Source organism: Chrysemys picta, chromosome 6 (genome assembly GCF_011386835.1).
Source record: "Chrysemys picta bellii isolate R12L10 chromosome 6, ASM1138683v2, whole genome shotgun sequence".
Taxonomy (NCBI): Eukaryota; Metazoa; Chordata; order Testudines; family Emydidae; genus Chrysemys; species Chrysemys picta.
The window spans coordinates 72,217,991-72,290,079 of record NC_088796.1 but is presented as its reverse complement, the minus strand read 5'-3'; the positions used below and the strand labels follow the sequence as shown (position 1 = coordinate 72,290,079).

General features: G+C 40.0%; 3 protein-coding genes across 4 annotated transcripts; 2 read left to right on the top strand and 1 right to left on the bottom strand.

Moving 5' to 3' along the window:
• Positions 1-11,985: 11,985 nt before the first annotated feature.
• On the bottom strand, positions 11,986-53,172 carry AP3S1 (adaptor related protein complex 3 subunit sigma 1). 2 transcript variants are annotated; one of them, XM_005300139.5, is made up of 7 exons: positions 52,958-53,172; positions 46,587-46,678; positions 41,890-42,001; positions 32,568-32,639; positions 22,981-23,088; positions 19,503-19,544; positions 11,986-12,565 (listed from the first exon to the last, which is right to left on the bottom strand). In XM_005300139.5, the coding sequence occupies exons 1-6, from the start codon at positions 53,024-53,026 to the stop codon at positions 19,509-19,511; spliced, it is 489 nt and encodes a 162-aa protein (XP_005300196.1). In that variant the 5' UTR covers positions 53,027-53,172; the 3' UTR covers positions 11,986-12,565; positions 19,503-19,508. The 2 variants fall into 2 exon arrangements, with proteins under 2 accessions (XP_005300196.1, XP_005300195.1); XM_005300138.5 differs by lacking the exon at positions 19,503-19,544.
• A 67-nt stretch (positions 53,173-53,239) lies between these two features.
• ATG12 (autophagy related 12) lies at positions 53,240-60,624 on the top strand. The gene is made up of 4 exons (XM_005300140.3): positions 53,240-53,477; positions 54,156-54,292; positions 58,338-58,400; positions 58,946-60,624. The coding sequence occupies exons 1-4, from the start codon at positions 53,309-53,311 to the stop codon at positions 59,003-59,005; spliced, it is 429 nt and encodes a 142-aa protein (XP_005300197.1). The 5' UTR covers positions 53,240-53,308; the 3' UTR covers positions 59,006-60,624.
• A 7,138-nt stretch (positions 60,625-67,762) lies between these two features.
• Positions 67,763-69,983, top strand: LOC135984327 (uncharacterized). Its single transcript, XM_065599258.1, has 2 exons — positions 67,763-67,908; positions 68,587-69,983. The coding sequence occupies exon 2, from the start codon at positions 68,727-68,729 to the stop codon at positions 69,855-69,857; it is 1,131 nt and encodes a 376-aa protein (XP_065455330.1). The 5' UTR covers positions 67,763-67,908; positions 68,587-68,726; the 3' UTR covers positions 69,858-69,983.
• Positions 69,984-72,089: the final 2,106 nt, after the last annotated feature.

Sequence of the window (72,089 nt, the reverse complement as noted above, 5' to 3'; positions counted from 1 at the left end):
TACAAGGAATACATCCATCTGTAGATATCACCCATCAAAGTATTACAAAATGCTTGACAATGGGTCAGTCATAAGTTAAAACGAAAAATGTCTTGAGATAATATTTGAAGAAAGCAGATGACTCTACAGCTTAGTATCTGGAGGAAGAGTGTTCCAGGTAACTCACAGGTCTAACACTGGTCCTTTCAGAAGGAAGAGGCCAGTACACCTGTGACTGGTCAGCTGACCTCCAGTTAGGCCTAAGATGGCATCTGGGCCCTAGAAGGAAGGAGACAGGGTGAATCTAAGAGACTAAAAGTCAGTCAGGTAAAGGAGCAGGAGAGAACTGCCAGGGAGTGAGAGATCGGCGCTTGAGAGCTGCCAGAGCCAGGAGACTGCAGGAGGTCCCTGAAGGAAGCCGTAGGTGGTTCCCAGGGGGAGGATTAAGGCAGGAGAGCAGCAAGAGGGATTTTTCTGGCTGACTTCCCCTAGCCAGAAAGCCAAAGAAGAGGGCTGCAGGCAGGGGAGCAGTGGAGGAGCTTACCCACTGTTGTCTCCTCGCTGGAGCCAGAGGGCTGGAGAAGGCTGACGGGCAGTGAGTGTGAAAGATGCCCCCCTGATTAGCATGAGCTCCCACCAGAGAAACTGTGAGGGGTCCCGCTCAGAAGAGCAGGGTCACACTCTAAGTGGAAGAGCTGGGATGGCTCTAGGACTGGAGTGAACCTAAGATCATCCCAGGTATGCTGGAAGACATGAGAGTGTGGTATGTGCTATGTCAATGGACCAGAGGATATGGCAGTTTAAGGACCTTACATACTGGGTGTGAGACATGGTCTAGGTCTGTGATTTGTGTTGTGTACTGTTTGGATTATGTTTTTGTCAGAAACTGGCCCCAAGGAGGGTATTATTGAGTCAAGAGAAAATGTCCAAGTGTCCTTGGTGCGATTGAGAGGGGAAATCGAGGCAGATGTGCCTATTCTACCAGAGCCTGCCACTGTAGGGCACTCCAGGCAGGTTGCTCTATATTACAATAACATTATGCAAGTCTAGGGGGAGTTCTGAAAATAAGACAGTTTTGAATTTGATAGAAGTGAACAGGAAACCAGTAAAGGTGACAAAGAATGAGGGTATTATGTGCTTATTCCAAGAAGAAGGAACATGGACTACCTGTAGGATTCTAGACCTCCTGATGTTTAGACAGGGAATTTAGGAAGACAATAAAAGAAGGAACTGCAGTAGGCAAGGCAGGAAATAATTAAAGTTCTGAACCAGAAAAGTCAAGGATATGGATGAATTCTGGCACTATTGAGGTAGGCAAACTTGTATACAGGAGATGGGAGAAGAAAGGGTCATTGCTAAATCTGGATTTTCTCTAAGACCTCTTGAATTGAGACCCAACTTAAGGAAAGTAATAACAGAGTGTCACATGGCACACAAAGGATGTTTTATCCAGGAGGAGGATCTCAGTCTTTGAAGCACTGAGTAGGAGGAAATTAAAAATAACCAGAATATATCCTTCATGTGGATAGTGTGTGTGTTTACATAAGGATCATGCATTGTAGTTCATCTATATAAATATGTGAATATTTTCTCTTGAGAATGCATCCCCTCTCTGTCTCCTCCACAGCTGCTTCATAGGATCCATGCTGTTTATTCACTCACATGGAAAAGCTTTCCTGGCCCAGAATAACAGATTACGAATCAGTTGTTGTGTGTTCTATCCAAACAATTCAACTAAGTCTATATTAAGCAGGACATTTAAAAGAATTACGAGTTGAATTTTTGGTATGGGCACTCTTTCGTTTCTTAATTTCATTCCACCACTCTGTGAAATTGGGACATTTCCAAAACCTATGATAAAATATTAGGCATGACCAAGACTGACTTGTGCAGGAGACAAGTATTTTCTTGTAATATTAGCCATAATTGAAATAATGAGGAGGTGGGATGCAGAAGGGTTTTGTCACTGTGATGTCCTGTCCTTTTAAGTGTTCAGGGGTCTTTGTGCTCTCCTCTCCTACCTCCCCAGTGCAAAACCTCACTTTTATATTAGTTTCAGTTTTGCAGCCAAAACAACCTTTCTTCACCTGTCAGGTCTTCTAAATCTTTTATCATTTTTGTTGCTCTCCTCTGGACACTCCAATTTGTCTTAAAGCATGGTGCCCCAAACTGGACACAATACTCCAGCTGAAGCCTCACCAGGACCAAGTACAGCAGAACAATTACCACTTCTCTCTTATATATAACATTCCTGTTAATTCATCCCAGAATATTAGCCTCTGTTTTTGCCGCTTCATCACATTGACTCACATTCGATTTGTGATCCACTACCATCCCCAGATGCTTTTCAGCAGTAGTACTACTTAGCCAGTTATTTCCTATTCTGTATTTGTGCATTTGATTTCTCCTTCCCTAGTACTTTGCATTTATCTTCATTGAATTTTATTTTGATTTCAGACCAGTTCTCCAATTTCTCAAGGGCATTTTAAATTCTAATCCTGTTCTCCAAAATGCTTGCAACTTCTCCCGGCTTGTTGTCATTCACTCCATTATCCAGGTCATTAATGAAAATATTGAATGGTACTGGCTCCAGGACAGACTCCTGGAAGACCCTACTACATACATCCTCCCAGTTTGAAAGTGAACCAATGATAACTACTCTCTGAGTTGCAAAACTTGTTACAGAAAGAAACCACCTAAATACTGGAAATAGATTTAGTCCATTCTTCTTTTGACTATTATGAGCAAACTCCATTTTCCAGTTTGCTTTCTTATTTTCAAGAGTTGTTTCCTTTGGTAGCAAATGAACTGTAATAAAAGTCGTAGCATGGATACAATATTTGAAGGCACCAGTCTAGCCTAAGCGTGTGATGTAATATTTGATATGAAAACAGGAGTCTCTCCAAATCTCTTAACACGATAAAGATCTCAAAGGCAGGTAATTGTTATTACCTCCATTATATGAACAGGTTAATGGACTTTCCCACAGTCACATTGTAAGTCAATAAAATATGCAAGGACAGAACCCAGATCTCAGGACTCCCACTTCGGTGCACTACATCACAGTCCAGTATCTGCTTAAACTCATTAGGAAATATCTCCATTACAATTACAGCTGTGTTGGGGAAACCAGTTAGGATATGGAAATGCCCTACTTATAACACAGATTGGTTTTGCCTGTGTAATAAGAATGGTAAAGCAATGCTATTATTCACATAATGGATTGTACACAGATGGTCCTGAATTATGCCAAATGTTTTAAATGGGTTGAAACTAGGACAAGGCCAACAAACTCATTTTCATTTGTACCCTGTTCAGGCTTAGAACTAAGAATTCTATAAGAGATGATACCATGCTGTCAGGTGACATATAAAGACTAGACAGCGATAACCATGCTGCATCACAAAGGATTTTTGAAGGGGAAAATGGAACTGGGTGTAGCTGTATTAAATACTGCATTTTCTGGATAAATTAATATTACCATAATTTTGTCTTCCATTAAGAAAGCCACACAGCACAACATCCTTAAGATTCTGACTGCAGACTTAAATCTATTTGCCATATCATATGTATTGATGCAAACCACTTGTGAATTAAGAAGTCTATCTGATTTAAATTACACTGACTGGTTGGGTTTTACTGGCCATTTAAAGCATTTTCTAAAATGTGGTCACTTTATCCAACATTTTGAAAGTGGTATCCTGGTAAAGGCAAATAAAGGGAGCCTTATCTCTTTGCTCACCAGGAACAAGTCCAATATAAATATATAACCTTCTTCGAACCACCACTGCCACAGAGCCCCATGGCAGTGCTGGGTGTCTAGCCACATAACCATGGAACCATTTTTGTGTAGTAGTAGACACATATGGCCATGCATGCGTTCTGAAATCCAATATTCCAAGACAGTCTGCTGGAGCAGTCACAGAACAAATTCCCTCCCTTTTTCCACTGCAAGAGTAGTAGATGAAGTTCTGTAAATACTTCTTTACTGGATTGGATAATTGGTTGATAGTCTTAGAAACAAACAATCTAAAGTTCCATACATTTTCCTCCTGCGTTTAGATAACCGGGGGCCCTTCCCAAACTGCCACATCCAGTGAAAAACACACCTCGTAAAACTGTGGGTTTGGGTTATCTTCTTGCCCTGCTAAACACCCCACTTTTGACAGGAATTGTAACTGCTGGTGAGGGGCAGGAAGAAGGCCATTTCAATTAAAGGCTGTGATATCTATAAGCTCTTTTTAGAAAGAGCTCAAAAAGACAAGCCGATGCCATGCAGGAAGTAATAGTCTGGTCAAAGTTCACTCTGGTTGAAAGATCCTTCTCACCAGAAACTTGTTGAAAAGGGAAGCCACAGAAGTGGGGTGGAGCCTGTTTGAGGACGCAAATTTAATTCCTGGAATTTTCCTACTACTAAGAGAGGCTGTGGCCTGAGTTCTTTTCTAGAATTCTACAAATTTAACAGATTCTAAAGGGAAATCAAATTCCACATGGTTCCTCTGGGGAGCATAATCACTGCTCTCAACCGTCAGGGCTGGGTTGGTAAAGGCACAGAAAATACCTGAGTTTCATGCTGGGCCATTACCAGTACAACGTACTACCTTTCAGGTTGGCAACAGCTCCCAGGCTATCCACCCAAGTGTGAGCTGAATGGACACTGCTACCTAAAATCTTTGATTAGATGTGCAGATACACCTACAGTGGAGCATGCATAGGGACACTACTCAAAAAAGGAAAAAAAGCTAACAGATTGTTGGGAATTATTAATGGGCAACAAGGGATGGATCACTTGATGATTACCTGTTCTGTTCGTTCTCTCTGGGGCACCTGCCATTGGTCACTGTTAGAAGACAGGATATTGGGCTAAATGAACTATTGCTCTGACCCAGTCTGGCTTTTTTTATGGTCTTAGGAAAGCATAGTTTTCAGAGGTTAATTTATTTTGCTTTCAAATAATTCATGGACTGCTAAGAAACCGAAACAAAGAAGTGCGTGTTCTATAAATGATTAAGCATATTAAGGGGTTTGTTTGTTTGTTTGCAGAAATCAGCTATAAAACTGAACTGGGATGGAAACCTCCTCTTGGGTTAGATTTCTTTGATAAAGTTATCTGCTACAGAAAATAGGATGGCGGGAGAGGCAAACTTTTCTTCATTGGAAAGCTTAGGAAGCTTGATCACAGAAAAAAATTGAAGTTAATCAGTCGCAAAATCCTCTTTTTACGTCACTGCAGCGCATGACCATGACTTCTTTGGAAGGCCTAATCATTACTTTCTTAGTGACTTTGGTACTAGAACTTCAACGCTGTGCCAGTAATTTTTTCCCTCACATTTACAGTTGTATAGATTAGTCATCTGAAGATATTAGCATTTTATTTATAAACCGTCATCCAAGCAAAAAAAAAAAAAACTGCTCACATACTAGCACTGACAGGGGAAAGTCATCATGTATAACAGATTTAGACTAGTTTAGCCTTTTGATTTTGTATCCATTTAATGTAACAATGTGACAAATGCCATTAGCTAAAGTGTGTAACAGAAAGGTACAAACCCTGAAAGGCAACTGAATACACAAAGATATCCAAATATGGAAAGATTCAAAGGAAAATAGAGTGAAATTATAACATTTATAATATGATGCTAAAACTATATACTGATTGCAAAATAAAGCACTCCAAATTTGGGAAATGCCCAAATTAAGGTAGCCCATGCAATCTTATTTCAGCCCCCTTACAACAAACTGTCCAAGTTTAGGCTTGAAATTAGAAGATTTCTAACCCTCAGAGGAGTGAAGTTCTGGAACAGCCTTCCCAGGGGAGCAGTAGTGGCAAAAAGCCTAATTGGTTTCAAGACGGAGTTTGATATGTTGATGAAGGGAATGGTATGATGAGATTGCCTCAATGGCATGTGGCACCTCTGCGACTGCTAGTAGCCAATATCGCCAATGGCCAGAGACAGGACACTAGACAGGGAAGGCTCTGAGTTACTATAGTGAATTCTTTCCCAGGTGTCTGGCCAGTGGGTCTCACCAACATCCTCAGGGTCTGACTGGAAGGAATTTTCCACCAGGTCAGATTAGCAGAAACCCTGGGGATTTTTTGCCTTCGTCTGCAGCATGGGTCGGGTCACTTGTTGGTTTGAACTAGTGTAAATGGTGGATTCTCTGTAACCTGAAGTCTTTAAACTATGATTTGAGGATTTTAGTAACTCAGCCATAGCTTATGGGCCTATTCCAGGAATGGAGGAGTGTGATTCTGTGGCCTGCAATGTACAGGAGGTCAGTCTAGATCAGTGGTTCTCCACCAGGGGTACATGTATCCCTGGGGGTACGCAGAGGTCTTCCAGGAGGTACATCAACTCATCTAGATATTTGCCTAGTTTTATAACAGGCTACATAAAAAACACTAACGACGTTAGTACAAACTAAAATTTCATACAATAACTTGTTTATACTGGTCTATATACTATATTATATGGTAACATAACATGCATATATGAACTATTAGACATGCAGTTTATGTCATTTACTGATGTGTGCAAGCACGTTAATGAGGAATAGTTGTTAGGGTGTGTATGCAGTTGCGATGTAAAACTTGATAGATTTTTAAAACGAGGAGCTGGAAGCAGTGATAGTGGTAACACTGAAAATTGTAAGAAGTTGAAATGACTGGGGGAAAAAACCATTGTCAGTTCTGCGAGGAATATATTGCTTTTTGATTCACATCTACAAATAGCAATCCACCTCAAGATTTGTGTTTCCTTTGCAGAGAAACTATCAAATAACAGTATGAAGCTGGAGCGTTTGCAACGACATTTGAAGCCAAAACACCTTGTGCATGTGGGTAAGCCAGTAGAATTTTTTCAAATAAATCCTTCTGAGTTCCAGAATTGCCAGCTTAAAATGGAAAAAAGCTTCACTATTTCTACAAAAGCACTTGAAGCTTCGTACGCTGTCTCCTTTCTTATAGCAAAATCAAACTGTACACAACTGTAGAAGATCTGATTCTGTCTGCTACTGTGGTGTTGCAAAAAACACACTTGATAAAAAACAACTGATATTCTCAATAAAGTACCTTTATCTAATGACACTGTGTTGTAGAACTGAAAAAAAATGGCTGAGGATATTCTCTCTCAACTTGCAGAGAAACCAAATGGCAAAAACATTTGTCCTTCAGTTTGAGGAGTCCACAGACATTAGTGGAGAAGCTCAGCTGATTTCACGGTATCAAATGTAAGCAACCACTGATGTCAACAAGCACATATTGTTTTGCAAAAGTATAAGGGCAAACACAAGCAGAGGGGCCATTTTTAAACTAATTGACTTTTTTTTTTCTGAACACTATTTGAGTTGGATTTTATGCAAGTTCATCTGCACTGACAGGGCTGCTGCAATGACCGGGAGAGTGAATGGACTTGTAGCTAGGATCAGGAAAGAAAATCCTTCCTTGCAGTGGGTGCACTGTATCATACCCTCTAGGCACTTGCTTCAAAATATGAGTTCTGAGCGCCATGAAGTTTTAGATGAGTCCGTCAAAATTGTCGTCTTTAATCAAGTCCAGGCCACTCAATGCTCGCCTGTTTCGCATTCTTTGTGAAGAGATGGGGTCAGAACATCAGCAACTGTTGCTTCACATAAAGGTTTGCTGGCTTTCAAAAGGGAAAGGACTTGACAGACTGTTTGAATTACACACAGAAGTTCACATTTCTTCTTGATCATTCATTAACCTCTTGCCTCTGTGTTTAACAATACTGTGCGGTTAGCTTAACTGGCCTCCCTCATGGATATATTTAGCTGAATGATCTAAATTTGTCCATACAAGGCCGTAGCACTAACATTCTAAATCACTATGACAAAGTGAATGCTTTTATCATGAAAACTGAATTATGGGAGTCCACAAATATGAAGACAAAGACTTTACCTGTTTTCCACTACTTCATGCCTGTCACTGCTGTCTGCACAGGGGAAACTGAGCAGAGCAAAATTAAAGAAATAACAGTAGATCATTTAGCCCACTTGCCGTCTGATTTCAAGTCATATTTCACCAACATTCAACATAACTCAGCTCAACTGGGTCAGAAACTCATTTATTTTGTCAGGATGTTAGCAGCAGTAACCTCTCTGTCAGTCAGCAAGAAAATCTTCTCGAGCTGTCCTCAGACCGATGTGCAAATGAAGAGGAGGCGAGACCTTCAAAAGTTTGGGGACCGCTGGCTTACAGGCAGATCAGTGGTAAGCAGGAGACACGAGTAGGGCCCTACCAGTTTCATGGTCAGGGTTTTTTTAAATTAGTCAATTTCATATTTTCATATCTTTACATCTGAAATTTCAAGGTGTTGTAACACGGGGGGTCCCAACACAAGAGTCAGTCGGGGGGGGGGGGGGGAGAAGAAGGTCACAAGGCTATCACAGGGGAACATATGGGGGTCGTGGGATTGCTACTCTTACTTCTGCCCTGCTGCTGGCAGGGGCGCTGCCTTCAAAGCTGGGCAGCCAGAGAGGAAGGCTGCTGCCTGGGCACCCAGGTCTAAAGCCAGAGCTACCGCCAGCAGCAGCAGTTTTACCACCTATTCTTCCCTACCCTCATCCTTAGAAATGGCTAAATCATTTTCATTGAAATGTCCCAAAAAAATTCACAGTGAATTAGAGATTAGAGGGAGGACACAGCCCTGGGGCAAGAGAAACTCAAGTCTGCAGGAGTAAAGGCAAGGAGCATCCTCAGTAGTTACTACCATTGCAGGGACTGTCAAATGCAGATATCATCAGACTACTTTCTACAGTTTGAATCTGGCCATTCTCTCCCTTGTGCTGACTGGTCTGTCCCCTAGCTCAGTCTTGTTCACCTCAGCCTCATTCCATCTGCCATGTGCTCCCCCTCCATTCTTCCCTCCCTTTTTAACACTGCCCTTATCTCCTTATGCTCTCCCTTCTGTCCCTTACTTTGTCTGTCAGCTTCGCTAACCCACTCTCCTAACAAGAACCCACTGCAGAGGTCTTTTTTTTTTTTTAAATTGTGCCAACACCACATTATTTGCAAATCATCCCTCAGTTCACTCTGCTTCTCAGTTCTATCCATTTTCCCAACCCCATGTCTGTCTTGTCTATTAAGACTTTAGGCTCTTTAGGCAAGGACTGTGTTACTCTATATGTACACTGCCTAGCACAGGGGTTCTCAACCTGAGGGTCTGGATCCCTCAGGGGGTTGCGAGGTTATTACGGGGGGGGGGGGGGAAGAGAGAGAGAGAGAGAGGTCGTGAGCGGTCAGCCTCCATCCCAAACCCCGCTTTGCCTCCAGCATTTATAATGGTGTTAAATATATTAAAAAGTGTTTTTAATTTACAAGGGGGAGGGTCACACTCAGAGCCTTGCTATGTGAAAGGGGTCACCAGTACAAAAGTTTGAGAACCACTGGCCTAGCACAATGTGACCCTGTTCTCAGCTGGTCCTTAGGCACTTCCATAATACAAATAATAAATAAAAATAAAAACATGGAAAGTTTCACCTCAATTGCTTAAATTCTGGCAGTGTTATAAACAACTGAAAATAGAAACTTATAATGAAGAGTGTTAGCATTAATTATGGGCATTGCTACCAACTCTGCCTATAATGGGGAACAGAAACCTGTGTAGATGCAAGCACAGACTCCATGATATGACAATAATAATTTAGCAACAGAATATGATATGTACCATTACTGAAATACTCCCTGAATTATTTCTTATGTTCACAAAGGAGAATAGAAGATAGACGCCAGAAGTGCCTATGGTTCAATAGGAAAGGGTCAGTGAATCTATATGAAAAACAAATAATTCAGTGACTCAGATGTACTACTACTAAGATCCTTGATCCAGCATCCACCCCAGGTGGCCAGGCCAGACTGTCTCCAGCTGAATTAGGCTCAGCAACCCCCATGTGCACCGAGGGCCTGAAGATACAAGCGTCTCCAAGATGGTGGAACCCTAGCCCTGAACTCATCCCTACCATAGGACACCTAAGGCATTGGGTTGTATGCCACCCCCACCACAAGCCCCACCCCCCCGCCCCCCAACACCGTTGCCCACAAGAATGGCCCCTTTCCCAGTGTCTGTAGAACTTCTGAATCCCTGGAAACAAAGGCTGGATTTTGGCCCTGAAACATAGCTCCTTTAAAACAGCAGATTTGGTCAAGTTAACGTAAAAGAAATATAAAGATATTATGAAGTTAGGGACAGAACAAACAATCAGTAAATATTCTCACTGGCCCTATGCTAAAAAATACACTGAACAAAACAAATGCAACACTTTGGTTACTAGTCAGAAGAACTCTAAACCTTTGGCCCAGTGCTTACTGGTAATAAGACAAAATATGTGGAATGCCTGTGACAGTGCACCTTCTCACAGTGGATATTTCCCTCATTCTTTGCAGTTTTCCCTTACATGCTTTATTCTAGACGCAGTCTTTCCAGTGCTACACAGAGCAGTACTTTTACTTCTGTGATCCATGAAGGAATGCATCAGTGGACCCAGCCCAAAATCAAAGAGGCAGATTCTTAGCTGATGTAAATTGTCATAGTTCTAATGGCGACTCCCTCCTTCCACTGGAACTACGACAATTTACGCCCTCTGATAATCTGTCCCATAATTTGTTTTTGCCTTTTTTTTTTTCCTGGCTACCTTATCACATTGCAAATTCAACGGCATACCAATTTCCTGCCCATTACCACCCACAGGCCTTTAAAACATTACTGCTTTCCATGGATCTCAAGCCAACTGAATATCTGTTTCTGATTATTATATCCTAGTTATATAAATCTGCATTTTTGTAGCTGAATCTCATTGTGTTATTTCCTAGTCATGTTTCTAACTTATCTTGTTTTATATCTGTCTACATATCTAATTCAACCCTTCTCTCCCCACATTTAACCTGCAGATTTAATTAACATGCTATTTTTCTGCATCCTAACTATTAAAGTTGTTATATTTACAGCTCTTTGGAATTTCATTGCAGAAGCACGCACGCTACACTAGAAACATTACATCTGGTCTTGGCAGACAATGATTCAGAAATAAATTTGAAATTTCACAGATATGTACTTTTGATAGCAAATATGGACACCACACCATGCTCTTCAAATGGTGAGTGAATAAAAGCTGTTTGCAGATAGAGCTGAATTCAACTCAGACTGTGAACATATCATTATAACAGTTTAAGTACTATAATTTGTTAAAATTTCCATGACTACTCTGTTTTCAAACAAGGGAGCTGTTGAATTGCTGATACACTTTATATTTTAACTCATGGAAATCAAACTAATATTTGAAACCTTGGTCCTTTCAAAAATTTAACATGAGGCTAGCTCATCAGTTCTTGAATCTAATAAAGCAGTCTTTGGGCTAGGTATTTTCCCTCCCCCCACTTTCCTTAAACATTTTATCCTAATTGCCAGGTTTTTTTAACCAGCTTCCTTCCCACCACACCATACCCTTCCATGCCAGCAGTACACCAGCATGATATTCCCTTTTGGCTGCCCAGTTTACCTCTAGTTTTCCATTTTTCTCCCTTAAAGAGCAACCCCTTCCTAGACCCTGTGTTCCCAGCTGCCCACTACTCTCATAACTTTCTTCTCTTCCCCCTCTCGCACGACTATAAGACCCTCCCAGAAGCACAACCCACTATGCCACCATCCTTTATTATTCAGCACATGCAGGTCAACAGGAAAAGATTTTCAGAATTTAGAACACACAAATGCCACTTTTGAAAACATCTTTTTGTAACAGAAGTCTACACATATCTACCCATTTTTAATAGAGGCAAATTTTTTCTTCAAAACAATCTTGAATAATCTTTGTGTGAAGTTCATAGTTCCAGAACATTCATACAATATTTTAGTATAATTCTTTCAACATCAGGACACCAAAAAAATACATTAACACTAACACAATTTTTTTTATATACACACTTTGCTCAACAAATAGGAAGCAAGTGATTTGTTGCTAAGAGGAGATTTCAGACAAAAACGTGATTAGAAGTCCAGTTAATTATGACTTTATTTAAACAAAAGACAGTTTAACGTTTTCATGCAACATACACACTTGGATCTTAAATAATCATGACAAACAGCAGAAGTAGTTAAGGAATGCTGCACTAATCATAGACCTTAGTGGATATACAAAAAGACTTAACATTATAGGTTATGTAAAGTAAAGAATATCTTAAATACTTTTCCAAAATACTGCAGCAGCCAAGACAGTGTTATGCCTTACAAGGGCATAGGAATGTAATTTAGAAGTCACACAGGAACTACCCATTTCCTTTAAAATCATTGCACAAGACAAAAGCAACATTCAACTTCACATACAGATTTTACACAGAATTTCTATGCAGTACCTTTACTTTTTATCCAAATAGCAAAAGTTATAAATTTCTTTGTTTGATAAACCTCAATTACATTTTTCCTTGATTTTACCTGTAGTAGCCATTTTATTTAAAAGAGGGCAGGTTTGGCACTTTTATACTGATGTCACCAATATTAATATTTCTTGGGATCTCTGGAAGATTCATATTCTTTACAGCTGACACAGCCCGGGCTGGGGCTCCTGCTAAACCAGCCTGTATACAGAAGTAAAGAAAAAAATACAACACAGGTGAAGCCTACAAGTAGTATAGACAGACAGACAACACTAACATTTAAATTGTTCCCATGGTTACGAGATTAGAAAGACCAGATGGTAGTTTGGGTTGGAATGAAATGGGTTATTTGGAAATACTAAGCCAGAAAGAGAAAACAGTTCACATGAAGTCTAAAATATTATGGAAACACGCTGTGTCAATTTGATGAAAAGTATATGGGAGTAGGGAAGGACCAGAGGAAACCTAGCTAAGTAATATGTAGGTTGTAAAACCACCACACTGAGATATAGCTGAAGCTAACATACAGTCTTTAACTTGTACTGATCCTAAAGCCACTTACATGATACATAATCTCAAATCATTCATTTGAGACCCCTGCAATTCCTAAGTATACCGGGACATTAACAGTCATAGCTTAATTTTATTGGCTTGCATCAAGTCAAACATTAAACAATTTTATTTTGTGTTAATTTCCTCTGCTCTAGTCTTTAATCAGTTAAAACCACTCATTAATACATCTGTAAAATAAAAACATTTTACAACTGATTTTATTCTAGTACTGCCATTTAGACAAAGTTGCTGCCTATGTACCAGGGACTAGACCCCCAGCTGGTGTAAACTGACGTAGCTCTGCAAACTTCTATGCAGCTACGCCAATTTACAGCGAACTAATGATCTGATCCCAAATCTGTATGAGGTGCAAAAAACCCATACAACTCCATTTTAAATGTGTTTGTACAGTAGCTGGTTTTCTAATGATTTATTCTAGTATTTCTTTTAAAAAGCAATGACTTTGAAAAATATATAATTTAGGATCAAAGGCACATATTTTTAGAACGGCACCACCACCAACAAAAATGTGTACATTCCAGTACTACAACTGCACACAATCACAGTAATTATGTGCATGCAATTCTGAAAAGCTGGGCCTAACATTTTCAATGGAATGCAAAACAAAGCATGAATCATTTGATTTTCTTCTGCCCACTTACTAAAGAAACTGATTTTTTCCCCCTTTAATATTTAAGGGGGGGAAATGTTCATGAGTTAAGTCTTTCTATGCCAAGCATTATTACCATGTAGATTTTTTGTATGGCCAAATGACAAGTTATATCCCCTGAAAACAAGGATTTGTAGTAGAAATACTGATTAAACAATTTCTAACTCAGAGCCCAATGGGATACAGAGAACCTCTCCCCATTATTAGTTTCTAAATACAGATGTTTCTAACTGAAAAGCATAAAGAATTATTTAACGATAGAAACTAGAATCAAATCTAGTGTACAGAAAAGCTAAAACTTATTTTAAAGACCAAAACATTTCCCCTTAATAAAACAACTCATTGCACATGTATGGTCAGGTGTAGAATGTGAAAACAAGACTGACTGTCTTGCTGAAACATACGTAGAATTATCTGTGTCCGTATTTCAGGTTTACAACACAAGAAAGAGACCCAAAAGCAGCTAGAGAGTTAGACAAACTGCTGGCTGCTCTCACTGATATATTACTTTTTTTTTAAAGTCTACACAATGGTTTTAAAAAGCAAAAGGTATTTGGAAAGATAGAAATTTAAATTTAATATTCTCTAAATTAAGAACATTAAAAATGTGTCTACTGAGGCTTAACATAGTGCTTAATACATTAGCAATTTTTTAAAATTAAAGTTTACCTAGGCAATTCTCAAAACTAACGGTCTTAGACAGCAATATTCCTGTATAATATTTATACTTGGGGGAATTAAGTAATGCAACTAATATAAACAAACGGCAAGAAAAAAATATATAAAAGCTATTCCAATAAACAAAAGATTAAACCTTCAGAGATGGAAGGTATCTAAGGTTTTATTATAAACTGGTAAGGACCCTGAATTCTGAGTAAGCAACATGGCAAAAAAGAATGGTGGTCTTCTGGAGACATCTGACTCATACTTGCTCATAACAGCATTTTCTGTAATTAATTACTGCTCAAAGTACAGTGTCTACATGTAATGTATAATGGTTTAAAAAGAAAGTTTGTAGTATTTACAGTAATTGGGCTAAGGCGCATGTGACATCTGTGGTATCAGCTTGCGGTGAACAAAAACCCCACAGATATGCAACAATTCATTAGATATTGCTAAGCAATATCCAGATTTAAAGACGGAGTACAAAGTGGAACAGTATTTTTGATTTCTACTGCTCCTTTACAAGGACTAAAGTTGATCTAAGATTTTCCCCAACCCTATACAATTTTGTTTTTATACAAAAGAGCCAGAAAAACATAAGATGAAATCCTCACTACTTCTCTGGACTTTTTATGTGCCGTGGAAGGGTTAGTGCAGTGCAAATGGGCTCTTAAAGTTTCAGATCCAGCCACAGGAGGAGCAGGGCTGAGGCAGACAGCTGTGAGTCTGTCTTCTGAGGACCCCTCACAAACACTGGCATAAGAGGCATTCCAGGGATGAGAAGGGCATATCAGGGGTGGCACTGCAACACTAGAGATTCCGGGCAGTGCTTCAGCACCCAGGCAGCCAGGCCATGCTGCTGTAACTTAAACAGTGCCCCACCCCCACCATGGCTGTCTGGGGAGCATGAAGTACCCCAGAACTGGGAAAGCTTGAAGCCACTTCATGGGCTGAGGCACAGTACAGAACCTCACTCAAAAAGAATATCAGAAGTACTGGATCCTGACTTCCCTCTTGTAGCTGGAAAACTGTCACCATCATCTCAACTCCATGAAAGAGGAAGTTAGGACCTGGTATTACTAATATAAAAACTCACAAATAGAAATTTAAAAAAAAAACTTGAGGCTCACTTTATACATCATAAAAGAGCACTGCCAAGCACAGCACTACTTTTTTTGTGGTTCACCTTTAAAAAAAATATATAATGCAATAATATAATGCAACAAGAAATTGATTTTAAAACCTCCTTTTGGATTTGAGAGTCTTGAAACATCTGTATTAATACACAAATAACTGTTCAGAAAGTTTTATAAGATACCAAAAAAAATGTGAATTTCCTCCTCTAACTTGATTTCTCTCACTTTTAAATACAATATTCAATCACAGGAGAAAAATCCTTTGCGGAATTCCAAGAATAGGACAATGTAAACTGTTTTCCATACAGAAGATGTAAATACTGCTAAAGCAGCAACAAAAGCAATGAATTATACAATTTAAAACTTAAACAATGGGAAACCAGCAAAGTACTATAAATAATGCACGTGGTCCACATAGACAGACATGGGTGGCAATTTAAAACACAAATGTCTTTCTAGGTGACTAGGATGGAGATCCCATACCCTAATTTACTGCAGATTAGGGTTCAGGCAAAAACTTACCCTAATTTAATGAAGGATCATTTTTCTTTTTTGAATGGACAAATAAAAACTTGAACATAATTGGTCATTATTTTTACCTACCTGTAGCTATCCTCTTTACACAGACTTACAGTCCCTGACTCCCACCCCAAGAAAATGAAGACACAATTGAGAATTATTTAAAATACCATGACTGACACCCAAAAAATAAAATAAAAATGAAAAAAATAAAATAAAAAACACACTTTTAACTAAACTTCATCTACGATGATTTTGGCTTAAAATCAAAGAATATCCTTCATAGAAGGCCGATGGCATTTCAGATTCACTTGCAGGCAGAAAAGGGGCAAACAGTTTCCAGAGTAAAAGATAAGGATTCATCTTCATACACTGGAGCGTAGACATTCTCAAGCCACCATACCCTTTTCTCCTAAAGTCCTCCTCTTTATTAAATGATTTTGTGATTTGACATATGTAGCATTTACATACTGCAATGCCCTTTTAGCACAACCATTCTCACAATTTTATAAGCACAAGAAAAAGTCATACAGTACTTCTAAGACACTGAACAGATTTTTAGATGACGAGGTCTAAAAAACATCTGACTAAAGGTATTACAGTAACAAAAAAAAGTAATCCACAGTAAAAGTAGTTTGTGTTTGTATTAGGTTATTATATATTGAATGCATCAGCAGACTTATCAATGTTTAGTATGTCAAGTAGTAAACTGGTGATCAATTCTGCTATTTTTCTGTAATTCCTGCTACCAAGAGTAAATTTAATTTATAAAAGAAAAGAGGAATCACAAGAAATACTTCAAATTCAATTTGTTCATAAAAGGTTTGCTGCAGGTACCTGATGAGAAAGTAGTTACTGTAATATTGCACAGTATAGCTTTCAACTACTTTTAGTATTCAATACTTTAGCAGAAAAGTTAGGGTGGCGAAGGAAAAATTATAACACTTTAAAAAACTAAGTGGCAAGCCTTGATCATGCAGTGAATTATGAAGGTTCACAGCAAGCAAAATGATCTAAGCAAGTGAAAATGAAATTTCTCAAGCATGTTCATGAAGTTTTAGAAGTACGGTATGAACTTGCATATAGCTGTTATTACAATGAACCAAACACCATATTTTTCCCCCTAGCTGCTTTGTATTCTCCATTTCACTGTTAAAAAATGTTGTACACTAATCCTGAAACACCTGATATGTTAATGTTTTATTCACAGCCACTGCAAGAATGTTTGTAAACCTGATAGTATACTTAAAGGCTTGTGGCTTCAACATGAATTATCAATGCCACATAAGAAACTTTAAATAATGACTGTTTTGCTTAAGATCAAAGCTAGCACATTCCGTTGAGTAGCACAAATAGAAAATGTTCTTCTATTTATCAAATGAGAAATTTCAGTTCACTTAAATTCTAAATATGTTAGGTATAATTTGAGGTCATTATTTTGTTAATATGGTAGTTATATGTCACAATATTCTTTCCTGATAATCCTGGGATAATGTGTTACATGAAGATAACCCTAGAAATGTTGATTTTATTCACATTTTTAAAAAGATCTCAAGTATACAGGAACAGATTACTGGTGCTTTTGCAAGTTTAGGTAATATTCATGTACGCTTCTTACTAGACAAATGGATAAATATTTAGGCTGCCCTCCCAACAGCTCCACAAGAAGCTAGCTGTTAGTAAAAAGGAGGTACACAAATATGCAGCTTACTTGAAAATGAATTAATGAAGGCTGAAACCCTGCTAGAGAAACTGGTCTTTTCCATATGTATTGGAATGTACTTGGATATCACTGCTGCTAGTGTTTTATATCAACTCCTCCTCCCAGAAGAAGTATGATTTCAAAGCAGCAGGGTTATGAATAGGATGAAAGGATGCAGTACAGAATATAAAGGAATGATCATGTTCTCTGCTCATGAGGTTAGATAAATGAACAGAATTAGAGAAAAAACAAAATGAAGTCTGAAGGTATATCAAAATGAGGCCAAACAGATAGAAGACTTAGACATACTCTTAGAAATTTCAAGCACTTGAATCACAAAGATAGTAATGGATGGGAATGATTTTTTGTTTGATTGGTTTTTTTCTTTAAATTGCCAGACCCAAAAATAAAAAACAGAACATGTGAACACAACAGAAAACAAAAAAAGTAGCAATATGCTAAAAACTATTGAAAAATTAGCTCCTCTTTCTTACATAGTGAAATACGTCTTATTTTCAGTGACTTGAGGAGGCAGAAATGAGGGTGGTAATTTGTTTGGATTACTTCCTTCATATAATACAAGAAGTTTCAAATTCAAGTAAAACATGTTCTTATCATATAAAATATTTTTACACTAAGCCTTTAAAATGAAGAATAGTAAAACCTGACTTTAGATAAGCTATACTTGTTAAATCTGCTTTTTAAAATGGGAAGATATACTACTTGCATAGTCTATTCTTTATCCAAGAAAGAGTCTCTTAAAAGAGAATAGCAAAATTATTTACAACCCAATGGATTTGAAATTCCAATTACAAAAGAAAAAAAATAAAATAAGTGGAGCTGATTTTTTTTTTAAAGAATATTTCATTTCAAAGGTAGTCTACAACTAATGCACACTGACATTCAAATTACTGTGTTGTACTTAATGTTTCAAATAACCAGAGTCAAAGGGGCAGTCGGCACATTCTGAACTTAAAATGTACACTCTCTCGTCCATTTCCAAATTATTTTGTTCATATCAGTCTTGGATCACTGGCTGTTGCTCCACAAGACTCCCTGTGAAAATTCCAGGGTGTCTCCTAAAGAAGGAGCAAATGATCCACAATTGCTCTGGACATCAGCACTTGCAAAAGGAGAAAAATATACAGTTGAAGTTCATTATGTGCCGACTATCCTTTGACCCTGTTTGTTAGTGACATTCAGCACAATAATGTCAACCTTAAAAAGCCAATTATAACATCTGTAGGTCACCTTTACATTTCACGGCAATAATTTTAAAGTCTATGGATTATTCAGTATTTACTTGGGATCAAACTTTTAAAACAAATATGCTTTGTTGTTTATCTGCAACCTGTTCTAAAATTTCACTCCAATACAAGAGCATAAAGGTTCTGATTTTTAATTTGAAATACTGAGTTTGGAAGCTGTACCATTAGAGCTAACACTAACTATTCTAAGGCTCTCATGGGCAGAATGTTCCTGACCACACACTTAGAGTTTAAGTTTTTCAATCATGTGACACTGCACTAGTAATGTCAGCTATTTGTGTGCTCAACTGTTATTCAGATTCATATTTTTTTAATTCCAAAAATATCCATAATTTTTCTTATTTAAATGCTGACATAAAAAACCCAAAGTTAAATTCTACAATGTAGGAAGAAAAAACATTAAAATAAAGAACATATGAAGTAAATGACAAGCTAGTAAAATACACTACGGCCAATAAAAGATGAGGGAACTACAAGAAGAAACTAGCACAAAAAGTAGGCTACAAGGACTGGCATGGGTATATTAACACATAATTTTTGAGTCTGGCCTAAATAATTTATTGCCTTTGACATCATTTTGCTTTCCCTTTTTGTTAAAAATACATTTTTTTCTCAAAGTCAGCAATACCTGTGTCTACCTGTCCTGTCTGGGAGACTGAAAGATAAAGGTCTGTAAGAGAGAAGAATGGAAAGAGCTAGAAAAGATCAGGTGGTTTGGAAAAATGAGGTCCGACTTAAAAGTAAGACTAAATTCACACCCAGCTGAACACACCAAATAGAACACAAGTAGCCAGTTTTAGCTGTGGACCTGATAGCATCCCAATGATCTTCTCCCAACCTTCCCTCCCTTAATCCCAAATCACAGTCATGTTTTTGATTCAGAGGGATTGACCAGGAATCGATTCAGGGACCAACAATGCTGCTCCTTAGTCACATGTGTCAGTGATGAAGCACATGGGACACATTTCCCCTCCCTCCAGAAAGGGGCATATTGCCTCAGTACCATACTCATATTCTCATAGTCCAGGTGACAAAAGAGTAGAGCCATAAATCAAACCTGGGACTCCATCACAACAATGCAACGCGCTACTATTCTGCCAAGGGCCCTGGGTAAGCAGCCTTTGGTTTGACAAAGGAATTTGTTACTTACATTTGTGAATGCAATAAACAGATGTTTAATTCTTCATGTTAAATTTCAACCGAAGTCCAATTAAAAAATTTTAACAGCTTAACTGTTCAAATGTTTATGACATACAACAGTAAGGCAAACAAAGTCTACATATAATCATCTTGCATTTTGGTCTATTGAAACTGAACCCAAAATATACCACACCTATCCACCCCACTTTATATTAAAATTTAAGTGAAATGTAGTAATTTCTGAAGATGTAGGCTAAATAAATTTAGTGCAATTTGCCATTTTAGCTGCAAAAGGAAATGCAGCTCATTCTTCATACAATTACTTTCTGGATCCAAGCATTTCTAATAGATAGGAACCATACTAAAGTCAAGAGCTGTAAAGTGTTTGGAAGCCTTGGTAATCTTATGAGTATGAAGTACAGATCCTATTGAAAACAGCCTCTGGAGAGCTCTTGTTCATTTATTTCTAATATTGTTTCAATCATAGGTTATCAAAATGACAAGATCCACTGATTTCTAAAAGTCTTCTGCTACAAAATATATCATGTGGATACATGTTTCAATTTAAGGTTTGTATCTTGTCAGTTCACCTTTGGGAAAATGAGCTGAGACACAATAACTTTAGTCAAAAAGGACAAAGAAGAAGAAATTGTGATCTGGGAATAAATGAAGATTAGGTATACATGTAACAAATGACTAATGAATTAACTGAGTAAACATTCACCATGGACTCTAGAGTATCATAATATTACATTAACTGTCAGAGCTGAAAAAGAAACAGTAACTGTACTCAAAATCTGCATTAATGAAGAGCAGATTGTGAAGCTATCCACTCCATCCCAGTCACCAAGTATTTCAATTTACTACTACTATAAATTTACCTTCTATAATTCATTGCTCTATACAACAGGCAAAATTGCTATGTGGCTGATATATGGAGCCAAACTTCCTATGAGCCAAATTAATTACTTGTTTGTATTTTTCTAGCAATTAGCTTTGTATTTCAGGCATCATATTAAGAAAAAGGTAGTTAACTTGCAGATGAGGTAGTGGGAAACAATAATTAATAGGGCTCACTGCACTCAACTGACAGATTTGAGGTGAGTAATCAAAAGACTGTTCTCTAGCTGATTTAGCAACAGAATTAACAAGTTAGTAAATAAATACCTTAACTAGTGTTTTTAGGCAGATCTTAAAGAAGTTTTTCAAACACCATGGCATAGTAATCTTAAGAAATGATGCCTCTTACACCTTAGGTTACTGTCTTGCTGTACCCATCATAGAAAAATATGTAAACAAGTTACTCAGATAGATCTTACCTTATTTTATAAGGGGGGGGGGGGAAGCAAACATTTACCTCCAAGATCAATACTTTGTCAGAAAGTTAAACAGGCATCTTGGGCATCTTATTAAAATATTATCATTTATTCAGTCTGGGCATACACTGGCATAAACAGTATCATATCATTGTCAATTTGTGTGTTTCTCACAGTCAATGCTGTGCTGCTTCTTGAAGTGACTAAGAAATGGTGCAAAATGGAAAATCACAGGCAGACAGACAGACTGAAAGGGCTGCTATGCCAGATTACGAATTAGGAATAACAATATAAATGGCTGGACATAACATAGCTTCAGATCTCATTTCTCACTTAATTTGGTAGATGTAATAAAAATATTTGTTTAAATGGAAACTATTAAATTTGCAGTGTTTTCCCAATTTGAACAATAGCAATGAGCTTCCAGAAAATGATAAATTGGTCAGACGCAGGATTATCGCCTCTCACAAACACGGATCAGCCAAGGAGGTTTAGCTAACATATTGCTGGTTTACTGGTTTACACTGCAAGTGACACAATATAGAAAGATCATAACATTTGATGTCACAGTTATATTACTTCAAGCATTCTCCGCACTGCAAATTAAATTCAGCAGTACTAAACTAAGCCAATTAGATATCAGGTTCTGCAGAATTTAACACTTGGCATTGACTTTATTTAAACTACAGTTATATCCTGTCAGTGAATTGGTGATATCCATTAAGTTTAAATTTGAGCATATCTGCCTACTCAAATTTATCTGGCCATTTTACATACAGAATGCAGTCTTCCTATTTGAAGGTACACTGAAGACCAAATCTTAGGGTTTTTCTGCATGAACAGTTAAGACTGTGGCAAACTGAATAGTAGAATCTACCCCGCACTTGCCTACTGCAGTCTCACTGTCCATGTGCGGCCTGCTGACATGCATGCCTGAACAGTTCATTACTGCGCTTTAATCTATATTCCTCTTTGAAATGGGACTAGTTCAAAGTGCTCTAACAAACTGTTAGATGCACAAATGCGCACAAATAGTGAGACTATGGCAGGGTTGTGTGGGGTAGCTTCAGATCCAAGGTTCTGCAGTTTAATTGTTCATGTAGACAAGCTCTTATCACTGCAAATAATGGCAAAACTCCCATCTGTTAAATGGGACCAGGATTGGGCTTTAAATGCATAATTACCCTCCCACTTCCACCCCAGTTTATCATTTTATGTTGCGGTATTACTATGACACCAAATACACTACCACTTATTTAACACTTTACAAGCTTGTTAGGAGACAGGTATATATATTTTTTCCCTTAAGTTCTACAGCCAGTATTGGGTTCCATCATGAAGAAAAAAAAACCCAAGAAGCCAGAGGTCTTGAGAGAAAGAAATTTAAAGGACTATCAGTGCACACTGATACCAATGGCAGATGTGGCTTTGTTTGATAAAAGTAACAAAAGAATAATTAGCTACTATTCTATGCAATTATCACAGAAGATGAAATGTATCACATACTAAATGTGCATTGTAAATTTTTAGCACTATAAGCAAGCAGCTGTATACAGGATGGTATTGAAGGACAAACAGCAAAGGTTGCATATCATGCAGATATTATGATCATGCTTTAAGTTAAAGCTCATTATAGAGTCTCAGCCTTACCTCAGATTTCTCCAGTTTATTTTGTGCATCAATTTGAGTGACAATTTCATTCATGTTGGTCTCCAAAACCATTCCACCCATGACCATTTCAGCCAGAATATTATGGACCTAAGAAAGATCACAAAAGAAGATGTATTTTAAATCAGCAAAATACTGTCTGAGTGTCAAGGTGCCAACTACACTACTTACAGAAAATTTATATTTCTGGGTAATATCTAAACAGCCTTTTAAAATTTTAGGGTTCAGAAAAAGTTGATGAGTCCAAAGTCCACACAGCAAGATTGTCAGCACTGCCTGTTTGACGATTAACACTGGAATAAGTGGGAACACTAGTCTCCATTCCTTTAGTCTTTTCTGCAGAGACTGCCAACAAGGGTGCCAATTAATACCGGGTACACTAACATTTTTAAGATGGGAGCATTTATGGGATTAAAAACATTGCTCAGAAACATACATAAGAGCAATTAGCACCTTGGACAGGCAGTTCTTTGGTATGAAATAAAAAAGAAATCAGTTTAAGCCAAAAGAACCAGATAACTTTCATTCCGTAACAAACCAGGCAGGATTCAGGGAAGTAGACTTCAGCTAGACAAGGAGGTTGAATTAATATCTTTTATTGGATCAACTTCTGTTGGTGAGAAAGAGAAGATTTAGAGCCACACAGAGCTCTTCTTCACGTCTGGGAAGCAAAAGAGCAAAATGCAAGGTGGAACAGATTGTTTAGCATAAGTAGTTAGCACACATTGTAAAGGACCATTCAAGGTGAAGTGGCCCTTTAACACCTCTGCAGTCATAAAACAAAAAGAGGGGGGTTCGTGGGTTACAGATTATTGTAGTAAGCCATAAATCCAGTGTCTCTGTTCAGTACATGATTTTTAGAGTCTAGTAATGAATTTAAACTTCCAGGCTTGTCTTTTGATAGTGTTGTGCACATTTCCTTTGAAGATGAGGACTGATAGGTCAGACAGAGTGATTGCTTTGTGAGAAGTGTTTGCCCACAGGTGACAAGTTGTTTTTTGTCTTTTATCATTTTCCTGTGTGAGTACGCTCAAGCACGCAATGATTGTCTGGTTTCTGGGGCATTCAATGGACTGGATGAGGCACATCACGTGCTGTCAAACACAAGTAGGAGCCGTGGAAGGTGTGTTGTGTGTGGGGGGTGCCAATCATCGCAGCAATGGAGATATATCTGCAGGTTTTGTATCTGTTGTTCTGACAGGACCTGAAGCTACTTTGAATTGATGTGTCCCAGTCTGTGGGGAGCTTGCTTTTGATGATGAATGCGGAGAGGCCAGGGGGCTGCCTCAAGGTCAGAAGTGGGAGTTCAGGAAAGGCCTCCCACAGGATGGGGTACCCATTGAATAAGGGTTGTAACTATTAGAGGATACCCAGCATGGGCTCCAGTATGGGGTGGTAGGCGACAACCAGGGACATGTGGTCAGAGGGGGTCTTATCTCTGTATTGAAGCAGGCTCTCTCAGGGCATTTGGGTGGCCCATTCCATGACATGATCCACTTCTTTGGTGGAGTGTCCTCGTCAGGCAAAGGCAGCCCTAAATGTGTCAAGATGTACATCCTGGAGCACATCTCCTTGGAGCTCACTCTGTGGCATCACAGATTTCTTGGTGTGCTTGGGGTGGCCACTGCATCCATGAAGGTAGGCATTGTGTTCTGTGGGATTTTTGTATACAGTTGTCTACACGGCTCTACTGCTGAAGTCAACTGTGGTGTCCAGGAAGTTGATGCTAGTGTGGGAGTGTTCCAGAGAGAGTTTAATGGATGAATGATGGTTGTTGATGTTGTGGTAGAAATCTATGAGGGAGTTTACATATCAGTGATGTATTTCACATATATTATTGGTTTCATGGTGCATTGGTGCAGAATATCTTCTTCAAGGAGGTCCATGAAGAGGTTGGCATATTGGGGAACCACCCTAGTACCCATGGCTGTTCCCATGGTTTGAAAAAAAAAAAATTAAAAGTTGTTGTATGTTGTATATAAAATTGTCATGAGTGAGGATGAAATGGATGAGTTTGGCAATGTATTTGGAGCTAGATATGAGGATTGTCCATTGTCTTGTAAATATTTGAGGCAGAAAATTATGCCACCATTGTGTATAGGCAAATGACATCCATGGTGGCAAGGATGATGTACTTACCGAGGTTAATATTGCTGAGTTTGTGGAGGAGAAAGCTGGCCCTTTGTGGGGTGAGTGGTTTGAGGTCAGTTTCTATGAACCCTGATATTCCATTAGTAAAAGTGTCATAGCCAGATATAATGGATTTATCCAGGTTCCCTTGTTTGGGTATCTTGGGAAGCATGTAGATCTCTTGAATGGGTTTGTGGGGGATGAGTTTGTAGACTCTCTCTTGGTGTTGTCTGGGGAAGGTTTTGAGGATATCCTTAATCTCCTGGGTAAACTGTGGTGTGGGGTTGTCTTTGAGTTCTTTATCATAGGTTGTGCCGGAGAGTAGTCAGCTGGCCTTGTTAATATAGTCCTCACGGTTGAGGACTACAATGGCATCCCCTTTGTCTGCTAGTTTGATCATTATCTGGTCGTTAGATTTCAGGGACTGTATGGCCGTCCTCTTGGCAGTGGAGAGATTATGGTGGAACTGATGTTTGTTAAAGATTTCATAGTCAATTTTCTTCCTGAAGCATATTTTCTCTCTAATATCCTGGGACTGAAACAGCTACAACTACGCCTGCAGACTTTAGATGTTCAGTCTAATCCTAGAACATATCTGACTAAAGATTGTTCTTGCCCTCCTAACCCCACAAAATAGTTTACTACTGGATTCAAGGTAACTCTTTTCTTCTTGAGAGATTGCCAAACCATTACTTTGCAAGAGTTGGTTTGGGTGATAATTAAATGGAAAACTGATCAAGCTTCTTTAGAAATGAAAACTTACGGAAATAAATCTATCAAAATGAAGTTCAGTGCCATTGCTGTACTCTGTTCACCTTTAAATTCATCTTATGGCATTTGTTTCCTGAAGTCATTCATTTATGTGAAACACGTACTTAAGAGAAAATTGTCTATTGCAGATGCTTTAACAACTTCTAGATCAAAAGTTACATTTCCCAACATGATATCCTTCAAAAAGACTCATACAGAAAATTTAACTTTTGTGGTCTGCAACTGCTACAATGCTACATTTACTAATAATTTTCATTTTTTAAAAAAGTATACTTATTTACTGTTAACATTGCTAATTCCCAAGAGAGTCTGAATTTTCAGATTGTCCCAGGTATTATAAATCAAATAATTTTGTGCCTTTCCAGTAAGCATTTTCAAGGTACTGTCTGAAACACAGTTTAAGTGGGTGTAACACACCATCTAAGTAGTGTGGCCTACTCTCTTCCCCAATTTAAGACAAAGATATTCTAAGTGCTTGTGAAAATTTGATTACATTCTCAGAAGTGGATAAGTAATACAACAGATGTAGGTTCAGTGAACTTGAACCATAAAAACTGTAACTACGTGGGATGTTTAAAAAACGAGGGAAGACCCAGTGGGGGGAAAAGCCTGACCTATTCATTGCTTTTCTTTGCTTCAATTTAGAAAATTCACCTGGTGAAAACATTCCAGAATATGTATTTAAAACATTTACCATACATGTAGCTGCAAAGATGTAGGAGGCAGTTTCAAAAAGAGTAAAATTGCCAACAAAATCATCTTAATAGTTCAAAAATAAAAGCAATTTTGAAGATGAAACTGTTGATGAAAAACATTTAAATCTCTGAGCCCTAAATTGTGGAATCTTCCCACTATTACTACATCAACAATTCTTTGAGTTATCCACATTGATTCACATGTAGTCTATGCTTATGTCCTTGTTTCAGGAAAAATACTTTCCATACGCGAATTAATCTTGGCCATATATTTAGTAATGTGCAGTATTTCAACCCCATAGTAATTGTAAGACAACCAACATTTGATAACATTTGCAGAGAGTTAAAGAGTGTGATCTGAAAGCAATTTGGCACATCAAAGCATGTTTCTTTCAACATTTTGGCTATTTGTAACATTTCCCAGTTATGGCGACAGATCAAAGAAAGAAGCAAATAGAAACAAAGTATCATGAAATAGCAAAGTGTGAGGAGCTTATGCACTGATATAAAAAGAACCACAACAACAATTCCTGTTTTTGTGCTACAACTTTGAAGGGATAGTCTAAAGAACAGTTCTGAAAAAGTTGCTACTCTGACAGTTTGTTAGTCTATTTCAATTGAAACATGGTAAACACATTCAGAGAAGAATGAACAGCTCTCTTCCCTCACATGTGTTTCTGTTGCAGAGTTTTAAGAGTCAGACTATCAAACATTAAGGGGAATGATTAAAAAAATCCTTATTCCCCTAGAAAGGATGTGCACACCGTACATATGGCTTATAACACAGCCAGCAGAACTGGCCTGGAAAGAGCAAACTAAGGATGGAGCAAAGGAGTTGTCACTCCTCCAATATTGGCTTGTACCTAGATTAATTCAACACCTTCCAAATTCAGAATTAAAAGGAGGGGGAGTATTATTTTGGCTTTAATATATTATCTAGATCATTCAAACTAATTAAAGCAGAAGGAAGAAACAGACCAGATCCCTCCTCCAAGTAGTTTTATTCACTTAGACAAGGAAATAGTTTATTGCACTATATAAATGCACAATTTCAGTAAGACTAAAAAGACATGACTAAAAAGGCTTATACCAGAAAATTAGATGTTTAACATTTTGTTGAAAATTTGCAAAAACTGATTTCTCTCTCTCACACACACACAAATGGGACTCCTCTTTCTCTTTCCCCTTCCCTCTCCCCCCCACATAACACGTCACTTTACTAAATAGGATCAATTGGGAATGAAAATTAATCTTTTTCAAGCAACTCAATTTCATTCAGATGGAAAGGGTTTTTTGAATCAAGACACTGTTGGCCATTGCTCAAAAAGTGAAAAATTCTCAGTCACAAAAGTAGCTCTGAACAATGTTTTTGCACCAAAAAGTAAGCGGTAGTCATTTTCATAAAGGCAAATAACATTATGGGGAAATCGTAGCATATTCATTACTAACGAAGGCCTCACTCAAAAAAATGCTAAAGTTCCTAGAGCTAAGGCTAAGACGACTGAGGAGGTATAGTGTGAGAGTCAATAAGAGCAATGTTGGATTTGGTTAGCCTTGGAGGAGGAGACAGTACATGATGAATGTGTTTTTATCTCAACAGTAGGCAGACCCCCTGCAGCATGTAAACTTCAATCATGCCTCATTAAACTAAGAAACTAAGGTTCTTTTGCAGAGTTACGATCATAAAATACCTTGCAGACAAGCTTACATTCCTTTCTCACCCTATCTCACATCAGATATGCCAATTGTGGGAGGAAAGAGCTGTCCAAACAAGGATGCAGAAGGTCCTTAATTTTAAAAATATGCACAATAATTGTAAGATGAAAGTTTAAAACTGTAAGGTCTTCAAATTATAGCCTGAATAAACTAAAATATAGTTTATGCATAAAAGCTATATTTTTACATTGTTTAACAAACATTTAATAAGCAAAAGTAGTTTATATATCAGATTTTTATGAAATTCCATGAGACTTTCTCACTACTTTTCTGGTTTCTATATGTACATACACACACAATATGGTGGGTGTAAATGGTAATCTGGCTCCTTTTTCTCAATGTGTAAAGAGTAAAATTATCAGATCAATCTTATACAATGAAGAAATAAATGATGGAGTATTTCTTTCATCCTTCACTCAGGACCTTATGTTACCACTTTCAATTGCCACTTGTAGATTTGCATTATTGTATTTTCTCTTTACAAATATTACTGTCCCCATCTTGCCTGCCATGTGTCAGAGTCTGTTATTTTAAAAATCAAACTTAAAAAACAAAAAAAGAGAGAAATCAGTCAACACTAGCATAAATGCCACATACAAATCCAGCTTTGGAAAAATATTTTCACTTTGCTCTGGCAGAATTCTTCTTTCAACCTAGCTATCATCTCTCGGAAAGGTGGATTAATTACATCATCAATGGAAAAAACCCTTTGTTGATGTAGTAAGCATCTACACTACAGTGGCAAAGCTGCAGCATTTGTAGTGTAGACATAGCTTAAGATTCATACATTACAAATGGCTGAATAGACTTTATGTACATCTAGACAGAAGCTCTGGATCCCACGTTACAGTTTAAAATGAGTCTCAAACTCATACACTGTAAGGTCAGAAAGGAGCAACTGAACATCTAGTCTAACTTCCTGCACATTGCAGGCCACAGAACCTCACCCACCCAACTCCTGTAATAGACCCCTAACCTCTGGCTGAGTTACTGAAGTCTTCACATCATGGTTTAAAGGCTTCAAGTTACAGAGAATTCACCATTTGCACTAGTTTAAACCTGCAACATGGGGCACAGGTCACTTGCAGAAGATGGCGAAAAAACCCCAGGGTCTCTGCCAAAAATTCCTTCCTGACCCCAAATATGGCAATCAGTTAGATCCCGAGCATTTGTGCAAGATCCACTAGGCAGACCTAGGAAAGAATTCTCTGTAATAACTCAGAGCTCTCCGCATCTAGTGTCCCATCTCCAGCCATTGGGGATTTCTGCTACTGGCAGTCGCCTATGGGCCACATGCCATTGTAGGCAGTTCCATCACACCATCCTCTCCATATGTTTATCAAGCTCAGTCTTGAAGCCAGTTAGGTTTTTTGTCCCCACTGCTCCTCTTAGGAGGCTGTTCCAGAACTTCACTCCTCTGATGGTTAGAACGTTCGCCTAATTTAGTGCCTACATTTATTGATGGCCGTTTATATCCATTTGTTCGTGTCTCCTTATTGGCGCTTATCTCAAATAACTCCTCTCCCTCCCTGGTATTTATTACTCTGATCTATTTACAGAGAGCAATCGTATCTCCCCATAGCCACCTTTTTGTTAGGCTAAACAAACCAAGCTCTTTGAGCCTGCTATCATAAGGGAGGTTTTCCATTCCTCGAATAATTCTAGTAGCCCTTCTCTGCACCCTGTATCAGTTTGAATTCATCTTTCTTAAATATGGGAGACTAGAATTGCACACACTATTGAAGATGAGATCTCAGCATTGCCTTGTATAATGGTAGTAATACTTCTATGTCTCCACTGGAAATACCTCGCCTGATACATCCTAGGACTGCATTAGCCTTTTTCACAGCCACATCACATTGGTGGCTCATAGTCATCCTGTGATCAACCAATACACACAGGACTTCCTTCTCCTCTGTCGCTTCCAACGGATAAGTCTCCAGCTGATAGCAAAAATTCTTGTTCTTAGTCCCTGAATGCATGACCTTGCACTTTGCACTGTTAAATTTCATCCCATTTCTATTCCTCCAGTTTACAAGGTCATCCAGATCTTCTTCTATGATATTCTGGTCCTCCTCCGTATTGGCAATACTGCCCAACTCTATGTCATCTGCAAAAGTTATTAGCACACTCCCACTTTTTGTGCCAATGTCAGTAATAAAAAATGTTAAATAAGATTGGTTCCAATACTGATCCCTGAGGAACTCCACTAGTAACCTCCCTCCAGCTTGACAGTTCACCTTTCAGTATTAACACTGTAGTCTCCCCTTTAACACATTCCTTATCCACCTTTAAATTCTCATATTAATCCCTATCTTCTCCAATTTAACTAATAATTTCCCATGTGGAACTGTATCAAATGCCATGCAGAAATCCAGGTAGATTAGATCTACTGCATTTCCTTTGTCTAAAAAAAAAAAAAAAAAAAAAAATCAGTTATCGTCTCAAAGGAAGATATCAGGTTGGTCTAGCATGACCTGCCTTTTTGTAAAACCATGTTGTATTTTATTTCAATTACCATTAACCTCTATGTCTTTAAATACTTTCTCTTTCAAAATTTGTTTCAAGACCTTGTATACAAATTAACAGGCCTGTAGTTTCCTGGATCACGTTTTTACCACCTTTCTTAAAAATAGGAACTATATTAGCAATTCTCCAGTCAATCTGTTTACAGATTCATTAAAAATCCTTGCTATTGGATTTGTAATTTCATGTGCCAGTTCCTTTAATACGGCTTTATGGATCAGTTACAAACATACTGAAAAAAAAAAAATTAAGAGTAGCTCAAATGAGATGGTCATAATCCTGGTAACCTTGTTCATTGCAAATGGTCACAATACAATCAAACAACTGTAGAGATTAATGCCAGTATTTTCAAACCTGCAGGCCTTAAATTAGACCACATAGTAGAAGTGACCTGATTTTTCACAGGGGGCGGGGGGTGGGGGGAGGAGGAGGAGGGGAAATCAGTCAACTTTTGCTTAACTATGGAATTAAGGGCCTAATTTTAGGCTGCAGGTTTGAAAATATTGGCCTAAGCCACTAGTGGATTCTGTCTAGATTGAGTTACTTTATTTGATGAAAAAAATGTTTAGTCATAAAGAGAAACCCACAAGGTTATAATAAAATATTTATCTATCACTGTTTGCAATCTCAATATTATCAGCATAATCAAACAAATTAATTTTAGGAGCAAAACCAACTTCTCTTTTGGGGATGGGGAAAGCACAATTAATTTATTACTGTGAAATTTTAATGAACTTTTCAGGATATGGTATCAGTTCAAACACCAATACAGATCTATTGAAATTTTCAGTGATCAGTGTCAACAAGTAAGCATTCTTTCTTTAAGAAGGCTGCAGTCAACTTGCAATCATCTATTCAGCTTCAAAACATGAGTTTCAGGTAGTACACTTGCCCTTCTTCCCCTTTCCAGTTTTTGCTGCATCACTATCACATTTCCCTTTTATGTTTTTCTTGCTCTGTTGAGATGTGAAAAACTCCCACAAAGAGGAGAAAATGACTGCACACAAAGAGCAGATATATGCACAAAGTAAACACAATTAAAAAATTGAGGGGAATAACTATTTTCCTCCAGTCTCTGTAAACTATCATCATTTTAGATGTTACTTGTAGTCAGAAGTTGACAGTGTCCTTGTAAATGATAGATTGCATTAGTAACAGCATGTCCGTATAGCAGACCAATAAGTCAATTATAGCATCTAGCTGTGAGTTCTCACAGAACCTCCGATTTATACACAAAAGAAGATATTAATGTTTATTTGGGGTTCAGTACAGAATCCGTCTTACCCCAAGTATGCTAACTCCATTTCTGAGTGATGTTCATAATAAAATATGTGAAAGGCAATTGCTGGATTTGGAATGCTAAAATCCAAAGCTAATGTCAATTAAGAGTAACATATAATTAAAAAAAGAAACCTGGACAAAAATATTTCTTGGAACCATTAGCTTCCCTCATCAGAAAAACAATCTTCTGGTGTCTCTGATTTTGCATTTATATACACAGTTACATTGCAGGCACCTCCTAAGTAAATGTACTAATGAATTTCATTTTTCATTCTTAAAGACATGTTCCAGCACACTTTTTGCACTTTAAAAATAACTTGATAGAAACTGACAAGATTTTACCACCACCAAGGATAGGATTGTTATCCACTCTGTCAGATTCAGGACCAAATGTTTCTTATCAAGAAGAATGTTTGGTTCAACTGGTATTATAATAGCTCACCACAGTACCTTGTCTACATGGAAAATTAAATCCAGTTCACAGACATTTTCAAAACATTTGTCTAGTGTTTCCACGAATACCTGTGGAAGAAAAAACAAAGCAAAAGGTCAAGGTTTAAGAGCAACTCAAACATTTCATTATTTATGAACTTCAAATGTGGCACATATAGGAAAATAGAGATCATGTAGATTTTACAAGGCCTAGTGTATCTGAAAAACATGTGTGGTTAACACTATTATTGGGATCCTGTATGCCGGCAGGCCCCAGGAAAAAGAGTATGTGAAGTGAGACAGCTTTTAATACAACTCTGCAATGTGGCCAAGGGATTACACACATACAAAAGTTAAAGAATATTCACACATTGACAGAATACTCCAAGAACATCTATACTGCAATTTTATGTAGTTGTGATCTGAACAGTTTCTTCTAATTTTACTGGGATGCCAACTATCCAGTAAAAATGAATTTCAGCTGTTTATTTTTACCAATTATTTGTATTCCAGTAGCCCCTGAGGGCCCCAGCCTGCTTCCACTTCTCTCACAGAATCTTGCCATTTTCTTCCAAGAGAAAATTGTTAAAATGTGATGCGACCCTCCCACTTCCCTTGGCTTGCTTTCTCTTCCCCTCCTCCAACTCTCTCCTCCTCCTCCCGTCACAGAGGCAGAAGTTTCTCATTTAATTTCCTGCTCCATCCCCTCCATTTGCCCCAGTGACCCCATCCCATCATTTCATCCCCTCCCTTATTCTTCTCCTTAACCTCTCATGTTCCTCTGGTTCTTCCTCCCACCCCCATAATACAAGCATGACTTAGACTCTCCCCTCCTAAATAAAACACGCTTGACGCCACTTGCTTCTTCAACTACTGCCCATTTCCCTTCTCCCTTTCAACTCTAAAAGCATGGAACGAGCTGTCTATAACTATTGTCTGAAGTGCCTCTCCTTCAAATCCATAACAGACTGGTTTCAGCCCCAGCACTCCACTGAAATCACTCTTGCCAAATTTTCTAATGACTATGTCCTAACCTAAGCTAAGAACTTGTTCTCCATCCTCATCTGTGAGGGTTCCATAAGGCTCTGTCCTAGCTCCCCTTCTCTTCTCCCTTTGCATCTTATCTCTGGGTAATTTCATCTGCAAACACAAATTCAATTACCACATCTCTGCTGAGGACTCATAGACCCACCTCTCTGCTCAAGACCTGTCTCCTTCTGTCCAAACTAAAATCTCAGCTGGTCTCTCTGACATCTCCTTGTGTATGTCTTGCTGTCAGCTCAAGCTCAACACAGCTAAAGTGGATCTTAATCTTCCCGCATACCTTTCCCGTTACCTTCTTTCTCAATCATTAGACAACACCACCGTCCTGACAGTCACTTAGGCCCATAACTTGGGTGTCATCTTCAAAGTGAACCTCTCTATGTCTAAGTCTTGCAGATTCTTTCTGCAAAACATCTTAAGATACAGAATTTCCTCTCCATCCATACAAATAAAATTTTCAGCCAGGCTCTCATCATACCATGTTGCAATTACTGCAAGTTCCTTTTATCTGGCCTTGACAGATGTAATCTTGCCCCACTCATATCCATTTAATATGCTGCTGAATGGATCATTTTTCTTAGCCCATTGATTTGACCAAGTTGCACTTCTCTTTACATCCATGCACTGGCTCCCCCTTCTTTATCGCATCAAACATATGCTGCTTGTATTAACTTTCAAAGCACTTCACAGTCTATCGTCTCTCAGTCACTACTGAGCTGTTGACACTTATATCCAACTGGCCCATGCCAGCCTCCACTGAAATTTCTGAAATTTTCAAACAAACATTGTGCTTTCTCCCATGCTGTTCCTCATGCTTGGGAAGTGCTTCCCATAAACATCTGCAAGGTTGCCTGATTACCCATCTTTGGTATGATGCCTATAAAAAATTTGACAACAGTTAAGCCACCAATGTGCTGAGACCACTCTCTATCATGCTGACCAACACAGTCTCATTGTTTCCAGCTGTATACCCATCTGTTGCCTCTGTCTTAGACTTAGAACACACACTTTATGGGCCAGGGATGCCTTTTTGTTGTGTGTATGTTCTGCACCTAGCACAGTGATGACTAGGACTCCTAGGCTCTACAGGAATACAATAAATAAAATAATCTGCACATAAATAAAAAAAAGGATTAAGGTCAAACGCCTGATTTTTTGTGTGTGTGTGTGTGTGTGTGTGTATATATATATATATATATATATAAAGCCAAATCAGTTATTAACAGTTTGCTTTAAATACAATGCACAAGGTTTCATTTTTTATCATTGCAAGTCCTCCTCATTATTTGCAAAGGCCTGTTAATTACTGTGCAAGCCAGACATGCCTTTCTGATTTGGGATAGGAGATCACACCACATAAAATTTCAATTTTGAGCTTATTTGAGCCCAGTCCAATAAGGAAATCTTCCATGTCCCTAACCAATTTTCCTACTCAGCCAGAAAGGGGGTGGGGATGAGGGGGAATTTTCATAAGTTCCAACCCTACCCCATTGAAAATCAATGGGAAATTTACCACTTCAACACAAATGCTAAGGGTATGCATGAAATTTTCAAAAAGGTCTTTTACTCATAACATGTTACTATTAATTACCATTTTAAAATCAAAACCAATTTTCTCTCTAGTGGAGTTACAGAAGTACCATTATTTAGTACCAGCACTGAATTTAAGCAAAAAATACTGGAACTAACTCCACAAAGAGGAGTTGAAGACCAGGCTCCCCATGCACTGAGTGGGGAGTTAGGCACCTAAGAAAGGGATTCACAAAAGCCAAAAACTGAGCAGAGAGCTGCCTAAGCTAGCCAGTAGAAAATGCTGAACCGGGGCAGGGCTTAGGCCCTTCTCCTCAAACGTAGTTAGGTTCCTAACTCCAGCTCAGAGAACCTCTCAACTGTGAAACCTCCTGGTATGGGCAGAGGGTGAGGGATTGACTGACTCTATAGCCAAGTGGTTAGGGCACTCCCCTAGGGAATGGAGAGTCAGGTTCAAGTCCCTGCTCAGATACATTATTATTTATGCAAAGTGGAACAGCTTCAACAGGAGAGACAGAGATATACCATACTGTATCCAATAGTCTGGTGAATAGGGCACTCACTTGGGATGTTAAAGTCCCGGGTTCAAGTCCCTTGCTCTAAATCAGGCAGAGTAGAGATTCAAACCACATACCGAGTAGGGTGACCAGACAGCAAATGTGAAAAATCAGGATGGGAGTGGGGGGTTATAGGAGCCTATATAAGAGAAAGACCCAAAAATCGGGACTGTCCCTATAAAATCGGGACATCTGGTCACTCTACAAGTGAATGCTCTAACCACTGCAATATTGGGTATTGCACACGCAACTCCCAACTACCTAGTTCCCGGCTGTCTTTTATGCAGGGCCTGATCCAGTAAGCATGCTCAGAATAGGTCCCCCGGGTAAGATAGGTAGGGGAAGGCCTAGTTTGAGAATTCCATTAGGACTTAGGTATGAGCTAGGGTGCTAAGTAGCTCAGGGCATCAGGACTGTGCATGCCCACCACTGGAAAGTAGATGCCTAATGAATTTAGGCAACTACAGGGTTAGATGGCAGCGAGCAGGGGTTGAAGATTTCAATGGTGCCTAAAGGTTTAGGTGTCTATGCCTCTTTGTGGATCTAGACCTGTGTTATTTCTTAAATGGATTCAATACAAGAGTTACTATGACAATTAACCTTACAAATAAATATCTTACATTTAATTGAATAGTACTTTTTAAGCATGAAGAAAAGAGGCATCTTGTTGGGGTTACTAATTTTCTTCATAAAGTTAACTGTTAAGACACAAAATGTCTTCTAGAAACACGGCAAGTTTACAAATGATTAGTTCATATGTTAAACTACTTAAACAATGTTTATAATGTGGCTCAGAGAAGCCAACTGACTTCCCAGGGGAAATTCTCTTAACTTGTGTGTGCCTCAAGGGGGTTGTATATATAAGGGTAGTTTTGTCTAGCATTTAGCCACAACGAGAAAATAAAAAAGAAGTGTATCCTCTATCTAGAGGAACAGTTATCCTGGTGTTATTTATGTTTAGAAGTTGGGAGTGGGGAAAAGCACAGTTTTCCATAGCACAGACAACAAGATATTTATAAATTCTGACATTAAGACACTCATTTAGTGCCTTGAAAAATGTTCCTTTATACAAAATGACATTTTAAAATAAGGCACAAGAAGAGAAGTATCATCAGTAGCAATTTTTATATTCACAGACAGGGGAATAGGAAAGGAGCAACTGAACAGTATTTCACTCTTAAATTATCCCAACAACTAGGACTTCTCCTCACAACAGCCTTAGATCCATAACTTCAGTGGCTGCTCTTAAAAAAAAAAATTATTAATTAATGCAAATATCAAGGTAGCATAATTAGTTATCTAAGACAATACAGGAAAGTTTTGGAAGATAACCACCGAAGCCCAAAGACCTCTGTCTACATAGCATGATCATTAAGCACTAAATACACTGGTAAATTAAGAGAAAAATATTACTTTTGCAGAGCCCCACAACTGGAATTTTCACAAGATTTCTATTAATAAATATTTGAAATGTCTCAGTCTTCTACTGGTGACAGCTGGGATTATGTGTGACACTGGTAGGGCAGAAACCCAGAATCAGACTGTAAACAGGTTTATAACCTTTTATGTCATACTGATTTTAAAAAGTATTACTCTAGAATACAAGTTATAATAAGTTATAACTTAATTTTAATTAAGTTTTATTTTTAAGTCTCAGAATAACTGCATCAGTGGATAAAATAAGAGCCAACATGCTTACAGCACAAAATTTATTTTAGAGTCCAACATGTGCACCAAGAGATAAAAGCGCACAGATCTCAAACAAGGCAGTAATTGCTTCAGATGTGGTAGTACTTATGGGTCATAAGAACCTGGGGCTTCTTTCTCCTTAAGAGAAAAACTAGTTCAAATGTACTATAGGGATACCACTGCAGCTGAGACTAACTACAGGACATTAAATTAATCATGAAACTGACATCCAAGGAATTACTGGCTACCTACTGACTTTCACAAAGCAACTTCATAAAAAAGGTTGAGCAACAATGCAGAAACAACGTGAGTCACAGAACTGAGAATTAAAAATGAATTCTGGAGTCAAATAAATCTCAAGCCAAGTCCTGGTGACTAGAGATGTAGAAATAGTGTGTTTTCCATAACTAATATTGATCCAAAGTGAATTTCTAGCACCCCCTTGTGCTTTACTTTTAGAATTACATGAACTATTACAATAAAGCTGTATTTTATTTTTTTGTTTTAAATTTTACTCAAATATTAATAAACCTAAATATATACAATACTAAATATAGCATAAGTAATCAAAACATCAGTTTGTTCTTAGTGTTCTGGTAAGACAAATTAAGAGTCCATTGTCAGCATCATGGCCCACTGTGCTCAGCAACATACCAACACAGTCCTTGCCCTGAAGAGCTTCCATTCTACACAGACAAAAAGTGGGAGAAAAAGGACAATACACAAGCAGGGACTGGGAACTGAGGGACAGAACGACTAAATGACTTGCCCAAGATCATACAGGAAGTCCATGGCAGAGAAGGGAATTGAACCCAGATCTCTGAAGTCCAGTGTTTTAGCCACAAGACCATCCTTTCTCCTCTTGCATTAAATACTCAAATTCTATTACAGCATTAACAGCTGAAAAAAAACCAGATAACCAATCAAATGCATCTAAAACAGATACTATAAAACGATAAATCTATATAAGAAATATTATGGAATGTTTACTTCAGATCTAGAAAGTCCTGTTTGTATTTGGTGTCAATAGACCTACTTTAGGTTTTCTTAACTCAGGTTTTGGTGTGTCACCAGATCTAAAGAGCACTAGCAAACCTCAAGAAAGATGAAGCCAGACCACCTGTGAAAGTGTTTTCATTGCAGTACAAGCTGTAATGTCATCATCCAAACAGCTGGCTCAAGGTGATCTCTGATAGATGCATGGGACAATCATCCACACATTTAATACCTAGATGGTTGGACATTAGTAGTTATAGCAATAAATACATGCAGCACCACCACACATGGGGCTGACTTTGAATAAAACTTGGAAGCTCTAATAGTGCTTAGTATAACAATCCACCTAGTGGAGCTGGTCAGCATGAGCACATTACACTTAGGGTGACCAGATGTCCCAATTTTATAGGGACAGTCCCGATTTGGGGGGCTTTTTCTTATATAGGCACCTATTCCCCTCCACTACCGTCCCGATTATTCACACTTGCCCTCTGGTCACCCTAATTACACTTGTTCTACATAAACTACACTGACTTCCCCCTCTGCTTCTGGGTGCAATCTGAAGTATCTGTTTTACTCTGTAAAACCTTATATGGTTTAGGAGGTGGATGCTTTAGGGACCATATCATTCCCTGTGCACTATTAAAGACTGTTCAAGTCAGCTGAGATGCTTGTGCTGACAGTCTTTCTGATCACAAGCTCTTTCGAACAGGGTCCATCTCTTCTTATGTTTGTGCCAGGTGCTGCACAACAGGACTTGGGTACTGATATCTGGGCACTACTGTACTTGAAGTGCTACAAAAGTTAACAAATTCTTTTGAGAATTTCTAGTTGCCAGTACATAAGAGGGGGGGTCAGACTGTGGAAATCATTCCCTCTGGTGGTCAGCCAAAGCACAAATTTGTTAGTTTTCAGGCAAATCTGTGAAATGGACCTTAACTACAGTTGATTTTTTTAAGTTTTCAATTTCATCAACCAGAAGGAAGTTTTTTGGATTTCTGCCCAGCTCTAATCTAAACTAAAAGGGCTGACCTCGTACTAGAGCCGGTCAGGAATTTTTCAACTAAACATTTTCATTAGAAAATGCCTATTTGTTGAAATCAAATCTGCTGCAGGATAGGGTTGGTTCTGATGAACATCCTGTGACAAAAAAAGGTTGAAAGAAGTTTTGAAATTGCTGACATGTCCCCTGAATTTCAGTTCAAAATTTAAGTTAATTTACAGTAAAGGAAAAAAATGTAAAGGAAAAATGTAAGTGAAATGTTTTGAAGTTATCAAATGTTTCAACTGACCCAATCTGAATTTTTCCCTGGATTTCCGGTTTGTGAAAATTTGAGACAGACTTTTTGTCCCAAGTTGAGACAGGAAAATTTTATGAAATCTCAAAAGTTCTTCCAGAACAGGAAAATCATTTCCCATCCAGTTCTACCTTGTATCTCACATGCCTGTTTGAATTAACATTAGGCTTTTTGGACCCCAGACTTGTTAAAGATTACAGTCATCTGTTGTCCCAGGACCTCTAAGTTTAGTGCCTCTAAAGATTGCAATACTTGCATCCACGCAGAGCGAGGTAAATCACATGCATCTACGGTCATAACAACTTGACGTTAAGAAATTAAGAAATCCATCTTTCAGACCAAACTGCATTATGCCTCCCGTAAAACTGCCTGATTGCACAAATGCAACTTGCAAAGCTCTGTACAGCTTGTAACCACTGAGCTCTCAAACTTCTTTTTGGGTACTTCATGGGGAAGTGAGTCTTAGAAGTCATGAGTATACATAAAGGGTAAAATTTTCAAAAGTGCCGAACTGACTTAGAAGCTTAAGTCTCACTGAAAGTCAAGTCAAAAGGACTTGACACCCAAATTAGTTAGATTCTTTTGAAAGTTTGATGTGACTCTCCTTCACACTACCATGGCTCGCTGTTTGCCCAGGTTCTAGTTTCATTTTACTTACTGTGGTTATAATATCATAAACTCTGAGAGAAAAAACTGAACCAAGGCCTTGATTTCCTCTTGTAACACTTCAAGGGAGATTTAAGAATAACTCACATTTAACCCTGTAAACTTTACATACCCAGTGATAATGATGCGAACGCATAGAACTCTCCCTTTTCTAGTTAATCACAAACACTGATACAAAGCCTTTAAACAATGTGAATAGAGCCTTAAAAATGATTGTATACAAGAAGTGTAAAATTCATAACACTAAAATGTCTAAATTATTAAGGTGAAAGGTTTCACTGGTATGTCCTGACATGAGACTCCTTTGAGGCAGAGACTGGAACCTGGACAAACATGTACAGTATATCCTCTGAGTGAAAGTCAAAGATTAATATCCATGGAACATGCTGATCTGCTAAAGGTGACCTAAAAAGCATTTATAAATATATTGTTTCCTTCACAGTCCTAATTTGTTTATGTTTCCAAGCAGTAGAGCTTCCACACGGAAGATGTCAGATTGGTATTGGGAGATGAAATGGCAAAAGCACCTCTATCACAAGATTTCAGAGTAGCAGCCGTGTTAGTCTGTATCCGCAAAAAGAAGAACAGGAGGACTTGTGGCACCTTAGAGACTAACAAATTTTGTTAGTCTCTAAGGTGCCACAAGTCCTCCTGTTCTTCTATCACAAGAAGTACTTCAACCTATGAAGAAGTCTGAGAACAAAGATTTAATGTTGATATTTTATGATGGTTGCAGACCTACCTAAAGGCTTTAATATGCATAAAGCCATTGTCCTGAAGATACAAAAAGGAAACACAGGCTAGACAATGCCATTGGATAGTGGAATTATTGGGAGGTTGCTGATCATCATCATTGTACATATTAGAGCTTAGCAAGAAAGAAATCAGTTGGAATTGCATAAGTGGTCCTGCAAAATGCAAGGGATCAGACCGGATAAGTCAAGTGGTCTTTTCTAATCCTATTGTTTCTAATTAAGAATGAAGATGTATGTTTTGTAGATAAAGTGAATATTCAGAAATACATGAAAAGTTACATTAAATATTAATGTGCTGCTCTTCTCACTTTGTAAATATTTTAACACATTTGAGTAAGAAGATATGCTACAAAAAAAAGAAACTCTACTCTGTAGAGCAAACAGCTGTGAAAAGATGATTCATTGTATGTGGTATCCAATAGCTTACACAGTTCAGACACTACAAAATGCCAAAGTGAGCAAAGAGGAAACAAAAATCCAGGAAAACAGCCATTTGAACTGAATGACTCTGTTACCAAAACTAGACCCCAATTCTCTGCAAAACTGCAACAAAATATGGCAGATTATAATTTAGGCTCATTACCTGTCAAATGAACTGCTTTCTTACCTAAACATTAACTTGGGGAAAAAAGAACTTTCTCTTGTAATGGTAGGAAACTGTACAACGTTTAACACAAGTATGTTGTACTTTATACTGTAATGGAAGTCATCTTTATTTTCAAGCAATTCAGAAAAAGGTAAGCCTGAAGGCAGAAACACCAAGTATCTTTAAAAACATGGAATTTCCTTTATAAGCAACACTTACTTGTATTAGGTCTAAAATGCCAAGTTCACTTTCTGAAGAATCCACACAGAAGACAAAGTACAACGTGGCATAGTGCCGGTAGATTAGTTTGTTATCAGATCCACCTATTAGTCTAAATGAAGAGATAAGCTAGGTCAGTGTCAAGACAAGATGAGCAAAAACTCATTAACAGCAAATTATAAACTTTTCAGGATACAGGTTAAATTACATCATGAAATAAGTATATGTTGAAAATACTTCAGCCATTAGCAGTATAATAGAGAATCTCATAATTTAATGTAAAAGTGCTTTTGAAAAAAACAAACCAACATGACACCTTAACTCTGAATTGTAATTACTGTTAGTAAATATCCTCATAGACAGTAGTAAGCACACCAATATATGCACCTATGCATCAGGACTATGGCAAACAGATCAATAAGGACACACTTCCACTAAGATGTGTGCAAGTTTCAGGCCGTGACATTCTAGCAGGCACTGTGCAGAGAGTAAGGAATATTACTTAGAAGGGGGTCACATGCTTCAAGCATCTTTCCTAGTCCCACTCAGGGGAGCCATTGAGAGGAGTTGAAAAAATTTAAGTACACATGCATTGAAGTTAGTGATTAGTACACATGTATTGCACTGCTATTCACTTAAACCAAATTTATGGTCTTAGTGATAAACTGAATAAATACAGCAGTTGTGCTACAGAATATTTGACATTACAGAAAGTCTGAGTGCACTGCACCCAACTGGTTGTATTACAATATTAAAAGAGATGCAGAAATTTAAATTCTTTATACTTCTCCTTAACCATCAAGTTAGTGAACTACAAAAGGAAGAGTTATTTTAAGTGAATCAATGGTGATATGCTTCAGCCCATCCTCTGTAGCCTCCCCGAGAGAAACTTTTAACTGCAAATATCACAAGGCATGCATCTCTCTTCTTTAGGTGGCTAAAAATTCTATCTTAAGCAACAACATGGCTCAAGTATAAAATGAAAACATTTTGTGGCACATGGATATACAGGTATTAAGCTGATGATTCTGCACATTGGGGGAAAAGCCATTAAAAAATACTCCTAAGCAGGATTTACAGAAGAAATCACCAGAGTCTAATGGATCAAAAATCTGCACAAAGAAATGATCCTTCTAATTTTCTATTCTTTATTTGTAAATTAAAACTATTAAGAATCTTTAGAACACCTGCACTTTCCACACAGCTTCACATTAATGCTTGAAAATACAAGTCCCCTTCTCCCAAACAGCTAAACAAAAAATGTACAGCGTTTTTGTAATTTGCAAGCAAAACAAAAACAAAAATGCAAAGTAAAGGTTGATGCTATGTCCTTAATTTATGATAATTAACTAGATATTGCAGTGCATGTGAAGTTGTTTCACACTTATTGCTAGAACCCCCAAAATGTGCAAATTGCTCTACAGAGATACAGGAAGACAGTCCCTGCTGTGAAGAGCTATATCAACTGGGGACTTGAAGAAGGGAAACAAAAGTTGAGCTTGTGCCACCCACCCCCACACTTGGGGGGGGGGACGGGGGACGCTTCCTTATGATGTATAAAAAATGCCTGAAAGGGTGAGCTTTTACTCTGTGGGTTTTTTTTTAAAACATTGGAAATTCAGTTTCTGTCCAGCCTGGAAGACTATGCTAACTGGAGAACTATTGCAATGATACTTCCAAGAGTGAAGAGAGCAAAAGTGGAATAATTAAGAGGAGAAAGAACTGTTAGTCAAAATGTTAGGCCTTCTCTTGACTAGGAAAACAGGTCATGGTTGGTAACTTTGACCATGATTGTGCTCCAAGTATAAACACAGCTTTTAACACATTTACCGGCTTTAGTCAACCCTAGGTTCCCCCCATAGAGGAATGTAGCTAGTTAACTCGTGTTAAGTGTCAAAAGTGGTCTACAAAGAGACCAAAATCATGGCAGCTAAAACAACGTCAATCATGACCGCTTTTCCCCAAAATTGTGTTTTTGTTAATACCTATATGATTTCAATTACTAAAATTTAATGAATGGTTCTTTTATTTCATCACTTCTGCCCTGCTGTTAATGTGTGAGAACTCACAATAAACATGCTTTAAGATCACAAGGGGTAAAAAAAACCTGACATTTTTACCTTGAAAAAATTTTACCTTAAAAATCCGAACACTATTTCAGCACTGACAACACCTGTCATCAAAAATATCTGCCTCCCTATCAGCCACCCCAATACACCAGAGGAAAACACTCCACAGTTTTAACCAAAGGTCAAACAAATATGCCTTATTTAAACACCAGGCTCAGAGGGCACAATTAAACTAGGAAATACAGCCATGTTTTGAAACACAGTAGCTATACACACTGTATACAAGATTTTGAACCTAGTGTAGACAGGGCAAGTCATGTTTAAAAACCTGCTAGATGGGGGAAGCCTAGGGTTGACCATGGCCAGCAAACGCAACTTGCTGTCTACACTGTGCAAAAGACCCACTTTTAAAAATGTGTTTGCTAACACAGGTTTCAGAGTAGCAGCCGTGTTAGTCTGTATCCGCAAAAAGAAGAACAGGAGTACTTGTGGCACCTTAGAGACTAACAAATTTATTAGAGCATAAGCTTTTGTGGACTACAGCCCACTTCTTCGGATGCATATAGAATGGAACATATATTGAGGAGATATATCTCCTCATCATTTTTCATAGTCCAGACTTGCTCTACAGCCCTGTTTTTCAAACAGTGGGTCATGACCCAATACTGAGTCACAGCATGTCAGGTACTTTGTCACCTTGCTTTGGTCAGCATTGCTGACCAGGACATTAAAAGTCCCATCGGTGGTGCTGCCCAGCTAAGGTAGGCTAGTGCCTACCTTTTCCGACACCGCGCTGCGCCCCAGAAGCAGCCAGCAGCGGGTCCGGCTTCTAGGCAGGTGGGCCACGAGGCTACGTGCGCTGCCCCGACCCTGAGCACTGTTCCCAATGGGAACTGGGGGGGAGCACTGCCTGCAGGCAAGAGCTGCACAAAGCTGCTTGCGTGCCTCCGCCTAGGAGCCGGACTACTGCTGGCCGCTTCCGGGGCACAGCGCGGTCTGCGGTGCCAGGACAGGCAGGAAGCCTGCCTTAGCACCCCAGCTGCGCTGCTGACCGGAGGCAAGTCTGTGCCCCAATCCCCTGCCCCCCCTCCTGAGCCCCCCCAAACCTGGAGCCTTTCCTGCACCCCAAACCCCTCATCCCCGGCCTCAATCCAGAGCCCTGCATTCCCAGCCCAGAGCCCTGACCCACTCCTGCACCCCAACCGTCTGCCCCAGCCCTGAGGGGCCCCCCCAACCCGGAACCCCTTTTGCAGTCCAAACCCCTCATCCCCGAACCCCCAAAGCCTTCACCTGCAGCCTAGAGCCCTCACCCCCTCCCGCACCCCAACCCCCTGCCCCAGCCTTGACCCCCCCCCAAACCGGAGCCCCTCCTGCACCCCAAACCCCTCATCCCCGGCCCCAGCCCAGACCCCTGATCCTCTCCCACAACCCAGCCCCCTACCACAGCCCAGAGCCCCCTCCCACACCCTGAACCCTTCATTCCCGGATCCAATCCACAGCCCTCACCCCAGCACCCCAACTCTCTGCCACAGCCCTGAGCCTCTCCCACACCCCAAACCCCTCATCCCCCAGCTCCGTTGCGTCACGGGCATCAACAGTTTTCTTCAACTGGGTCCCCAGAAAAAAAAGTTTGCAAACCACTGCTCTACAGAACAGCAAACTTGGACTCTGGCAGAAAGCCATTGGAATCTTTAGGCCAGGAACCCTCTATCAAGAGCACACAGCATCCAAATATTAGGCGCTCAGGCCTAAGTACCCAGTAGAAGAGCTGTCACTGATTTCAAGTTTCGCAATGGTATTGTGCAGGGGTGGCAAACCTGCGGCTCCTTGTATAGGCATCGACTCCGGGGATGGAGCTACAGGCGCTAACTTTCCAGTGTGCCGGGAAGGGGGTGTGCTCACTGCTCAACCCCTGGCTCTGCCACAGGCCCTGCCCCCACTCTACTCCTTCCCGCCCCCACCCCTGAGCCTGCCATGCCCTCGTTCCTCCCCCCAGCAGAGCCTCCTGCATGCCACAAAACAGCTGATCAGGAGGTGTGGGGAGGGAGAAGGAGGCACTGATCAGCGGGGCTGCCGGTGGGTGGGAGGTGCCGGGAACGGAGGGAGCTGATAGGGGGGCTGCTGACGTATTACTGTGGCTCTTTGGCAATGTACATTGGTAAATTCTGGCTCCTTCTCAGGCTCAGGCTGGCCCCCCCGGTGTAGTGGAAACAGTCTCTTAGGTTGACCTCAAGGCTTTAGCTGGGCTTTGGGAATATAGTTAGGTTCCATCTTGGCTTCTATATATTTTTTTCTGTATTGTCTCCGGATCAGGGACAGGTGTGTTGTAACCATATCGCCTAATTCAGTTACAGCTGTACAATAGACAAAGCCCTAGAAGAAATATTTTGTTAAAGTTGGAGAACACTTTATAACAGAAGATAGTTATAGCTACTTAACTGTAACAGTGTATTTAGTACCTAGATACAATGGAGACTGGTGTATGGCCTTTCTTATGGGTGTATTAGAAATATTTAGAAAGAAATTTTAACTAAATTACTGCTCTAAAATATGGTACTCTTGAAGGTTTTTGTGACATCCTTTGCTATTCATTAATACTAAAATGTAACAGAAAATTCTAATACTTACAAGCCTCCTTCCAGGAAATTACAAACATTTTCATCACGTTTGGATACCAAATGGAAAGTTTCTCTGATAATTTGTTGCTGTGTATCTTCACTCTGTGAAAAAATAATTATTTTACTATCAGACTAAAGTGGATTAGTTAAAGTAATTTATATTTATAGCTCATATAGTTTGCACTCCATTTTACTAATAGCACTAACAAGACAATCGACTTTGCTGCCTTCTAATCAGTCACCCGAAGTCCATACCCTCAATTTCTTGTAACACTATTTCATTATCTTTGAGGTCTGTCATTAAGCAATATAGCAACATTTTTCCAAACTAGATTGAACAAAGCTGTTGGCGAAATTTTTCTAAACTAGATTGAACAAAGCTGTTAAACAAGTTGCAACAGTAAAAAAGTTTTACTGCTCTCAAAAACCCTACACTGATTTAACATAAACCTTTAGGACAAGTTATTTTGAGTAGAACTATCCCCAGAAACATCTCTGATAACTGTACTGTAGACTGAACAGAACGTTATTTTTAATTTTAGATCTTGTCTACAAACAAATTTGCACCAGTTTAACTGAATCTATGTTTTTAGTTAAAGCAATGCAACCCCCTGATTGATGCTCTTAAACCAGTTTTAAAACTATATATTGATGCCTGTGAATACAGGAAGTCAGACTAGATGAGCACCTGGTCCCTTCTGCCTTGGAATCTATCAGTGTCGTATTTTATAAGCTTGACAAAAGATGACACATTATACTCAGTGCAGTGCATCAGATACCTTCACTAGCAGAGACAAGAGAGGTTTGTCTCCAGAACTGGGTTTTGTTCCACTTAGACCTAAATCTGCAAAATCCTCTAAGAGTGCAATCCTAACTTTTACTGACCAGAACACACACATTGTTCTGCCTTTTAGAAGGGGGGAAAAGTGTGTAATTAAAGAGACTTAAAATACAAGCACTGGAAGTCACATTGGTAACTAATGAGCATTTTCCAGTAGCTATTATGAAGTACTTATTCAATGCACCAGGTAGCTTTTAAATTCAAGTGAAGCTGGGGAAATCAATGATACATAGCCATTAAGTTCCATAATTATGTTACTGGCAGCGGGTGGGGAGGGAGGCTATTCTTCAAATTAACATGTAACCTTCATGTTCTTTTTCTTTTACATTTCTTAGCATAGCTGAGCTTTTAGAATTTCAGATAGTCCCCCACTCCCCAAAAAACAGAAGCTGAATAACTTCATTTAAGAATAATATCTTTCTTACTGCTTAGCAACATGTCAGTCAGTCCATGTCCTAAATATAAATTAGGTTCACTAAATACTAGAAGCTTCCTCTGAAATTGCACCATATTACAAGTTCTCAAATATGGAGTTCAAGAAACAGGGAGAAATTGCAGGCATCACCCACAATTGTATGCAGAACATATTTCTGTCATAACACTCCATTCAATTAAAGTCACAATTACCCAAAATGTAAAGTTATCCTCCTCCTCCCAGGGTATCTGTACACAGCAAACAAAAACCTGCACCTGGCCCATGACAGCCGACTTGGGCTCACGGAGCTTGGGCGGTTTCATTGCTGTTTAGACTTCCGGGCTCAGGCTGGAGCCTGGGCTCTAGAGCCCTGCAGGGTGGGAGGGTCCCAGAACTCAGGTTCCATCCCAAACCTGGAAGTCTACACAGCAATGAAACAGCCTCACAGCTTGAGCCTGAGTCGGCTAGCACAGGCCAGCCACAGGTTCTTCTTTGCTATGTAGACATACCCTCCGCCTTCACAAGACTTTAGGAAAGGGCAGTTTTCTAGCACAATTCAGAAGTGTTTGGTTTTAAACTGCAGAGGACCTGCACTTTGGAAAATATTTTCATTTAAATTGCTTAGTTTCATTCATATATCTGTAATTTTTCACCCAGACAAAGAACCTGTTGTTCTACTGAACTGTGGTTTTTCGTCCTAATTCCAGTGACAGCTGTTACTGTAATGGTGCAAAACACTAGTGTAGACAAGGAAAGCTGGATTTGCACAGTGCAGCTCACCCCAATTTCAAGCATAGGGTGAGCTGCATTGGTGCACAGTGTGGCTACATTCTGGGCCAAAATTAAATAATATATTGTGGACATGTTGTTAGGTAAACTAACAAACAAAAAAAGACTTATCACAGTGCCTAGGGCATACTAAACAAGTTGTAGATCTGTAGAAAGAAACTGTAAACAAAGCAGTGATCACACACACATTTATTCAAAGTAACAGTAACTACAGTACAACCTGAGTTATGAACACCAGAGATATGAACTGACCAGTCAACCACACACCTCATTTGGAACTGGAAATACACAATCAGGCAGTAGCAGAGACCCAAAAAAAGCAAATACAGTACAGTAGTGTTAAAAGTAAACTACTAAAAAAATAGTGAAAGTAGCATTTTTCTTCTGCATACTAAAGTTTCAAAACTGTATTAAGTTGATGTTCAGTTGTAAACTTTTGAAAGAACAACCATAACATTTTGCTCAGAGTTACGAACAACCTCCATTCCCAAGGTGTTCGTAACTCTGAGAGTCTACCGTAAATTCTACTGTCACTAAACTATGGATCAAAGTAATTAGTGTTTTACAGTTGCTGCAAGATTATTGGAATTGTGAAGCTTTTAAGTGCTCCCACAATTTTACTGCTCCTCAGGCAAAATAATCCTACTTAACAGGATGGGACAGCAACAAGTCCATGTCAAGTGGGAGCAACCCCACTGTCCTTCAGTTCTTTGGACAAATGCAGCTCAGAAAAAGGTGGGCAACCACAAAGCCATCCCCCTACTTTTCCCAGCGCTGCTGCAGCTGAATCAGTTCTGGACAATAGCAAGGAGACATACACACACACACAAAAATCAGCGATGAAATAAATCTTAGGATAGGAAAGAGAAAATAGAAGTGAATTGCTTCATTTTAGTAAGAGTTTCCTATATTCAAGTCCATTTCTACCAATCCAAGTAACAATCACCATAAGATTGACAGATAAAAGAAAACAACAAAATCTCTTCCCTGAAATTTCTGAAATCCCCCATTTGAAATTGGGAAAAGGAAAGAAAGATTCACACACACAAAAAATGAAATTAAAGTCTTACAGACAAAGCCAGCCTGAAACTCTTCACATACATTTTAATTTTGAAATGGTAAATCAAGATAATCAGTTTGCTGGATGATAGGTGCTAAGAAGAGGTAGTGGGTTTCTTGACCCATGTTATAGTTTCGCCAGCTTCTCTTTTCCAGGGTAGGGGATGAAATTCTCTCACTCAGAGAGAATGGTTTTCTGCCAGCAATGTACTCGTTTATTAAACACTGGCAGTGCAACCCAATGAGCCATAGTCGGCATTTCTGCAAAGGTATGTCCTTGATAAAACATATTTTTAACAGTAAAACTTATGAAGTTATATAATTCTGAACAATGCAACCTTTGTGTATTTGACTGACTAGCTATAGATGTCAAAAGTGAAATTCTTTCAATTGGTACTACACCTCTACCCCGATATAACACTGTCCTCGGGAGCCAAAAAAATCTTACTGCGTTATAGGTGAAACCGTGTTATATCGAACTCGCTTTGATCTGCCAGAGTGTGCAGCCCGCCCTCCGAAGCGCTGCTTTACCGCATTATATCCGAATTCATGTTATATCAGGCCGCGTTATATTGGGGTAGAGGTGTACTTTTAATATCTATATTTATGTAATTTTGCTAAAGACAACAATGTTCTTGTGTATTTCTCTACATCCAATGGTAACTCCACAGATGGGAAATACAACACACAGCTTAAAAGCTTATCCTTTAGTTTTATCCTGGGTTAACTCTTTTGTTAATTCCCCGATCAAGCCTGTGGTGGTAATGCCTGACTCCAAAGCACATATTTACATAGAATTTTCCACAAACTTCACTTTCAGCTGGTAAGAAATTCACTTTCTCACAGATTAAAAAAATATATGTGCATCTGCTGCTGTTCATTTATTTTTTTTCCCTTTATATGAGAATCATCACTTTTCTAATACTATAGGAGTTTACAGAAAAAAAATTTGCTGACTGACCTCTACCAAAGGCCTTAAGCCTTTTTCTCACCTTCTCAATGCTAGCATCTCTGTCACTAAAGAGGCACATAATGCTGCACAAGAGATACAGAAAGGAATGTAAAAGAACTCTCCAAAGCATATTATCTAAGATTTTAATTCTTTTTTCAATATTTTAGACAATTACTATAAATCTGCAGTAATGACTCCACAGTTAAAGCTGTAAATCACTTTTATTGGAAGTCAGAATTCTACATTCCTTCACCTTTAAAATAAATTTTGTTTTGAAATTGAACTACTTATTACAGAAGTAGTGTATGAATGATTTTTGGTCAAACAAAATTGTCAGTGGGGGCGGGAGGGAAAGCTTGAAAGCGTCTTTTTTTTTTTTTTTGTAAAGTCATCTCTCAAAAAAACCCACTTGGTTTAGAATAATTATTTAACAGTACTGGACATAAGCTGCTCAGTATTATTTCATATACAGGTTGGTGCAATATTTTGGGATGGTGTGCAAAAAGGAACAGCAAATGGCTGAGCTCTGTCTCTTTATAAATTTGGTCAGCTCTGAATCAATTAGGTTATAAGAGGTTAAAAAAGTACTTTGGGAAAAGTAATTGATTTGAATATATTTTCTTATATTTCAAAGAAGAACATATAACGTCTCTACATCGCACCTCTAATTTTAAGACAGTATGGCATATCAGAAGAAAACAGTATAAACCACGTTATCACCCATCATGATTTTTAAATTAATTTTAAATTTTTAAAAGAATTATGATTCAAACACATTAAACAGACATAACTATTTTAAATGAGTATTTAAGACTACTGTTTTAATGTCTGAAATATTAGAAACCCACAGTTCCACTAAAAACCTTAACACGAAACCTATTATCAGTGTCCATCCTCTGTCTGTCCAACATCCTCTTACCTAAGTTCCCTCTAAGTCCTCTCTCTCCATCACAGCCCCAGGGCAGTCTGCACCCCAAACCCCTCATCCCTGGCCCCACCCCAGACCCCACCCCCACAGCCAGAGCCCTCACCCCCCTGTACCCCAAGCCCAACCCTCTGCCCTAGACCTGAGTACCCTCCTGCACCCAAACCCCTCATCCCCAGCCCCACCCCAGAGCCCACACCTCTAGCCCCACTCAAGCCCGCACACCCCACCAGAGCCCTCACCACTCCCCACCCCGAGCTTCCTCCTACACTCCAAACCCCTTGGCCCCACTCCCACCACACATCATCTCCATATTAGTGCACTTTACAAAATTCATTCAGCACATGGATGTAAAAAATTAAGAGGGAACATTGCCTTTTACCCCAAATTATAAGAGATCCCGAGTTACCAAATTTGGAAATGAATTAGACCCCAACCCCCCCAAAAAATTAAAAGGTGGTCAGAATTGGATATTTAGCTCAGGTCCAGGTCTGCATCTAATCAATGTACTGGAAAATCATCCCAGCTTATCACATAGTCAGTATCAATCAGTGTTACTGGGAGCTCAGTATTGGTCACACATGACTTCGGCTAATTTACACTGCCATAATCAACTACTGTATTGTAGATACAGTTCTAAGCTCTGGACTACACTATGGGTATGTCAGATAGGGATGTGATTTGTATTATTATATTGATACTATTTTAAGCCCACTATGGATGCAGTTACAACAGTACAAAGATGCCTAAAACTGGTAAAATGTATTTCCCTTCCGACTACAGAATAAACTATACCTGTATAAGCACTTTTATACCAGTTTAACTGCATCTACACTAGAGGGATTACTGCTTTAATTATACCCACACGGTTTAAGCAATAAGACTTCCTAGTGCAGACAAGCCCTAAAGTCAGGCATGGGCCACCAACCCCAAAGAGACCCAGAGCACATTAATGCCTGCTGACACCAAGACCCTCCAATATCCAACCACCTACCAGTGAGAAGTCGCCACCCAGCCTACAGGGAGCCTGCATCAGCCACCCTGCACAAGAGCCGCCTAGACCCATAGCTCAGACCACCAGGTGCTGGGAAGGGGGCAGAGTGACAAGGGGTCACCTCTGAGCTGCGCTCCCAGAGGCCTGCCGGCTAATAACTGCACCGTCCCACAGAGCAGGGGCTACACCCTGATGGGGGAGGCAGTCCAAGGCACAAACCCATTACCCTGCCCTTCCCTCTCCTCGCTACTGCCCGTATCCCCATCTCCACCCCGCCTCTCAACAGCCCCCCTGATGCCCAGGACTGGCCGCTCCCCTAGTGCGGGACCACCTCAGAGAGAGACCCCCTTGTACATAACCCCTGGGCCCAGGACTGGCCCTGGCCCCGCCCGCTCGCCCCCCGTACATAGCGCTGGTAGAACTTGGAGAGCCGGGGTTTGCCGTGGTTGTTGAAGATGAGAATCGCTTTGATCATGGTGAGGCGGCGGGAGATGGCCGCTCCAGCCGGCCGGGTCACTGCGAGCTCTGCCCCTCCCCCTTCACACTAGTAGCAGCTCCCCCGCTATTCGCGCCCAGAGCGGAAACGGAACCGTTCCCGCTACCCACGTGACACGGAGTCACCTGACAAGGTGGTGCGGCTCATTGAGAGTGTCAACATCCGCCAGGAGTAGTACCCTACGGTCACGTGCTCTCAGTGGCCACTGCCAGGAGTTAATATGGTTCACGTCACGTCCGCCCTTACTTGCCTGTAAGCAGTATGGCGGAAGTGGAGGAGCAGCTGCCTCTCTCTCCTCAGGACGGTAGCCGAAGCGAGTGTGGAGAAGAGCCCCCGGATAGGGGAGCTGTGGTGGGGGTTGCCGAGCCGGCTCCCCCTTCAGCCGGCTCCCCGGTGACCGAGGAACCTGCCGAGGACTCCAAGAAGAAAAGTAATAGGAAAAGGAATTATTGCCCTGGGGGGCGGGGTGAGAACGGTCGATCGCTCTGATTGCCAGGTGCTTTGGCCAATCGGGGAAAAGAGTGAGCCGCCTACTTCAGCTAAAAGAAGAACAGGAGGACTTGTGGCACCTTAGAGACTAACAAATTTATTAGAGCATAAGCTTTCGTGGACTACAGCCCACTTCTTCGGATGCATATAGATGCATATGCATATGTTCCATTCTATATGCATCTGAAGAAGTGGGCTGTAGTCCACGAAAGCTTATGCTCTAATAAATTTGTTAGTCTCTAAGGTGCCACAAGTACTCCTGTTCTTCTTTTTGCGGATACAGACTAACACGGCTGCTACTCTGAAACTACTTCAGCTAGCTTAACCAATTAGGAAAAGGCAGAGGATACGATCGTGTGCGGCGGGGGAGGGGAGGAAATGCTCCAGGCCTGTTGTACGGGCGCGTTGGTATCTCCCGGCCGCGGGTGGGACAGCAGGACAGCGGCTAATAGCTTCTCCCGGCACGGAGGGTTGGGCGGGGCTGGGGCTGTAGCTGCTGAGCTGTCTCTGAGGCGGGTTGCCTATGGCTTGGGGCGGGGCTCCTGCCTCTGCCCAGGTGCGCAGCGGCTGGTTTCCTTCGCGCCCCGTCCACCGCGCTCAGTCTCTGCTCTCGCCCTAGTTGACGTCCTGCTGAAGGCTGTGGGGGACACGCCGATCATGAAGACCAAGAAGTGGACCGTGGAGAGGACCCGCACCATCCAGGGGCTCGTTGACTTCATCAAAAAGTTCCTCAAGCTGGTGGCCTCTGAGCAGCTGGTACGTGACCTGTATCCTCTAAGCTGGGGAAAGAAGCGGCAGATCCTAGGGCTGCTTGGTGTCAGGGTGAAAAAGGGGATAGCAGTTAGGTGATGAAGTGCGGGACGTGTGGAGCTGGCAAGGCTGCGATCAGTGATGGCATCATGTTGCCTGCTTCTTAATTGTGTAAGTTGCTTTGTATGGTGATGAGGTAACTCTCCACAGGGTACTTGAGAAAAAAAGGGGCTTGTTGTACTTGCTGACTATGGAGCCTATACCGGCATAGCTATGATAGCATCACCCTAGAATGTAGACACAGCCTGCACTAGAGAAGAGTTTTTTTCCCATCAGTGTAGGAACACCAGTTCCAAAAACAAAGTTAGCTACTTTACCAGAAGCATTTTTCCATTGACATAGCTGTGAGGTTAGCCTAACTATGCTAAGCACAAACTCGGCTGTCTAACAGGAAGTGGAATACATATATAATAAAACATAAGGAAAACACACATCGTGTAGTGCATACAGGAAAAATATCTCAAAAACCTCCTATTAAATAAAAGCTATTGCATTTCCTTATGTATTTGTATAGTCCCTAGCACACCGAGGTCCCAGGGCTCCTAGGCACTATGGTAATACAAATGATAAATAACACTGCTCTACAGCCAAAATGCTTCTGAAATAAATGTAGTCAAACTTTACTAATTCTGGGTCACTGAGAACGAAAATGATGCTTAAAATTGTTGACTGGCACTAGTTTTCAAGATGTGCTATTGGGTCAGTATATACGACCCTTGACTTGGGAATGGCGGAGGATAAGTGAGTTATAAAGGGAAGGGATCTCAATTTAAACCAGAAATGACTAAAATACATCTTTGACTGGATCGATGAATAAATCTATGACTGGGTTTGGACAGTACTTGCTTTTTAGGCAAAACAATGAATGATGCAATCTGAAGCTGGTATTGCGTCATACATGATATGAATTGCATCATGTTATTCCTAGAAGTCATGGATGATGCAATCACAATGAAGCTTACATCACTCTGCTGAACAAATTGCCCTATATCAGCTCTAGAAATCACACAGTGTCGTGCTCTCTTATTTGTCAGTGTTTGATTTTGCAAAGGGACACATTTCTGTTTAGCCAAAGTGAGCAGAGATGCCTTGTACTTGTGTGAACAGTGCAGATAACTTCTACTATGTTTGTAGTGAAGTGACTTTTGCATCACAAAAGCGCAGTATAACCACTATGGTTAAGAAAGCCTATCGCCTTTATTTTGGCTGCAAAATTGGAGATCAGGACAAGAGGTGGGCCCCACACATATGCTGCAACACTTGTGCAACAAATCTTCGCCAGTGGTTAAACAGGAAAAGGAAATCTATGCCTTTTGCAGTGCCAATGATTTGGAGAGAGCCACCAGATCATACCAGCAATTGTTACTTCTGCATGGTGCCTCCAGTTGGGAAAGGTGTGTCAAAGAAGAAAAAGTGGACTGTGCATTATCGAAACAGTCCATCAGCTATACGCCCAGTACCCTATGGAGAAGGACTGCCGGTTCCTGATGCACCAGAATCATTCTCACTTGAGTCAGACAAGGAAGAGGATGAAACTTCTGGTCCTGAACCATCAATGTCACAGGATCCACATTTTCTCCCATCCTCCTGTGAACCACACTTTATAACACAAGGTGAACTGAATGACCTTGTCAGGGATTTGGAACTACCCAAGAGTAAGACAGAGCTGTTGGGCTCCAGACTACAGCAGTGGAATCTCCTGGCAGGTGATGTTAGGGTTTCCATGTACCGTGACCGTCCAAGGGATCTTGTCCCATTCTTCTTCATGGAAGGTGATCTTGTAGCCTGCAACAACATCGATGGTGTGATGGCAGCCCTCAACATCGTTCACGATCCAGATGAGTGGAGACTGTTCATTGATTCATCAAAGACGAGTCTTAAAGCTATTTTACTGCATAATGGCAATGTTTTGCCATCAATTCCAGTTAGTCATGCAGTCCATATGAAGGAAACCTATGACAACATGAATCAACTTTTGAGGTGCATAAACTATGACCAACATCAGTGGCAGCTTTGTGGCGATTTGAAGGTTGTTGCTCTCTTGCTTGGTCTGCAGACTGGATACACAAAGTACTGCTGTTTTCTCTGCGAATGGGATAGTCGTGCAAGAGATTCCCATTACATCAAGAAAGATTGGCCACTCCGACAGTCATTGGAGCCTGGGAGGAAAAATGTTCAGCATCCACCACTTGTTGAATCAAGGAAGATTGTTACCACCCTTACACATCAAGCTGGGTCTGATGAAGAACTTTGTCAAGGCCATTGACAAAACACAAGCAGCTGTCAAGTACCTCCGTGGAAAATTTCCAAGGTTAAGTGAAGCTAAGATAAAGGAAGGTGTCTTTGTTGGTCCTCAGATTCGTGAACTTCTTCGAGATGATGCATTTGACCATGCACTGCGTGGCAAGGAAAAGACAGCATGGAAAGCCTTCCAGTTAGTGGCAATAAATTTTCTCGGAAACAAGAAGGCAGACAACTACAGGTTGTTGGTGGAAAACCTCCTCAAGGCATACAAAAGCCTTGGTTGCAACATATCACTAAAGATACATTTTTTGCACTCTCATCTAGATTTTTTTCCACCGAACTGCGGAGCAGTGAGCGACGAGCACGACGAGCGATTTCACCAGGACATTGCAACAATGGAGAAACGCCATCAGGGCAAATGGAGCCCATCAATGCTTGCAGACTATTGCTGGACAGTGACAAGAGATGCTCCGTTTAATGAATACAAGAGACAAGCCAGGAAGCGCCGAGTAGACACTGAATAGGACTAAACTGTGTACATAATCGTTTTTTGCCTTTTGTTTCATAATAAATTTTATTTATATAACCCTTTTGCTGATTTTTAAAGTGTTACATAAACAGGACAGGTGAAATGTTATCATGTAAAGCAACCATAAACACATGAAAAGACCTCGCCGTGGTGGAGTACAGGAGTCGACGGCAGAGCGATCGGGGATCGATTTATCATCTACACTAGACACGATAAATCGATCCTTTATAGATCGATCACTACCCGCTGATCCGGCAGGTAGTGTAGATGTACCCTTAGAAGTTTTCAGTACTTAGGTCTTGTCTACACTAGTGGGATAAGTCAACCTAAATTATGCTACTCCAGCTACGTGAATAACGTAAATGGAGTCGATGTAGCTTAGGTCAACTTACGGCGGTGTCTTCACTGCGCTGTGTCGACGGGAGACACTCTCCTGTCAACTTACCTTACTCTTCTCGGAGAGGTGGAGTACTGAAATTGACCGGAGAGCATTCTGCTGTCAATTTAACAGGCCTTCACTAGAGAGGGAAGGGGGCGGGGGCAAAATAGGCAGCTGCCCTGGGGCCTGGCAATTTACAAGCGCCCAGGGCTCCCGGCCGCTGCTACCCTGGCAGCGGCCGGAGCCCCAGGTCCTTTAAATCACCGCCAGAGCCCCGGGCGTTGCAGGCTGGGCAGCGCAGAAGGGCTGGCTGGGGGAGGCTTACCCCCCTCCAGCCCCTTCCCCCCAAGGCCCTGAAAGTACCAGTAAGACTTGTATGTTACTTTCACCCCTAGATAAAAGTTTCCATGGGTATGTTTGATGCAAGAAAATTTTGCAGTAGACCGGAGGTCTTGGTGTTGGATATTCAAAGCAAAAGAGCGAGGACTAGACCATGGGCTTGATGGCAGTGTGCAAGACAAGTGCTTGATTGCAGGTCCTAGTACGAATGGCGTAGCATGCTCAGACCTGGGGAAGCGAGGTTGTCTCACATTATTTCAGCAAAGACCCAGTTGGCAAGTTAAAGAACAGAATTTCTAGGTTCCATGCAGTACCTCTCTCTGTAAATGATGGTGGCTCTGTGCAGAACTTTGAAGGTGTAAAGAGAGGTAAATACTGTGAACAGAAGGTAACCTTCACCCCATCCCTGACAGGGGCATCGGATCAAAGAAGTGCTCCTCGTAGATAAGAAGATAACTCACCAGGCAGATTTTTTCACCTTCTGTTTTCTTCCCTCACAGTTTATATATGTGAATCAGTCCTTTGCTCCTTCTCCAGACCAGGAAGTCGGGACACTCTATGAGGTGACTTTAGTTTTGAGTGTTGTTCTTTCTTAATATTTGTTTAGTAGAAACTGTCTGTACCCTTGTCTTCCTTTTTAAATCTGCTATATGCCTGCCATGCCCAAAGTGGTGACATCATGAATTTCTGTAACATCATGGATAACATTGCATGAATGTATTAACAGGCGACACTGTTTCATGATGCGTTTGTCCAATAGTAATAGTTTAATTCATGAATGGACTGCTTCATTGGTAATCTAACCCCTTGTTGCTTTTCTTAAAAGAGAACTGGATAAATTCATGGTGGTTAAGTCCATTAATGACTATTAGCCAGGACAGGTAAGGAATGGTGTCCCTAGCCTCTGTTTGTCAGAGGATGGAGATGGATGACAGGAGAGAGATCACTTGATCATTGCCTGTTAGGTTCACTCCCTCTGGGGCACCTGGCATTGGCCACTGTCGGTAGACAGGATACTGGGCTAGATGGACCTTTGGTCTGACCCGGTACGGCCTTTCTTATGTTCTTATGTTTTCTCTTTCTCCACTCCCTTTTCTTTCCCCTGTAGTGTTTTGGAAGCGATGGCAAACTTGTACTGCATTACTGCAAATCTCAAGCGTGGGGATGAATGGTAAGCAGCCGTTGATGCCCAGGACTGGCCTTCAGAAAGGAAAAGGCCTCTGATAATCTTCAGAAACAATGCCCATGGACATGCTGAAGAGAATTGTATATTACTGCCTATGAATTTATTTTATTCTGTGCATTTATCTACAAAATGATGCAGATGACTTGCATAAAAGAAGAGCTACATAGAATTACGTGGCTGAGTAGCCTTTCTTCCTTGTGTCATTTGTAGTGTGGGGGAAAAAATTGCATGTGCCATCCGTAGAACAGAGCCATCTTTCCTGCTGCAGAGCTCCTTGGTTGCCACATATGAAAGGACATTATTTCATGTCTTGTGAACTGCATAACTCCATTGCTCTGAATACTGTATTGAGGATATAGCTTTCCTTTATTAGGAAGGATACTTATTGCACTTGTGCTCGGGGATTCAGTTTACTTCTGACATAATGTTCATCTCTATTATGTGCAGTTTAATCTCTTACCTGTTGTGAAGCCTTTACTTTGAATGTGTAGTGTCTCACTTACGCCTCACTTCAGGCAAGTATTTTATAGGTTTGTCTCATAAGTAACATATATAAACAGTTGCACACAAGGTAAAAGGAGTATTTTCATACTGTATACTCTCTCACACCTTAAGCTATGAGAGTATTTGATACAGCTGCGTTTCCTGAACTTTTTTTTTTTAATTTTTCCCTTTAGCAATAGCAGGACACATGTTTCTTACCTTTTTCCTAATTGTTTAATATTTTCACCAAAGCTATAATATACTTGGAAAAATGTCCCTGGCAGCTCTCACCTACCAGCAACAGCAGAAAGAGAGTGACCCAGCTATTGACTCTTTCAGTTTCATGGAAATAAATGTTGGATGTCTAAAGCCTACTGTAAGCATACTTCCACTTATGCGCCTCGTCCCCTGCTTCACCTGCTGTATTGTCACTGTTCCATCAAAAGAAATGGAACACCACTTTGGGATATTTTGATAACTGTCACAAAGTAATCACAGGAAATGGTTCTCCTGAAAAGGACTTCCTATCACCATAACGGGAAGAAGGATACTGAGTCTCCATCCCACCCATGCACTGACATCTACCCTGTGTGGGAAAGGAGACTTGCCAAACAGCTCTGTTTAGGGGATGGGCAAAGGCTTAATCAGGTTCCTCTACCAAATCACTTCCCCTTTTATTAACATGAAGGAAAACTAAAGAATTATCCGCAGTCTGCTAATCTATTAATATGTAATTGTAAATTTAGCTGCTTGCTAATATATGCTACCCAAAAATGTGGCTACAACCTCTGCATGCATAATTTTTGTTCTATTTAGGATGTTTTAATAAACTCGGTATTTCTTTTTTCATGTTGAAAGCTAAATCAAAATTCTTTGATTTCAGCTAACCAAGTTGCAACCATCTCTAATTTATGCAAATGTGTTGAGTATTTAAGTGTCTGTCTGTATTTAGACAATCAGAATTCTGAAGGATTATGAATAGGTGTGTTCTAAATCTGTTCCCAAATGAATTATTTTAGTATTAATTACTATATTTTTAGAAAACTGATACACACAAGTTTATAATTCCTTATTTATGAAATGGCGTCTTCCAATAAATACAAAAACATTCTAAAACAGTTAAATGAGTGCCCCTTTGATTAAAATTCAAAACCAGAAAAATAAATACCTGTTATTCTTTCAGAGCCAACTATTGGGTTGCTCTGAAGCAATTGTAACCTTGAACAGCCACTAGAGGGTACTTGACGATAAAAAGATTTGCACATTTTTCAATAGATTTTGGAAGTGATTTTGTATTCCCATTTTGCCTGCTAAACACATGTGATTAGGTTTCTCTCAAGCTTGTGGCTTCTATGTGGCAATGTGGTTGGCTAAGAGATAAACCACAACCCTGGCTCTCTCTAATTAGTTTTAGACTGAGACTGTTCATCTCAGTTGTCTTAATTAATCAAACTACTGGTGTGGTGCATATGGACATGTGGAATGATGCGAGAAGCAGAAAAGGAAAGAATAGAAATGAGAGGCGGAAGAGATATAAGTCATCTTATCCATCCACCTACCACTGCAGGATTGTTCGTCTTGCTGCATTATCAGTTTTATCCTTTTGAGTTTTAAATGAAGCAAGGGATGGGGCTTCTCTTGCTTCCTCGGGGGCTATTTTACAGTGGTAACAGATCTCATTGTTAGGTGTCTGTTTCCTTGCATTCAACATATGTATTAATTTGCTCAGTTTTGTCCTATTTCAAACTTAGAATCATAGGGTTAAAAGGGACTGTGAGGATCATCTAGTCTACCCCCTGCCAAGATGCAGTAGGGGGTAGATCTCATTTATTTAGATAAAATGTGCTTTTCCTCAGGACTTGGCAGGTCCATTCGACCACACTAAATCATTCCTGTTTGTCCTTGCATTTGCACTTTTTATAGACTTAGACAGTTGTTCGTTTCCTCCCCCACTTGTTAGCTAAAAAATATGTTTAGTTTTTTGTCTCTTAACTGGTGGGGTCTAGGGTGATTCCCTTATTCGCTCTGGTTCCTCTCCTATGAATTCATTCTTATTCTGTCTTTCTGGCACTGAGAGGTAGTGCTAGTCTTTTAATCTCCTTTCAGTACAGCTCTTCACATGTACCAGCATTTTGCTTCAAGGGTACAGCCGGGAGGCTTCTTGGTGGTCCTCTTTTCAGCTGCTTCTAGCAGTGATCAAATGGCCAGCTCTCCATTGACCACAATAAAGCACTCTGAAGATTACCAGTGATCCGTATGCCATCATTCAAGATAGCAACTCCTCCCTAAAAGGGGAAATTCTTTATCTGAGACTGTCTGAAATTATGGATTATTGTATAAACTTCCTAAAGGTGAGTCACATAGCTTATTAAGGTGAGTGAATAAATGGCTAGCAGGTAGAAGAATTTGAGTCAGAAGTGTGTGGTCTGTGGAATCTGGCAAGGAATGAAACCCCACAGTAAATATAGCTTTGACTAAACCAATTTAAATATAATGTGTAATATCTCAATTTGCAGATGAGCCTAAAATGAAGGACGTGGTTAAGAAACACGGGAGGTAACTATATGGCAGGATAATTTTGATAGATCAGGCATCTAGTCAAGAGGTGAAATATGAATTGTAAAATAATATCTCAGCTATGTATAGTTTAAATGACACTGAGTTAATTAATGCAGTATAACTGAAGAAATACATAACTAAATTGGAGGGAGTACAGTCTAGGGCAACAGATGGTAAAGGAAATAAGAATAGTGATAGTTTCTTTATCATGAAATGTGATGAGTGAGAGGTGACAAACTGAAATATTTTTAAACTAGATAGGGTTTATTATAAAATTAAACCATGAAGGTTGATGACTGGGACCATTGACATCCCACTAGGATGGGGTGGCAGACTTAATCTGTGGGGAATTAAGGGAAATCTTACACATCATGGCCCAGTCCTAAAGCTCTTAATCACATGGAGCTTGATTATGCACCTTTTCTTGCTATGGGTAATCTCCACCTCTGAGTGTTCACCAGTGTGGGTAAATAAAACGTTAGAATCCATTTGGGTTGTAGGATGAGTGAAAAAAAGATAAACTGTAATAGAAGTAAGAGAAAATATGCATATTTTCATTTTTCTTATTTAAATACATTTCATAAACGATATTAACTAGAACTGTATCTGTGGTGATATAGCCTCTCAAAATCCAAGTTCATTTAATGCATGGAAGGAAAATACAATAGTCATGTGACTGCCTGAGCAATTTATGGGCGTCATGGCATTACTGTGCAGTTTCATGTATCTGGACCAAGAAGTACCAAATTGTATGCTGAAATTACTTCTATTCTCAAATTTTGGCTAAAAATATCAGAAAAACTGACAAAATAATTTGGAAACTGATATGAATTTAATATTTAATGTGTTAACCTACACATTTTTAAATCTACAGAACTAGATAGCCTTCATTCAAGAGTTTAAAAAAAATTGGCTGAAAAACTGTTGAGTAATGTTAATTCTTGACAAATCTTGGAACATTGGGGAAGTTTTAGAGACTGGGAAAAAGCTAATGTTGTGCCAAACTTTAAAAAAAAAAAAAAAGGCTACATAGTAACTATGGGCCAGTTATCTTGACATCGATCCAAGGCAAAAACATGGAAAGGCTGATATGGGATGCAATCAGTTAAAAAATAAAGAAAGAAAGAATGGTAGTATAATTGATGCAATCAAGATGGTTTTATGTCAAGTACGTCTTGTCAAACTATTTTTTATGACATTAAAAGCTGAATTGATAGAGGTAACTATTGATATAGTAACTATACCTACATGTTATACATAGATGCGTGTAAGTCAAATGACTCTCTCATGTATATTCTGATATTAATAAATACCACTATACCTAATCCATAAATCTATTAATGAATTAAAAACTTAATATCTGATAAATATTAAAAAGTAATTGTAAATAGGGAGGCGTCTAAGGGGGTGTTTCTAGCGGGGTACATCCAGGAATTTGTTCTTGGTCTAAGCTATTTAATATTTCTATCAGTGATCAGCAAGAACATATAAAATCATTGCTGGTAAAATTTTCAAGTGACACAAAGTGATAAATAATGACAGCTCAATTCTACAGAACAGTCTGGTTTGTTTGGTAAACTGGGTTCACTTGAACCTTGAACAACATGGTGTTTTTGTTTGCTGTTTTTTACACAGCTAAAGGGGAGCCAAAGGTATATAAGGTCATACATACCATTATGAACAAAGAATGCAGGTCTCACTTATAGGATGGGGAATTGTATTTTGGAAAGCAGTAATTCAGAAAAAATACTTGGGGCCACAGTAAATAATCAACTGAGCATAATCTGTTAATGTGATGTGGTGGCTAATAGCTAGTGCGATCCTTGGATGTGTAAGCAGAGGAATATAGAGTAGAAGTAAGGAAAAGGTGGTATTACCACTGTGTGTAGCATTAGTGAAACAGTTACTGGAATAATGTTTTCAGCTCTGGTGTCAACACTTTAAAAATACAAATTGGACAGAGTTCAGAAAAGAGCTCTATGTGAATGGTCTGGAAAACTTGCCTCACGGTGAGAAGAAATTCTATTTAGTTTATTCAAGAGAAGGCTAAGTGGTGACTTCATTGTGGTCTATAGGGAAACGGTTCTGATATAAGGCTTTTCAATCCAGGCTACTATCTGGCAAAAGTATAACCAGATCCAATGGCTACAAGTTGAAACTAGACAAACTCAGACTAAAAATAAGGTGTAAAGTTTTAGCCAAGAGGGTAATTAGTCATTGGAACAACTTATCTAGGAATGAGGTGGATTCTCCATCACTTGAAGTTTTTGAGTCAAGACTGAATGTCTTTCTAAGATGCTCCAGCTCAATTAGGAGTTATGGGCTTGATGTAGAATTATAGGGTGAATTACAGAATGAAATGTATGAAGCAGGAAGTCAGACAAAATGATCATAATAGTTCCTTCTGATCTTAGAATCTATGAAAAGTTTTAAAAAGTGTGACAAGTGTCAAATCAAATTTGACTTTCACTGTTTCCTAGTCAACTTGTTTGTTGCTTTAAACTGTAGTTCTGACTATGGAAGTTCACTTGGTATACAGCATCAGGATAATATAATCTGATCTTGCCTTGCTGTGACAGTCTCTGTACCATTTTTCCCCCTTGTCACTTCTTACGGGAATAGTATTTGATAGTGCAGTATTTCAGCTATATCTGCACAGATGGTAATGTTGATGTAAATGTCTAAACTACTTCATTTGGTTTAGTATATTCTGAATGTGTTATTAAAGGTGTAAAGTATTTTTATATTTCCTCTCATTATTTCCAAATTAACAGAAATGCTACATTTCACTCTGTGCCTAGCAACTGCTTCCTCCCTATGCAGACTCCAGGGACCTAACTTGTTCCTTACAACTCCTAAATAATTTCAGTTTCCAGCTAATGAAGTCTAGATCCTCTTTGTCAGCTTGTTGATGCTACTGGAATTCCAATCATCTGATGATTGCCCCTTACAGCCTCTCACATCTTAAAAAGAAGCAGTGATAAAAGCAGTACCTACCCACCCTCTGACTAAGTGAAGGAGTAATTTCCTGTCAACCTTTTAAATCTCCCTGAACAGCCCTATACATCCTCTACCAGCTCCTGTATCCTAAGAAAATCAGTATGGCCACCTGCCTTTTATCCAAAAGCCACCTGCCTTTTATCAAAATATATGAATGAATATTCCATAAGTATTTTCTTATATAAGAAATTAAGTTGTACTATTTAGTTTTTTAAATTAAATATAAACTAATTTAAATGAATAGCAAACAAGGTAATCAGAGGTACTGAATGAAACTGGAATTGCCTCAATTACAACCTTCTTAATAGAGAGGTGTAGAATCAACTGGTCTATAAGTATTAATGTCAACTCAGTGCCAATTTGAGCAAAGATCTTCTCAACCCTGTTTAAAGTGTGGTTCTAGAAAAATGACCCCAAAAAATGGGGAATGCTCCTTGTCCATGGATCATTGATGAGGATGGCTAGCAAAGTTATCAGCCTTGATAACAGCATGAGCTGCAAGTTAGTCAGTGTTAAACTTTGTATGTTTTTCCATATGCAAAGAACAAAGATATACTTTCAGCATAAGTGACTTTTATATTAATCAAAGACCACAAAGAAGGAACAAAAGTAAAGTCCCCATGAGAGAGCACAATATGTTTGTGTGTCTCCTCTGCCAGAACAGGAGATGGCTGCCTGTCCGTAAATAGTCTTTAGGTAGTTAAAGGTACAGTACACATAATATAAAGTAATATAATTTCCATTGCTAAATTTACCACAGTCCTGGGGCAATCTCCATGTAAATCAATTAAGCAGATGAGTTTGACCTACTGGACTCAGGTAGACGTGAGTTAACATTAGCTTGCCTGCTTCATAGGCTCTTACGGAATACCCATTCACAACTGTCAACTTAATCTAAATAAACTTTATATATAATTGCTAAATATCTGTATCGAAAGATGGTGTGGTGTGCTGCAGCATAAAAATATCAAAACAATAGATCAAAGTTGCAACTTCTACATCAAAATGAAAAATCAATATGGGAAGTTAAAATGGGGGGAAAAAATCTGACACTCTCTAGGCTTGGTATCGGAGCTAATAATCCTTGCCTTCTCTGGGAAGTGGAATGCACAAGAAGAAGTTAATTTCTAAAACAGCAAAATTGCAAAGCAGAGAAGAGGGGCTCCAAATAGAAGACCACACACTAACTATTCTAGAAAGTATCAGGGGGTAGCCATGTTAGTCTGTATCTACAAAAACAACAAGGAGTCTGGTGGCACCTTAAAGACTAACAGATTTATTTGGGCATAAGCTTTCGTGGGTCAAAACCTCACTTCTTCGGATGCATCCGAAGAAGTGAGGTTTTGATCCACGAAAGCTTATGCCCAAATAAATCTGTTAGTCTTTAAGGTGCCACCAGACTCCTTGTTTTTATTCTAGAGAGAAGGCTTAGGGAGATTTGATTTTCTCATTATTTAACTGTTGCAAATTGAGAGAGTGGAATATCTTATTTAAAAATGTGTTTTCTCACAATGTTCATTAAACAAAAAAAAAGTGAAAACCTAAGGTTTACCACATACTTCCAGCAGGATAATGTATCCCCAGACTGAGCACAAACTGATGGCTATGGATAGTCCTGGGGGCGGGCCTGGAGCTGAAAATCACAACTCTCCAATTTGCTTCGCTCAGCAGTGCATATGTCAATGTGAATGTATCTGTTTCAGTGGGCAATACATGATTCAACATATAGCATGACTTAGTGAAGCGTGTACAACACACACTATGTGACGTATATGTTTCATAGCGTGATTGTTTCCTTATGTGACTGAGTATGCTTGTGATGTTTGTTATATATTTCTGAATAGTAGAGTTTTAATTATGCTTGCAACAACCCCTGACATGCTTCATTTGCTTCTGGTTCTCACCGAATGGATCATACATTATGTAAATGACATCCACGGGAATTTAGAGCAGACCCTTATGTGAGATAAAAGGCACAGACATTTGTGTGGTGTAAATCAAAACACTTTCAATTTTATTAGTACAGCCCTTATTTTAAAAAAAGTATTCTCCATTAAGGGTCCAAAACATTACAGCAACATTGTAAGATGTATTGCTTTGGAGCCTTACTGGAGAATACCATCTACTTATAAGGAAATATTCTCTGTAGCATATTATTTACATATGTTCATTTTTATTATCTGCTTGATAAAATGTTTTATGCTGTATATACCTGTTTGCTTATTTACAGTGAATTCTGTGGTATTCCCAGAATCTTTGAGGCACATTATCTTAAACTGATAAGAACCCACATATTGCGCTTGACTGGGCAGAAGGGTCTATGCCTCTTTTGCAAATATATAGAAACTTGAGTGAATTTATAGAGACTTGATATTATTGGTAAATAATGATCAGTAGAGGTGTTGCCTTAAAGGGGGGAAAAGGTGTAACTCTTAGACTAAATAAGGTGTGGTAGAGGGAAAGGTGTGGTGTATAATGAAGAGGAGACAGGTAAGTAAGGTGAAAGCAAAGAGATGTCTTTTAGGGATAAGAATACAATTAATAGGGAAGGGGGAAATATTAGTTTGTGTTTGTGGTTTACAACCAATAACAATAGTGACAGTGACTTCCAATGGGGCATAAAGCCCAAATCCAGATAAATTCCTCCCTTGGCCAAGTACCCTATAACAGAGATTGATTTCTTCCTACTTAATCTAGTTGCTCAATTGTGCTCAGGACCTAAACTACCGCACACGACCATTAGGCTAGTGGAAAGCTGTCAAGGAGGAACTCTGAAGAGTCCAACAGATGGATGGCGATCTCCGTGGAAGAGAAGCCCTTCGGAGATGGAACAGCAAGATAAGGTAAGTGTTGAAGGTCTTCTCCAGAGTCTTCGGGATAGGTGTCACTCTCATCGATATGGTCAGAACCACAATGAGACCCATACCGCACCGCGCACAGGCACAGTTCAGATGGACAGCCCCGCATCCACATAGGGGGTCAGTCTTTTATAGATGTTAAGGCGGGAAAAATTGGACTGTTCCAAATAGAAATACCAAGCAAGTCTGAGGTGATAGAACCTTCAGGGATTTGGGCGGGAAAACAGATGGAATGTCCAGAGCCCAAAGGCAGGAAAATCCAGTCCTGACCAGTTGGGACTAGCTTAGAGTCAGTGCCCCTGAGGGTATGTCTACACTACGAAATTGGGTCGATTTTATAGAAGACGATTTTTAGAAATCAATTTGATACGGTCGATTGTGTATGTCCCCACTAAGCGCATTAAGTCGGCGGAGTGCATCCTCACTACCATGGCTAGCATCGACTCATGGAGCGGTGCACTGTGGAAAGCTATCCCACAGTTCCCGCAGTCTCTGCTGCCCATTGGAATTATGGGTTAAGATCCCAATATCTGATGAGGCAAAAACATTGTCGCAGGTGGTTTTGGGTACATGTCATCAGTCTCCCCTCCCTCCCTCCCTCCCTCTGTGAAAGCAACTGCAGACAATCATTTTGTGCCTTTTTTTCCTGGGTTATCCATGCAGACGCCATAGCATGGCAAGCATGAAGCCCGCTCAGCTCACCGCTGCTGTTGCAAGCATTGTAAACACCTCACACATTATACTGCAATAATGTGCAGAACCTGTCAAAGAGACATCAGCGTGAGGATGATTGTGATGAGGACATGGACACAGACGTTCCTGAAAGCACGGGCTGTGGCAGTTGGGACATCATGGCAGCAATGGGGCTGGTTGATACAGTGGAATGCCGATTCTGGGCCTGGCAAACAAGCACAGACTGGTGGGATTACAGAGTGTTGCAGGTATGGGATGATTCCCAGTGGCTGCGAAACTTTCGCATGCATAAGGCCACTTTCCTGGAACTCTGTGAGTTGCTTTCCCTCTCCCTGAAGTGCAGGAATACCAAGATGAGAGCTGCCCTGACAGTTGAGAAGCAAATGGCGATAGCACTGTGGAAACTTGCAATGCCTGAGTGCTACCGGTCAGTCGGGAATCACTTTGGAGTAAGCAAATCTACTGTTGGGACTGCTGTGATTCAGGTAGCCAATGCAATCACTGACATTCTGCTATCAAGGGTAGTGACTCTGAGAAATGTGCAGGTCATAGTGGGTGGCTTTGCTGCAATGGGGTTCCCTAACTGTGGTGGGGCGGTAGACGGAACACATATCCCTATCTTGGCACCGGACCACCTTGCCAACCGGTACATAAACTGCAAGGGGTACTTCTCAATGGTGCTGCAAGCACTGGTGAATCACAAGGGACGTTTCACTGACATCAATGTGGGATGGCCGGGAAAGGTGCATGACACTCACATCTTTAGGAACTCTGGGCTCTTTGAGCAGCTGCAAGAAGGGATTTACTTCCCAGACCAGAAAATTACTGTTGGGGATGTTGAAATGCCAATAGTTATCCTTGGGGACCCAGCCTACCCCTTGCTCCCATGGCTCATGAAGCCATACACAGGCAGCCTGGACAATAAGGAGCAGTTCAACTATAGGCTGAGCAAGTGCAGAATGGTGGTAGAATGTGCCTTTGGACGTTTAAAAGCTCGCTGGCACTGTTTGCTGACTATGTTAGACCTCACTGCAATCAGTATTCCCAATGTTATTACTGCTTGCTGTGTGCTCTATAATATCTGTGAGAGTAAGGGGGAGATGTTTATGGCAGGGTGGGAGGTTGAGGCAAATCACCTGGCTGCCAATTTTGAACAGCCAGACACTAGGGCAATTAGAAGAGCACAGCTAGGTGCGCCGCACATCAGAGAGGCTTTGAAAACCAGTTTCATGAGTAGCTAGGGTATGGTGTGACAATTGTGTGTTTTTTCTCCTTGATGCAAACCCGCCCCCTTTGTTGATTTTAACTTCCTGTAAGCCAACCACCATCCCCAGCTGGCAAAGGAAATAGTCACTATTGTTTTGAAACCATGCATTCTTTATTAATTAAAAAAAGGGAGATAATTGATAAGGTATCTCAGGTGGGGTGCGGGAGGAGAGGTAGAGGGAAGGACAAGGCCACATTGCTTATTGCAGCCACACTACAAATCAGAACTGTTTGAATGACAGCCTTCTGTTGCTTGGGCCATCCTCTGGAGTGCAGTAGCTGGGTGCCCGGAGGGCCCCCACTCCTCCCGCGTTCTTGGGTATCTGAGTGAGAAGGATATGGAACTTGGGAAGGAGGACAGGCAGTTGTACAGTGGATGCAGCAGTGGTCTGTGCTCTTTGCTTTCCTGCAGCTCCACCAGATGCCTGAGCATGTCCGTTTGCTCTCCCTTTAGCCTCAGCATTGCATCCTGCCTCTTCTCATCGTGCTCACTTAATGCTTTCCTGGCCTCTGCCACTGAATGCCTCCATGCATTCAGCTGTGCTGTATCAGTGCAGGAGGACTGCATGAGCTCGGAAATCATGTTATCGCAAATGTGTTTTTTTCACCTTCTAATCTGAGATAACCTCAGGGATGGAGATGATAGGGGGAGCATAGAAACATTTGCAGCTGTGGGGGGATAAAACGGGAGAGTAAAATTTAAGATGATACATTTCTGAGAACAAAAGGGAGACTCTTTCACAGTGAATCAAGCAATTCACAGCAGACCGCACATGTGCTTTAGGTACAAGGTTGCATTTTGCCTTTTATATTGCATGCCTACCAGTATGGTGGCACATCACACACAGCTGGGCAACAGAATTCGGTTTCCAGGCAGCCATGGTAAGCCAAAGGGTACGTGGGTTTGGCTTCTAATGCTTTCATAACATGTGGGAATGTTTTCAAACTGCAGCGCCCTCCTTTCCCAAGCAATGCGGGTTGGGTTTGCCCTTTAAAAGGAGGGGCTGTGGTTTTCAGGTGGATACGCAGCACACAACTCTCCCCACCCCTCTGCGTGGCTATTTGGGATGATCCCTTCATCCCTCCCTCCCTCCCCCCCCGCCGTGTGGCTATTCTCAGGGATGATCCCTTTTAGCCAAGCGCAAACAGCTCAGCATGAATGGGGTCCTTTTACTGTTCCCTTACAAAAGCTCCCCTATTTCAACCAGGTGACCATGAATGATATCACTCTCCAGAGGCTAACACAGAAAGATATAGACCTAATGTTGCTTGAATGCGACCAAAACCCAGGACCATTCCTTGCCATGCTTTGTGCTGCAATGATTCCAGATTACTTGCTACTGGCTTTGTGAGGTAAAGTGTCCTACCGTGGAGGACAAAATAAGGCAGCCCTCCCCAGAAACCTTCTGCAAAGGCTTTCAGAGTACCTCCAGGAGAGCTTCCTGGAGACGTTCGTGGAGGATTCCCACTCCATTCCCAGACACGTTAACAGACTTTTCCAGTAGCTGTATTGGCCATGAATGCATCCCAAGTCTTCAGAGCAAATCAACCATTAAACACTATTGATTTTAAACTCTGTACTGCAGTTACAAACGTGCACTCACCAGAGGTGCCTTCTCTGCCTTCAGGGTCGGGGATCCCGCCTTGGGAGGGTATTGGCTCCAGAGTGATGAAAAGGTCCTGGCTGCTGGGGAGAACGGATTCACCGCTTGCCCGCTGCGCATTCTCCTCCTTCTCCTCCTCCTCCTCCTCTTCTTCCTCATCCACAAAATCCTCCTCAGTGTTGCATGAGACTTCCCCCTTGCAGGGGTCCATGGACAGTGGTGGGGTAGTGGTAGGTTTCCCCCCCCCTAGAATGTCATGCAGCTGATCATAAAAGCGGCATGTATGTGGCTCTGACCCAGAGCAACCGTTTGCCTCCTTTGTCTTTTGGTAGGCTTGCCTAAGATCCTTGATTTTCACGCAGCACTGCTGTGTGTCGCTGTTGTAGCCTCTGTTCATCATGCCCTGTGTGATTTTGGCATATAAATTAGCATTTCTTCTTTTTGATCAGAGTTCTGCCTGCACAGATTCTTCTCCCCATACAGCAATCAGATCCAGTGTCTCCCATTCGCTCCATGCTTGAGCTCACTTGCGATTCTGGGGGGACTGCATGGTCACCTGTGCTGCTAAGCTTGCCACGCTGACCAAACAGGAAATTAAATTAG

Coding starts and splice junctions, on each gene's coding strand:
- AP3S1 (XM_005300138.5), bottom strand. CDS start 53,026: ATGATCAAAGCGATTCTCATCTTCAACAACCACGGCAAACCCCGGCTC. Junction 32,640..41,889: donor GCATTTTAGACCTAATACAA/GTAAGTGTTGCT, acceptor TTTCTTCCACAG/GTATTCGTGGAAACACTAGA. Junction 12,566..22,980: donor ATAAACTGGAGAAATCTGAG/GTAAGGCTGAGA, acceptor TTCTGTATACAG/GCTGGTTTAGCAGGAGCCCC.
- ATG12 (XM_005300140.3), top strand. CDS start 53,309: ATGGCGGAAGTGGAGGAGCAGCTGCCTCTCTCTCCTCAGGACGGTAGC. Junction 53,478..54,155: donor CGAGGACTCCAAGAAGAAAA/GTAATAGGAAAA, acceptor CTCTCGCCCTAG/TTGACGTCCTGCTGAAGGCT. Junction 58,401..58,945: donor AAGTCGGGACACTCTATGAG/GTGACTTTAGTT, acceptor TTTCCCCTGTAG/TGTTTTGGAAGCGATGGCAA.
- LOC135984327 (XM_065599258.1), top strand. CDS start 68,727: ATGGACACAGACGTTCCTGAAAGCACGGGCTGTGGCAGTTGGGACATC.